The sequence below is a fragment of the Hordeum vulgare genome, chromosome 7H (assembly GCF_904849725.1).
Source record: "Hordeum vulgare subsp. vulgare chromosome 7H, MorexV3_pseudomolecules_assembly, whole genome shotgun sequence".
Taxonomy (NCBI): domain Eukaryota; kingdom Viridiplantae; phylum Streptophyta; class Magnoliopsida; order Poales; family Poaceae; genus Hordeum; species Hordeum vulgare.
The window spans coordinates 574,359,341-574,431,429 of record NC_058524.1 but is presented as its reverse complement, the minus strand read 5'-3'; the positions used below and the strand labels follow the sequence as shown (position 1 = coordinate 574,431,429).

General features: G+C 45.7%; 3 protein-coding genes across 3 annotated transcripts; 2 read left to right on the top strand and 1 right to left on the bottom strand.

The window, feature by feature from the left end:
* Positions 1–13,083: 13,083 nt before the first annotated feature.
* Positions 13,084–14,647, bottom strand: LOC123407377 (paramyosin-like). Its single transcript, XM_045100497.1, has one exon. It carries the CDS (start codon positions 14,557–14,559, stop codon positions 13,249–13,251), a length of 1,311 nt encoding a protein of 436 aa, XP_044956432.1. The 5' UTR covers positions 14,560–14,647; the 3' UTR covers positions 13,084–13,248.
* A 29,048-nt stretch (positions 14,648–43,695) lies between these two features.
* Positions 43,696–46,963, top strand: LOC123407376 (cytoplasmic 60S subunit biogenesis factor REI1 homolog 1-like). The gene is made up of 5 exons (XM_045100496.1): positions 43,696–43,996; positions 44,873–45,421; positions 45,509–45,678; positions 46,202–46,420; positions 46,536–46,963. The coding sequence occupies exons 1-5, from the start codon at positions 43,892–43,894 to the stop codon at positions 46,693–46,695; spliced, it is 1,203 nt and encodes a 400-aa protein (XP_044956431.1). The 5' UTR covers positions 43,696–43,891; the 3' UTR covers positions 46,696–46,963.
* Positions 46,964–48,666: 1,703 nt separating this feature from the next.
* LOC123410348 lies at positions 48,667–51,371 on the top strand. The gene is made up of 3 exons (XM_045103279.1): positions 48,667–48,871; positions 49,709–50,693; positions 51,075–51,371. Exons 2-3 carry the CDS (start codon positions 49,765–49,767, stop codon positions 51,094–51,096), a joined length of 951 nt encoding a protein of 316 aa, XP_044959214.1. The 5' UTR covers positions 48,667–48,871; positions 49,709–49,764; the 3' UTR covers positions 51,097–51,371.
* The last annotated feature ends 20,718 nt before the right edge of the window (positions 51,372–72,089 follow it).

Below are 72,089 nucleotides of genomic sequence, written 5' to 3'. Positions count from 1 at the left end.
TCACGTGCGGTAAATCCAGAGGACACACGATTTTCTTCGCCTCCTCGAAACTGGTCGGGCACTTGTTCCCCTTGGGAAGACGTTCGTGCCAGAATGACATGTTCTCGTCGAAGCATGCGTCGGTCATTTTCTGTTTTACCTTCATCTCCAGAGCCATGAGCGTTACTTTCAGGCGGGTATCCTTGGGCCTGCATGCTTCATACAATGGAGTAACCGCGTCTATCTCCAGTTGATCCAGTTTGGCTTTCTCTCGGGCGGCAGCTCTTGCGTTATCCGTCTGCTTGAGAAGCAGCTCTTGAATATGAGGGTCCTGCACCCAGGCCATCGATGGTCCATCGTCGTCTGCTCCGGCATCTTCATCTTCATGATCATGCCCTTCGCCTACTCCGGCATCTTCCTCATCATCATGTCTGGCATCTTCTACATGATGACTGTGTCCTGCAGATTCTTCGTCTTCTCGCCCGCCCTCGCCGCGGTTGTCTTGCTCATGCCCTTCCTCATTTCTTTCCCGGCCCCCATGGACGACTTCATAATCATCTTCATCACCTTGCCACCGATAGCCATCCATGAAACCACGCAAGAGAAGGTGGTCCCGCACCTTTACGGAATCCGAGTCCATAAGGCTCTTCAACTTGCATCTTCGACACGGACATCATATCTCCGTCTCGTTCTTTTGAAGCATCTCGGCCTTCGCGGAGCTCAAAAACCTATTCACGAAGCCTTCGGTCATCGTGCAGACCATGGTCGCCTGCGGGGTAGAGCAAAACGATATTTTAGAACAAAAAAAAATTGGCATGACTTTGCCTAAAAATAGGACAAAAAAGAATGCATAGTGCCAAATTCTCGCCGAAACGGAAATGAATCAACATTCCGGGAAAATATTGGCAACTATCGCATTTCAAATACCGGTACGTGCAAACACAAACATATATGCAACACCACAAACATATGCAACACAACAAACATACGTAGATCTAGCTAGGCCATAAAAAGTGCATGTGCACGTTGTTGGAGGGAGAAAAAAAGTAGACCTACAACATAAAAGCTTTCCCCTTACTTACCTATCAAAAAAAGGTAATTTAACCACTTAATTTGGGTGAATCTATGATGCAAATGAGGTGAGGAGGAGGAGGCACCCGAGACAAGCTTGGAGGAGGAGGTGGAGAGAATGAAAGTGGGGAAAGTGAGTGTGGTAGGTGGCTGTCCAAAATATCTAGCTGGTCCCAGGTTACTAATGGCGAACCACCTACATATGCGCCATTAGTAACCCTGGTTACTAATGGCGCACCTCCTCTGGTGCGCCATTAGTAGTTCTGCAAAAAAAAATAGTAGTGGCGCACCACCAACAGATGCGCCATTAGTAACACTGGTTACTAATGGCGCACTAGCTGTGGTGCGCTTAGTAGTTTGCAAAAAAAAAACCCAAAAAAATTATAGTAGTGGCGCACTACTAACAGATGCGCCATTAGTAACCCTGCTTACTAATGGCGCACCAGCTGCTCGTACGCCATTAGTAGTTTTGCAAAAAAAAAATATAGTAGTGGCGCACCGAGTGTGTGGTGCGCCATTAGTGTCCACCACACTAATGGTACACCTCACATGGTGCGCCACTACTATATAGTAGTGGCGCACTGCTTGTGTGGTGCGCCATTAGTATCTATATCATCTATAGCCCTTTTCCTAGTAGTGTCTAGGCCCACCGGGAGGGGCCACCAGCCCCGGGAGGCTACATGGGCCAAGTGTGAGAGGGAACCAGCCCCTGGGTGGGCTGGTGCGCCCCCCACACCCAGCCCAAGGCGCCCAAGAGAGGGAAGGGGGGAACCCTAAGTCAGGTGGGCCTTAGGCCCACCAGGGGGTGCGCCACCCTCTCCTTCCCTCCTGGCCGCCACCTCGTGCCCCATCTAGGGCTGCCGCACCCCTTAGGGGTGGGAACCCTAAGGGGGGCGCCACCCTCCCCTTCGCCCTATATATAGTGGGGGTTTTGGCCATTGGAGACACGGGAATTTCTCTCTCTCGGCGAAGCCCTGTCTCTCTTCTTCCTCCTCTCCCACGGTACTTGGTGAAGCCCTGCCGGGAGACCTCGTCGCTCCATCGCCATCACGTCGTCGTGCTGCCGGAGCTCTTCCCAACCTCTCCCTCCTCCTTGCTGGATCAAGGTGCGGGAGACGTCACCGGGATGCACGTGTGTTGAACACGGAGGTGTCGTGGTTCGACGCTAGATCGGAATCACACCGCGATCTGAATCGTAGCGAGTACGACTCCATCAACCGCGTTCTAGCAACGCTTCCTCTTAGCGATTTTCAAAGGTATGAAGATGATCTCACCACTCTCTCGTTGCTGGTCTCTCCATAGGAAGATCTGAATATGGCGTAGGAAAATTTTGAATTTTTGCTACGTTACCCAACACCCATACCATTACTCATATGCCCTTAAACGTGGGGCACGATCTCCTCATTGACAAGACATGCCCGTGTGAAAGCGGCCTTGAACCGCAAATCGAGTTTTTGTCATAACTTGCCATCGCGACCTTTTGTTAGAAAGACTATTAGATAAGGAAATGTTCACACTCGGGCTTTTAGGCCTTCCGATTAAGCAGTGCCTGTTTTAAAGGCACGACATCACCAAACGACCAAGTTTAAATAAGCCAAACATGAAGGGAACTCGCCTCGCAAGCCGATTACTCTGGATACAAGGAGTTGCCGAAGACAATATACATCGGCGTTGGATGCTAGTTTGGGGGCTACTGAGGGAGTCCGGGATTAAGGGGTCTTCGGATGGTCGGCCCCATTCTTACAGGCTGACCTAATGGGCCGCATTATTGAAGACGACCTCGTGGACAAGGAGGAAAGCTCCGAAGACTGGCGTGTCGTCCAAGTTGAGTAGGCCAGATCGGTGTATATGTCCCTAGCTGAAGGTCAGTTGTATGTAACCCTAGGGATACCTGGTGTCTATATAAACCAGAGAGTTTCTTCCGCATGGGCAGGTCGACTCAAATAGGGTTTTAACTCATACAAACTCGAGGTAGATCAACTCTGTAATCCTTATACACCATCAATATAACCAAGCAGAGACGTACGACTTTACCTCCTCAAAAGGGCCCGACCCTGGGTAAATATTGTCTCCTTCGTTCCCTGCAACCCATCGACCCAAGGTCCACAGCTCGGGACCCCCTGTTGGAATTATGCCCTAGAGGCAATAATAAATATAGTTATTATTATAATTCATGTATCAAGATAATCGTTTATTATCCATGCTATAATCGTATTGAATGAAGACTCATTTACATGTGTGGATACATAGACAAAACACTGTCCCTAGCAAGCCTCTAGTTGGCTAGCCAGTTGATCAAAGATAGTCAGTGTCTTCTGATTATGAACAAGGTGTTGTTGCTTGATAACCGGATCACGTCATTAGGAGAATCACGTGATGGACTAGACCCAAACTAATAGACGTAGCATGTTCATCGTGTCATTTTGTTGCTACTGTTTTCTGCGTGTCAAGTATTTGTTCCTATGACCATGAGATCATATAACTCACTGACACCGGAGGAATACTTTGTGTGTATCAAACGTCGCAACGTAACTGGGTGACTATAAAGATGCTCTGCAGGTATCTCCGGAGGTGTTAGTTGAGTTAGTATGGATCAAGACTGGGATTTGTCACTCCGTGTGACGGAGAGGTATCTCGGGGCCCACTCGGTAATACAACATCACACACAAGCCTTGCAAGCAATGTGACTTAGTGTAAGTTGCGGGATCTTGTATTACGGAACGAGTAAAGAGACTTGCCGGTAAACGAGATTGAAATAGGTATTCGGATACTGACGACCGAATCTCGGGCAAGTAACATACCGAAGGACAAAGGGAATGACATACGGGATTATATGAATCCTTGACACTGAGGTTCAAACGATAAGATCTTCGTAGAATATGTAGGATCCAATATGGGCATCCAGGTCCCGCTATTGGATATTGACCGAGAAGTCTCTCGGGTCATGTCTACATAGTTCTCGAACCCGCAGGGTCTGCACACTTAAGGTTCGACGTTGTTTTATGCGTATTTGAGTTATATGGTTGGTTACCGAATGTTGTTCGGAGTCCCGGATGAGATCACGGACGTCATGAGGGTTTCCGGAATGGTCCGGAAACGAAGATTGATATATAGGATGACCTCATTTGATTACCGGAAGGTTTTCGGAGTTACCGAGAATGTACCGGGAATAACGAATGGGTTCCGGGAGTTCACCGGGGGGGGCAACCCACCCCGGGGAAGCCCATAGGCCTTGAGGGTGGCGCACCAGCCCTTAGTGGGCTGGTGGGACAGCCCAAAAATGGCCCTATGCGCATTGGAAGAAAAATCAAAGAGAAAGAAAAAAAAGGAGGAGGTGGGAAGGGAAGGAAGGACTCCCACCCACCAAACCAAGTCCAACTCGGTTTGGGGGGGGAGACCTTCCCCCCTTGGCTCGGCCGACCCCCTTGGGGCTCCTTGAGCCCCAAGACAGGGCCCCCCCTCTCCCACCTATATATACGGAGGTTTTAGGGCTGATTTGAGACGACTTTTCCACGGCAGCCCGACCACATACCTCCACGGTTTTTCCTCTAGATCGCGTTTCTGCGGAGCTCGGGCGGAGCCCTGCTGAGACAAGGTCATCACCAACCTCCGGAGCGCCGTCACGCTGCCGGAGAACTCTTCTACCTCTCCGTCTCTCTTGCTGGATCAAGAAGGCTGAGATCATCGTCGAGCTGTACGTGTGCTGAACGCGGAGGTGCCGTCCATTCGGTACTAGATCGTGGGACTGATCGCGGGATTGTTCGCGGGGCGGATCGAGGGACGTGAGGACGTTCCACTACATCAACCACGTTCACTAACGCTTCTGCTGTACGGTCTACAAGGGTACGTAGATCACTCATCCCCTCTCGTAGATGAACATCACCATAATAGGTCTTCGTGCGCGTAGGAAAATTTTTGTTTCCCATGCGGCGTTCCCCAACAGTGGCATCATGAGTTAGGTTCATGCGTAGATGTCTTCTCGAGTAGAACACAAAAGTTTTTGTGGGCGGTGATGTGCGTTTTGCTGCCCTCCTTAGTCTTTTCTTGATTCCGCGGTATTGTTGGATTGAAGCGGCTTGGACCGACATTACTCGTACGCTTACGAGAGACTGGTTTCATCGCTACGAGTAACCCCGTTGCTCAAAGATGACTGGCAAGTGTCGGTTTCTCCAACTTTAGTTGAATCGGATTTGACCGAGGAGGTCCTTGGATGAGGTTAAATAGCAACTCATATATCTCCGTTGTGGTGTTTGCGTAAGTAAGATGCGATCCTACTAGATACCCATGGTCACCACGTAAAACATGCAACAACAAAATTAGAGGACATCTAACTTGTTTTTGCAGGGTATGCTTGTGATATGATATGGCCAACGATGTGATGTGATATATTGGATGTATGAGATGATCATGTTGTAATAGATAATATCGACTTGCACGTCGATGGTACGGCAACCGGCAGGAGCCATAGGGTTGTCTTTATACTAATGTTTGTGCTTGCAGATGCGTTTACTATTTTGCTAGGATGTAGCTTTAGTAGTAATAGCATGAGTAGCACGACAACCCCGATGGCGACACGTTGATGGAGATCATGGTGTGGCGCTGGTGACAAGAAGATCATGCCGGTGCTTTGGTGATGGAGATCAAGAAGCACGTAATGATGGCCATATCATGTCACTTATGAATTGCATGTGATGTTAATCCTTTTATGCACCTTATTTTGCTTAGAACGACGGTAGCATTATGAGGTGATCTCTCACTAAAATTTCAAGACGAAATTGTGTTCTCCCCGACTGTGCACCGTTGCTACAATTCGTCGTTTTGAGACACCACGTGATGATCGGGTGTGATAGACTCAACGTTCACATACAACGGGTGCAAAACAGTTGCGCATGCAGAACACTCGGGTTAAGCTTGACGAGCCTAGCATGTGCAAACATGGCCTTGGAACACATGAGACCGAAAGGTCGATCATGAATCATATAGATGATATGATTAGCATAGGGATGCTTACCACTAAAACTATACTCAACTCACGTGATGATCGGACTTGAGCTAGTGTAAGTGGATCATGAACCACTCAAATGACTAGGGAGATGTACTTTTTGAGTGGGAGTTTAGCGAATAATTTGATTAAGTTAAACTCTAATTATCTTGAACATAGTCTAAGTCCACTTTGAATATATTTGTGTTGTAGATCATGGCTCACGCGACAGTCACCCTGAATTTTAATACGTTCCTAGAGAAAGCTAAGTTAAAAGATGATGGAAGCAACTTTGTAGACTGGGCTCGTAATCTTAAGCTAATCTTACAAGCTGGGAAGAAGGATTATGTCCTTAATGCTGCGCTAGGAGATGAACCACCCGCTACGGCTGATCAGGATGTTAAGAACGCTTGGTTAGCACGTAAGGAGGACTACTCAGTACTTCGATGTGCAGTCTTGTATGGCTTAGAACCGGGACTTCAATGCCGCTTTGAGCGTCATGGAGCATTTGAGATGTTCCAGGAGTTGAAGTTTATCTTTCAGAAGAACGCCCGGATCGAGAGGTATGAGACCTCCGATAAATTCTATGCTTGCAAGATGGAGGAGATCTCGTCTGTCAATGAACATGTGCTCAAAATGTCTGGGTACTCAAACCGTCTAGCTGAGCTGGGGATTGAACTCCCGCAAGAGGCTATCACTGACAGAATCCTTCAATCACTGCCGCCAAGCTATAAAGGCTTTGTGTTGAACTACAACATGCAAGGGATGAACAAGTCTCCCGGCGAGTTGTTTGCGATGCTGAAAGTCGCAGAGTCTGAACTCCGTAAAGAGCATCAAGTGTTGATGGTGAATAAGACCACTAGTTTCAAGAGAAACGACAAAGGCAAGAAGGTTAATTCAAAGAAGAGCGGCAAGCATGTTGCCAATCCGACGAAGAAACCCAAAGCTGGACCTAAGCCTGAAACAGAGTGTTACTATTGCAAGGGTATGGGTCACTGGAAGCGCAATTGCCCCAAGTATCTGGCAGATAAGAAGGCGGCCAAAGAAAAATCAGGTATATTTGATATACATGTTATTGATGTGTACTTAACCGGCTCTCGTAGTAGTGCCTGGGTATTCGATACCGGTTCTGTTGCTCATATTTGCAACTCGAAACACGAACTGTGGAATAGACGAAGGCTGGCGAAAGATGAAGTGACGATGCGCGTAGGAAATGGTTCCAAGGTTGATGCAATCGCCGTTGGCACAGTTTCACTTCAGTTACCATCAGGATTAGTTATGAACTTGAATCATTGTTATTTAGTGCATGCGTTGAGCATGAACATTATATCTGGATCTTGTTTATTGCGATACGGTTACTCTTTTAAGTCAGAGAATAATGGTTGTTCTATTTCTATGAGTAACATCTTTTATGGTCATGCACCCAATGTGAGAGGATTGTTCATATTGAATCTTGATAGCGATACACACATACATAACATTGAGACCAAAAGAGTAAGAGTTAACAATGATAGCGCCATATTTTTGTGGCACTGCCGCTTAGGTCATATTGGTGTAAAGCGCATGAAGAAACTCCATGCCGATGGACTTTTGGAGTCACTTGACTTTGATTCACTTGACACGTGCGAACCATGCCTCATGGGCAAGATGACTAAAACTCCGTTCTCCGGAACAATGGAGCGTGCAAGTGACTTGTTGGAAATCATACATACCGATGTGTGTGGTCCGATGAGCGTAGAGGCACGCGGCGGATATCGTTATTTTCTCACCTTCACTAACGATTTGAGTAGATATGGTTATGTCTACTTAATGAAGCACAAGTCTGAAACATTTGAAAAGTTCAAGCAATTTCAGAGTGAAGTTGAAAATCATCGTAACAAGAAGATCAAGTTCCTACGTCTGATCGTGGGGGTGAATATCTGAGTTTCGAGTTTGGTGCTCACTTAAGACAATGTGGAATTGTTTCACAATTGATACCGCCTGGAACACCACAGCGTAATGGTGTGTCCGAACGTCGTAATCGTACTTTATTAGAGATGATGCGATCTATGATGTCTCTTACCGATTTGTCGTTGTCGTTTTGGGGTTATGCATTAGAAACAGCTGCATTCACTTTAAATAGGGCACCATCAAAATTCGTTGAGACGACACCATACGAACTGTGGTATGGCAAAAGGCCAAAGTTGTCGTTTCTTAAAGTTTGGGGATGTGATGCTTATGTCAAAAAGCTTCAGCCTGAAAAGCTGGAACCCAAAGCGGAAAAGTGCATCTTCGTAGGTTACCCAAAAGAGACAGTTGGGTACACCTTCTATCTCAAATCCGAGGGCAAAGTGTTTGTTGCTAAAAACGGAGCTTTTCTCGAGAAAGAGTTTCTCTCGAGAGAATTGAGTGGGAGGAAGATAGAACTTGACGAGGTTGTTGAACCTCTCATCCCTCTGGATGGTGGCGCACGGCAGGGGGAAACCTCTGTCGTTGCGACGCCGGTTGAGGAGGAAGTTAATGATGATGATCATGAAACTCCGGTTCAAGTTTCTGTCGAACCACGCAGGTCGACGAGACCACGTGCTGCTCCAGAGTGGTACGGTAATCCCATCTTATCAATCATGTTGTTGGACAACAATGAACCTGCAAATTATGAAGAAGCAATGGTGGGCCCAGATTCCAACAAATGGCTAGAAGCCATGAAGTCCGAGATAGGATCCATGTATGAGAACAAAGTGTGGACTTTGGAGGTATTGCCTGAGGGCCGCAAGGCTATTCAGAACAAATGGATCTTTAAGTGGAAGACGGACGCTGACGGCAATGTGACCGTTTATAAAGCTCGACTTGTGGCAAAGGGTTTTTCACAAGTTCAAGGAGTTGACTACGATGAGACATTCTCACCCGTAGCGATGCTTAAGTCCGTCAGAATCATGTTAGCAATAGCTGCATTTTTCGATTATGAAATCTGGCAGATGGATGTCAAAACGGCGTTCCTTAACGGTTTCCTTAAGGAAGAATTGTATATGATGCAGCCCGAAGGTTTTGTCGATCCTAAGAATGCTAACAAGGTGTGCAAGCTCCAGCGATCCATTTATGGACTGGTGCAAGCATCTCGGAGTTGCAATAAACGCTTTGATGAGGTGATCAAAGCATTTGGGTTTATAAAAGTGGTTGGAGAATCTTGTATTTACAAGAAAGTGAGTGGAAGCTCTGTGGCGTTTCTAATATTATATGTGGATGACATATTGCTGATTGGAAACAACGTAGAGTTTTTGGAGAGCATAAAGGATTACTTGAATAAAAGTTTCTCTATGAAGGACCTAGGAGAAGCTGCTTACATTCTAGGCATTAAGATCTATAGGGATAGATCAAAACGCCTGACAAGACTTTCACAAAGCACATACCTTGATAAATTTTTGAAGAGGTTCAAAATGGAACAGTCCAAGAAGGGGTTCTTGCCAGTTTTACAAGGTACGAGATTGAGTAAGACTCAGTGCCCAGCAACTGATGAGGATAGAGAGCATATGCGCTCCGTCCCCTATGCTTCAGCCATAGGCTCTATCATGTATGCAATGTTGTGCACTAGACCGGACGTTAGCCTGGCCATAAGTATGGCAGGTAGGTTCAAGAGTAATCCAGGAGTGGATCACTGGACAGCGGTCAAGAATATCCTGAAGTACCTGAAAAGGACTAAGGAGATGTTTCTCGTGTATGGAGGTGACGAAGAGCTCGCCGTAAAAGGTTACGTCGATGCAAGCTTTGACACAGATCCGGACGACTCTAAGTCGCAAACCGGATACGTATTTATTCTTAATGGGGGTGCGGTAAGCTGGTGGAGTTCCAAGCAAAGCGTCGTAGCAGATTCTACATGTGAAGCGGAGTACATGGCTGCCTCGGAGGCGGCTAAGGAGGGTGTCTGGATGAAGCAGTTCATGACGGATCTTGGAGTGGTGCCAAGCGCACTGAATCCAATAACCTTGCTCTGTGACAACACGGGTGCCATTGCCTTAGCAAAGGAACCACGGTTTCACAAGAAGTCCAGACACATCAAATGACGCTTCAACCTCATCCGCGACTACGTCGAAGGGGAGGACGTAAATATATGCAAAGTGCACACGGATCTGAATGTAGCAGACCCGCTGACTAAACCTCTTCCACGGCCAAAGCATGATGATGTGAGGGCTAGATTATTGACTCTAGTGCAAGTGGGAGACTGTTGGAATTATGCCCTAGAGGCAATAATAAATATAGTTATTATTATAATTCCTGTATCAAGATAATCGTTTATTATCCATGCTATAATTGTATTGAATGAAGACTCATTTACATGTGTGGATACATAGACAAAACACTGTCCCTAGCAAGCCTCTAGTTGGCTAGCCAGTTGATCAAAGATAGTCGGTGTCTTCTGATTATGAACAAGGTGTTGTTGCTTGATAACCGGATCACGTCATCAGGAGAATCACGTGATGGACTAGACCCAAACTAATAGACGTAGCATGTTGATCGTGTCATTTTGTTGCTACTGTTTTCTGCGTGTCAAGTATTTGTTCCTATGACCATGAGATCATATAACTCACTGACACCGGAGGAATACTTTGTGTGTATCAAACGTCGCAACGTAACTGGGTGACTATAAAGATGCTCTGCACGTATCTCCGAAGGTGTTAGTTGAGTTAGTATGGATCAAGACTGGGATTTGTCACTCCGTGTGACGGAGAGGTATCTCGGGGCCCACTCGATAATACAACATCACACACAAGCCTTGCAAGCAATGTGACTTAGTGTAAGTTGCGGGATCTTGTATTACGGAACGAGTAAAGAGACTTGCCGGTAAACGAGATTGAAATAGGTATTCGGATAGTAACGATCGAATCTCGGGCAAGTAACATACCGAAGGACAAAGGGAATGACATACGGGATTATATGAATCCTTGACACTGAGGTTCAAATGATAAGATCTTCGTAGAATATGTAGGATCCAATATGGGCATCCACGTCCCGCTGTTGGATATTGACCGAGAAGTCTCTCGGGTCATGTCTACATAGTTCTCGAACCCGCAGGGTCTGCACACTTAAGGTTCGACGTTGTTTTATGCGTATTTGAGTTATATGGTTGGTTACCGAATGTTGTTCGGAGTCCCGGATGAGATCACGGACGTCACGAGGGTTTCCGGAATGGTCCGCAAACGAAGATTGATATATAGGATGACCTCATTTGATTACCGGAAGGTTTTCGGAGTTACCGGGAATGTACCGGGAATAACGAATGGGTTCCGGGAGTTCACCGAGGGGGGCAACCCACCCCGGGGAAGCCCATAGGCCTTGAGGGTGGTGCACCAGCCCTTAGTGGGCTGGTGGGACAGCCCAAAAAGGGCCCTATGCGCATTGGAAGAAAAATCAAAGAGAAAGAAAAAAAAAGGAGGAGGTGGGAAGGGAAGGAAGGACTCCCACCCACCAAACCAAGTCCAACTCGGTTTGGGGGGGGGAGACCTTCCCCCCTTGGCTCGGACGACCCCCTTGGGGCTCCTTGAGCCCCAAGGCAAGGCCCCCCCTCTCCCACCTATATATACGGAGGTTTTAGGGCTGATTTGAGACGACTTTTCCACGGCAGCCCGACCACATACCTCCCCGGTTTTTCCTCTAGATCGCGTTTCTGCGGAGCTCGGGCGGAGCCCTGCTGAGACAAGGTCATCACCAACCTCCGGAGCGCCGTCACGCTGCCGGAGAACTCTTCTTCCTCTCCGTCTCTCTTGCTGGATCAAGAAGGCCGGGATCATCGTCGAGCTGTACGTGTGCTGAACACGGAGGTGCCGTCCGTTCGGTACTAGATCGTGGGACTGATCGCGGGATTGTTCGCGGGGCGGATCGAGGGACGTGAGGACATTCCACTACATGAACCGCGTTCACTAACGCTTCTGCTGTACGGTCTACAAGGGTACGTAGATCACTCATCCCCTCTCGTAGATGGACATCACCATGATAAGTCTTCGCGCGCGTAGGAAATTTTTTATTTTCCATGCGGCCTTCCCCAACACCCCCTACCCGAGATCCGCCGGTTTTGACACTCACACTTGCGACCCGTCGTCCACATTGAAGCGGCCATGTCCGAGAGGTCACCTATGTTAGCGCCGCCCTCACATTCGATCAAATCACGACATCAATGTCGGCCCTTGCATGTTCTGGACTGATATGAATGCGACGGCGTGGGGGCACGTTTGTCACCGGTTTGTGAGAGAAACCATGCCCGGAACGCTCGATGGACCGGTACAGGCTCGCGTTGGATGGCTTTGGGGATACAAACCGAGCGATACTTACATATGTATGCACACGGTTTGAGGGCGTGCGTTGAAGATGCCCTAAGTGTTTTTCTCCACAAAGTTGTTCAAAGTTTATGATGTTTGAGTTTTTAGGGCACATCTAGATGTGACATAGTTATTACACTTCTAAATAACTAAATGAAGCATAAAAGGGAAAAGAAAAGGAAAAAGAAAATATCCACATGAATATCCATGTAAAATCAATGATATATGTCTTAGATGTGCAATACTTGTGTTACATCTATACGTGATTTAGCAAAACCGTTTTATGTATTATACTATAGACAGGAGGGAGTATATAATTTGGATATTTTAAGATAGACTATATACGGACTGGGATGAATGAACAAACTTACACGTGTCTGCATACATTTGATTTTTAAAATAATTGAAATGAATGAACAAACATACACGTGTCTACATACATTTGATTTCCAAATAATTATAACTATTTATGAACATAGTACTAGCATTTATTATGCATGTATTTCATAATAAGGCTGGTTGTAATGAAGAGTATCATATATTAGTATCATGCATATGATACTAGTGTATGATATTACATCTGTAATGTATAGTATCATAAGTTATTATGATAGGATGACTCATTTATTGACATGCACCACACATAGTAACATATCACTTAATATGATACGGTATCATAATATGATACTCAACCATTTCTTTTTTCATTTAATTCTATAACACTTTATCAAAATTAACTAATTGACATGCATGATACTCACTCCGTTTTCAAATAAATATAGCATATTTTATATTAAATCATCAACGTTTATTTTGGAACCAAGCAAGTGCTACTTATGACACTACCATTAGGGACAGCCTAAGGACATTGCAAACACGCAATGCAAGCATCACGCAAATACTACTCCCTCCGTCTTATATGAGTACTATCTACAGAACAGGAGCAAAGTCTGACTTGTGGAGGCTTCTCCTCCTAAAAAAATCTCCGAATTTGCGTAGAACAGACCTCCTCTTCCTGTGCTTCATGGCATGCTCCAAGCCACCGTACTGTCTTCCATCATCCAAGTGGTCGAACTCGTAGTCGTAATCGTCCATGGCCGCCGCTGCGGCCGCGGACCTCAGCTCGGCGATGTTGCTGATGGACGCGAACATCCGATCCTTCCGGCTCGCGGCCATCACCCTGCCGGAGTCCAGGAACGCCGCCGCACTGAGCTTCCCCTGCGCGTCGGCTTTCCACTTCTCCAGTAGCATCCCCGCTGTTGCCTTCTCTCCACCGCCGGCGCCTCCATCGGCAGCGGCCTTTTGGGTTGCCGCCGTGAGCTGGTTGTTTAGATCCATGGCACGCCCCTGCGCGGCAGCCTCGCTGGCCTTGAGCGACTCGTTCTCCAGCCTCAAGGACTCCATGGCGCGCTCTTTCTCGGCGATGGCGTCGCGTAGCTTAGAGTTCTCGCTGCCCGCGAACTCGAGGGACTCGTTGGCCGCCTTGGCCTCCTCCACCGCTCGCTCCAGCGCGCGCCGTAGGCCGCCGTTCTCGTGGTCGGCCGCCCGGTGCAGCTCGGCGAGCTCGGCGTTCTCACGCCGGGCACCGTCGGCATCCTCCTCGGCCGCATGTGCGCGTCCGAGCAGCGCCTTCTCCCTGGCGCACCACGCAGCCGCAGCTTCCTTCCACTCAGACATGACGCCGTCGAGCTGCTCAGTCACCGACGACAGATCCGCCTCGGCGGTGCGCAGAAGGCCCTCCAAGCGGCCAGCCTCAGCGTTGGCGCGCTCGAGCTCGGCCTGCGCGTCGGACAGCCACGCCTTCACCTGCTTGGCCTCCATGGTGACGACGGAGAGCGCGGCAGCGAGGTCGTCCGCCGCCTCCCGGCTCCTCTCCTCGGCGACCAGCGCCGACCGGAGCCTGCCTCTCAGCCCGTTGATCTCCTCGTCGACGCCGCCGAACATGAGGTCCATGACGCTCCACTGCCCCTGCGCGGGCCCGGCCGCGCCCGCGCTCGCGCCCTGCCGCAGCGTGGCGGCCTCGAGCTTGGCCTCCTCGAGCGCGATCTTGGCTTGCTCCAGCTCCTTGGTCCGGTGGATCAGGGACTCCAGCATCCTCGCCTCCGTCTGCTTCGCCACCGCCACCTCTCGCTCCAGGAGCCGCACCCGCGCCGACGACGAGGACGCCTCGCCCTCGCTGTCTCGCTTCTCCGGCTCCGTCGTCATGTCGCCGCCGCTGCTGACACGCTGCAGTGAGCCCATATATAAGGTTAGTACCGGTAGTAGTACCTAACTACCTACCGTCGACCAAAGCGCGGGGTGGAGAATGTTATATGGAGCATGCAACCATGTGCGCACCTGGGAAGATGGTGTGGAGGACGGACGTGGTGGTGGTGGTAGAGCTGCTGCGCTCGTGCCGAGGCGTGGCTTTGGAACTGGAAGCCGGAGGAGTCGTCGTCGGCTCGCCACCGCACGATCGGGATCGATCTGCACGGCGAATGTTTATATTTACCTAGTCGTCAGATAGATCGGAATGCTCACCGGCAAAAATTGCATCGAGCAAATTGAAGAGCTCAAATAACCTTGAAATGCAGCGCCGTCTAAATGTCTAATCTTTTCAAAAAATAATAATGTTTCACAATGTGCAAGAAAGCGGTTTAGTGTACACGAGATTTATGGTGGAATCACGTCGGACAAAAAGAGTTACGTAGTGTTACTCGGGGCTGCTTAATTCGCTCGGGGTGTGGAGCAGGTGGAAAAAGAAAAGAGACTGCGCGCTTGATCTGGACCGTTGTGTGCGATCCCATGCAAATTTGCAATGGCAAGCGCGCGTGATCCAACGGAGGGAGCTGAGTGACGGAGTAGTACTATGGTCTATTGCCCTTTCGATCGACTTTTACATAGTACTCCTAGTACTGAGTTTTTGTAAGAGTGAGCATTTTTGGACTTTTATAGCCGTCCTCGGCTTCTTATTCTTGTAACTAGATACCATCACTCGCTAGAAGAGCCAACGGCGATGCCATGTACAAGAGAAAGCCGCCAATGGCCGTGACAAATTTTCAGTTTTATGCCGTCCAGTAGCAAAGCAGTCAAGCGGATAAATTATTTCTGAGCCGACGTCGCTCGCGTGGTCACCACGACTGATGTGTCGGCCTGCCAATGCATTGGCAACTCGTGGTTTGAAAAATGACATAGCAAACGGATTATTATTATTTAATTTTTGTCCTGGAAAGTTCAATTCTAAGGACATGTACATCAGTATAAATAGTTGTTGTGTATATATTACCTCCACGTCACTTTATACCAGTGACGGAGCCAGCAATTTTGTGAAGCCTGGGCAAATTTGAGCCTAAACTTTCTCATCTCGAAATCAAAATCGGGTGTTCCAATACAACTTGAAAATCCGCATAAATAATGAACTTGAAATATAAATATAGTCATCCTGCAAATGCAACCTGAAAGTAAACTAATAACATATTGATATTCAGTTTGATAGACAAAATAGACTTGATACTTGATAATAGAAGGCTAGAACCAAACCAAACTCAGCAAGTTGCTAGTAAGAGTATACCTATCCAAATTAGCCTCCAAACGTCTTAGAAGACTCTAAAATGTAAAAAATAACTTAGAATTCACAAATAAAGTGTTCAAGTTTTTAATGTTAATAATAAAGAGCTTGAGATAGCGTGTTAAAGAAATTTATGAGGCAAATGCCCTTACTGAGATTGCGGTAAACATTAGTGCTTGCTCTACTAACCAAACATCCTCTTCTATAAAACTGAGTAATTTAAAATTTCAAGTAACATTTAACTATCTAGAACAAATTCATAAACGAAAGAATAGGCTTATGAGGTCGTGATTATCCTCAATGGCCAATTCCCCACCCCCTAAGCTCAAAATTTAAGCCCTAGATCTATCAATCTTCAAACCAATTAGCAATCTCATCTAATCATAAAAAAGGGGGGCGAGACAACGAGTTCTTAAGGATCTAAGCCATTCCCGACAATGGATTTCCTCCGCCCAACATCGGTCGCGTGCCCAAGCCGGCCTCTACTCACCGCCACTTTGTCTCACGATATGTGAGAAACAAGGAGTGCCGAACAGGTTTGTTATTGCTCGTGTTCCTCTAAAATACTCCATATATACGTTTTAGGACCTGTTTGTTTCATAAGTCCTAGGACTTTTTTAAGTCCCAACTTATAAGTCATAAGTCCCTACCTGTTTGTTTACAGGGACTTATAAGCCCCGAGTCCCTACCTGTTTGTTTACAGGGACTTATAAGTCCATGTTGCACCTAATAATACACTTGTTCACATGGATCTTCATCAGCCAACGCGTACGGCACACAGGATAAGCACCGCTGCAACGAGGCTCAGGAGAGGGCATGTCCAACGATTGGAGGCACCGCTGCAACGAACCGAGGCAGAACGAACCGAGGCGGGGCGGCGACGGGGCGGCAAACCGAGGCAGAACGAACCGAGGCGGGGCGGCGACGGGGCGGTGATCGGAGCGAGAAGCAGGGCAAGAGGCGGGGCGGCGACGGGGCGAGAGGCGGGGCGGTGACAAGGCGAGAGGCGGGGCGACGACGGGGCGGCGACGGGGCGAGAGGCGGGACGGCGACGAGGCGAGAGGCGGGGCGAGAGGCGGGGCGGCGACAGGGCGAGAGGCGGGGCGGCGGCGGCGATTGGACCGAGAGGCGGGGCGGCGTGCGGGGAACGAGCCAGGAGCGACGCAGGGTAGGTCCGGCTCGGGATAAGTCCCAATAAGCTCCTCCCTGAGAGTCTTATTTGATAAGTCTCAAATCACCACAATAAGTTCCAATAAGTCCCTTGTGTTTGGTTTAGGTGGGACTTATAGGGACTTTTTTAAGTCCCTAAACCAATAAGTCCTTGGAAACAAACACCCTCTTAGTATCAAACTGATTTTGAATGTCGGAACTAGTTATTTTGAAAGAAGGGAAATTAGCACCCCTAACTGATGAAAGTTATGCTTGGTAGTCCAGTTAATTAGTGTTAGGGCATATTTATGCCTAAGTAATTTTGGTGATTGATGACAGTACCTTACTGGACTAATCGTATGCATTGAGCATTTCAGATAATACATGACAAAGGCACAAGACGATTCGACACCCTACGTGGAATAGAAGCACGGTGTCTTCTACGATTCTCTTTAGTGGTTTTGAGTCGTACGAACGCCATACTATTAAGAGAGGATCCGTATTAGGAAGGTTTGGGTGGAATCAATTTTGCACACACACACTTTTTCTCCATCTCCTTTCCCTTGCAACTATGGAGCTTTTCCCCTCTCTAGTCTTTCTCTTCTGGCAAAAATGTCCTCTGGCGGTAGTACCGCTGGAGATGGCGGTAGTACCGCTCCAGGACTTTAGTACCGTCATCCTTGCAGCTGTACTACGTTGGACTTTTTGCGAAGACTTTCTTGGCGGTGGTTGGCCCGGTAGTATCTTTGCGCTACCATGGGCTCAGCGGTAGTACCGCTGGGCTCGTGTTGTGAGTGAGGAAAATGGTTGGATTCATTCCCCCACTATATAAAGGGTTCTTCTTTCTCAAGAACCCTACCTTTGACCCTCCCAAGCTCCATTGTTGCTCCCTAAGCTCATAAGTGCCCGATCTCTCTTTCTAGCCAATCAAACTTGTTGATTTCCTAAGGATTGGTTGAGAAGGCCAAGATCTACACTTCCACCAAGAGAAAATTGATTCCCCCCACTAATCCCTTGCGGATCTTGTTACTCTTGGGTGTTTGAGCACCCTAGATGGTTGAGGTCACCTTGGAGCAACATTCCATTGTGGTGAATCTCCGTGGTCTTGTTGGGAGCATCCAAGCTTTGTGTGGAGTTAGCCCCACCCTTGTTTGTAAAGGTTCGGTCGCCGCCTTCAAGAGCACCCATAGTGGAATCACGGCACCTTGCATTGTGTGAGGGTGTGATGAGAATACAGTGGCCCTAGTGGCTTATTGGGGAGCATTGTGCCTCCACACTGCTCCAATGGAGACGTACTTCCTGTCAAAGGGAAGGAACTTCGGTAGCACATCCTCGTCTTCATCGGTTCCACTTGTGGTTATCTCTAATCTTTACTTTGTGTATGTTATTGTTGTAGACTATTTCTTACTTGTCTTAGCGATTATAGTTGGTAGCATCATATAGGTTGATGACCTAGTTGTCATTTTAGAGAACCTTTATGTTGCTAACCCTAACTTGTTAAGAATAGTTAAAAAATGGTCGTTGCCTATTCACCCCCCTCCCTCTAGTCAACCATATCGATCATTTCAATTGGTATCAGAGCCACGTCTCTTTATTAAGGGTTTCACCACCCGAAGAGTATGGAGGATGATGAGGGAGGAGCCCATGGGCAACCCGAGGCCATGGCCTTGACTTCGGCCACAAGGGACGACTTGAATGCGGCTATGGACAACCTCACGACGTCCTTGACGAACGAAGTCAAGACCATGCTTAAAGAGTTAATCGAGGGAATTAAAAGTTCTCCCGAACCGTCGTTGGTGGTTAAAACCGCCAACACAGATTCGGAGGCCAATTCCTCTAGAGAAACGGCTAAAGGTATGCGACCTTCTTCCCCTCTCAAAAATAATGGGACTGGAACCTATGTCTCAGTTCCACCTCCCATGGTCTATGGAGGACCGGTTCCTACACCGCGTATTAATCCTGTTGGTCCTCCTCCTCAGCTTGTTAAGGGTGATTTTGCTAACTGGGTGTTTTCTATTAAGTCTCAATTGAATCACAACTCAACAAAATTATGGAGAATCATCGAGCAAGGCTACTATCCTCATGACCCAAGCAACCTCACTCCGAGAGAAGAAGCGGACAATCAATATAATCACTCCGCATTATTTATTCTCCAGTCCGCGGTGCCTCGTGAAGATCTTCCTCACTTGTGCCCCTTCACTCTGGCTAAGGACTGTTGGGAGCACATTATGGTGTTGTACAAGGGAAGCTCAAACATTCAACGGTCCAACTATGAAGTGGTGCTTGATGAGGCCGATGAGTTTGTGATGAAGGAAGATGAGGATCCTCGTGATCTCTATCGAAGGGTGACTGCTATTGTTGTTGCTCTCAAAGATCATGGGAGCAAGGATGTGGATGACACATGGATCAAGCGCAAGTTTCTCAAGGCCATCATGCCATTTAACAAAGCCATGTCATCCGTCATTCGCCAACGACCAGATTTCCACTCATTGTCTTCCAGTGAGGTGTTGGATGAATTCATTGCAATGTCAATCATGAACAAGACCGCTGATAATGCACTTGCTCGCGTTCGGTCAAAGATAGCTTCACCCAACCTTGCTTTAAAGGCAAAGGTTGCTTCTGAAGAAGAAGTGGAGGATGAGGAAGAGGAGAGCTGCCCTGAAGACACTAAGTATGCTTATCACGAGCACATGGCTCTTGCGTCAAGGCAATTCTGGGGCAACAAGAGGAACTCAAGGCCCAACTTCTCCAAGAATAACTCAAGTGGGTTCAAGTCCAAGCAACGTGTGAGGACATGCTATAACTGCGGCAATGTGAGTCACTTCGTGGCAAAATGTCCCTATGAGAAGAGGGAAGACAACGGGGGCAAGCTCATTCGCAAAGACAAAAACCAAGTCATTCCCAAACAAGAACAACTTTGTCAAGAAACCCCACCCAAAGGGTATGGTGGCACTTGAAGAGTACCCCTCCGATGATGATGACAATGACGATATGGTGGCAACTGCGACTGTCGCCATTGCCACCCCTTATCCCAAGAATATGTCTCTCTTCAACGCCCCCAACGATAACCACATCGCCAAGTGCCTCATGGCCAAAAGTATCGATCAGGTAACACCTAGCATTAAGACCACCATCACTACTGCTCCTTCATTGTTGAATTGTGTTGATGATAGTGATGTTCTGAAACTTAATAAGCATGATCTTGACAAATTTCTGTGTACGATCAAAGGAGAACCCAAGAAGCACTTTGTTGCTCTTTTGGAACAACTGGGTGAGGCTAATGACCTCATTGAGTCTCATGAGGAGACTATCTCCGAGCTGCAAGGACATAGTCGTGACTATGTTGATGAAATTGCTGAATTATCTATTGCACTATAAAAGGAGCGCACTCTTTGTTTGGCTCTTGAGGAGTCATACAACGATGACTGCGCTAAATTGCAAAAGGAACTAGATCATGCTATTGTTCTTACTCATGTGCTTAAGTCTGAAAAGGCTACACCTGGGGTTGGCCATGATAGACTCAAAGTGGAGTTTGACACACTTGACAAGGCTCACAAGGTCTTGAAAGGTGCTCATTTCTCCCTGAAAGAGACTCATGATCAACTCCAAGCAAAGCTTACTAAGGAGATCTCTAGTTGTCCTCCTTTCGTTATAATTGATAATGCTTGTACAACTAACCCTTGTTGTGAGCATGTACATCTTGTGAAAAAAATGCCAAGTTGAAGGGTCAACTTGAGAAGGGCCTTGTGTCATGCATCCAAGGCGAGAAGAACCTAAACGACCTCTTGAGCAATCAAAAGGGTGTTGTAGGAAAGGAGGGACTTGGACTTACATCCAAGTCGAAAAGAAAAAGGAAGAACAGGAACAAACGATCCCCTACCCTCATGGAAATCTTTGTCAAAGAGGGCGAAGGGACTCAAAAGGAGAACAAGAACAAGGTGGAGAATGGTAGCATCAAGAAGGGCAAAACCATTCCTACCAACACAGCCAGCAAACTCAATCCATCCTATGTTTTATGTCGTGCTGGTGATGGGCATGTTTATGCCAGATTTGTTGGTTCTTACTATGAGTCCATTGAATGGGGTATTTGGGTTCCTAAGACCCTTGTCTCTAACATTAAAGGACCCATTCAAAAATGGGTACCTAAAACCAAGCCTTGATCTATTGCAGGAGTTTGCTTCCGGTGGGGTGTGATGGTTGCTCGATAATGGAGCAACAAATCATATGACCGGAAGCAAGGATTTAGTGGTGGATGTGCATCCTTCCCCATCTATGCCCACCCATGTCTAATTCGCCGATGCATCAACGTCAAAGGTATTGGGATTCGGTAAGGTGGTCATCTCTCAAGAGTTATCTATTGAGAAGGTCATGCTTGTTGAGTCCCTTGCTTACAATTTACTTTCGGTTCGTCAACTTGCAATTATGGTCTTTTCCACATTCTTTAATCTTGATACCGTGGTCCTTTTGTGGAGCAATACTCTTAAAGTAGCCTATGTTGGATATGTCGAAAATGGTCTTTATGTGGTGAACTTTTCAAAGCGACCCACTAAGATTGCGACTTGTCTAATGGCTAAAGTTGATGTGGGCTGGCTTTGGCATCGCCGACTAGCCCATGTCAATATGAGATCTTTGCAAAGTCTCCTCAAAGGGGATCATGTTCGTGGACTAACAAATGTGAGTTTTGCCAGAGATCGTGCTTGCAGTGCCTGCATTGAAGGGAAGATTCATGAAACTGCTAATCGTCCAACGACTCTCATTTACACTAAGAGGCCGTTGGAGCTCCTTCATATGGATCTCTTCGGTCCTCCATCATTTGATAGTCTTGGGGCAGAAACTACTGCTTGGTGATTGTTGATGACTACTCAAGATACACCTGGGTATATTCTTCAAGAGGAAGAGTGAGACTCAACAAACTGTCATCAACTTTGCTAATTAAGGTCAACGTCAACATGAAGCAAAGATTTTGATGATTAGAAGTGAGAACGGCACCGAATTCAAGAACTACACCTTGGATGAGTTTCTAGGTGATGAGGGAATCAAACATCAATATTCAGCACCATACACCCCTCAACAAAATGGTGTGGCGGAAAGGAAGAACCGGACGTTGATGGACGCGGCAAGAACAATGATGGCGGAATTCAAATCTCCGTATAACTTTTGGGCCGAAGCCATCAACACAGCATGTCATGCATCCAATCGGCTCTATATCCGCAAAGGCTTGAACAAGACCCCATATGAGATTCTCACCGGAAACAACCCCAATCTCAAGTACTTCTGGTAATTCTAGTGTAAGTGTTTCATTCTCAAGAAAGGTGCACGTTTAGCTAAATTTGATTCTAGAGCTCAAGAGGGCATCTTTGTTGGTTATGCTACAAACTCTCATGCTTACCATGTCCTCAACAAGTCCACCGGGCTCATTGAGGAAACGTGTAACGTGGAGTTTGATGAAAATAATGGCTCCCAAGTGGAGCAAAGTGGTCTTTGTGATGTAGGTGATGAAATTCCTCCCCAATCCATAAGAAGAATGGGGATTGGTCAAATACTCCCCATTGAGGAACCCCTTGTGGCCGAAGGAGAAGGACAATGCTCTACTCAAGTGGAGCCATCATCCTCACAAGCCCCACACGCTTCCGATGAACAAAGAGAAATCCCTCAACCAGTTGAACAAGTTCAAGGACAACATCAATTGCTCAAAGATGGTGATGTGCCCCATGATGTCCAAGTGCTTACACAAGGTTCCGAATCTGCTCAAGATCAAGATCAAGTGCAACTACAAGATCCAGACCAAATAGAGGCACAAGATCAAGATCAAGAGCAACCACAAGATCAAGGACAAACCAGTGAGCCTCCTCAAGTCGAAAATCAAGTTGATCAGGATGATGTCTCTCAATTTCCTTCTGCAGCACCTAAGAGGGCTACTGGTACCAAGGGAGGATCAAAATGCAAGGCCAAGCAAAGTAATCAAGTCGATTCTCCCCAGTTATCAAATGCAGAAATCTTGGAGCGTCGCGCAGCCAAGATTGCAAACAAGCTGAGAGTCAAGTCACATCTTATGAAGAATGTGCTTGGTAGTTTGAAAAGGGGAGTATCCACTCGTCAACAAATTTGGAATTATTGTGAGCATCACGCGTTTGTTTCGTATCGTGAACCTCAACAGGTACAGGAAGTGCTCGATGATGAGGATGGGCTTATGGCCATGCATGAAGAACTCAACAACTTCGAGCATAATCAAGTCTGGAAATTAGTGCCAAGACCAAAGGAGGAACATAATGTCATCGGGACCAAATGGATATTCACAAACAAGCAAGATGTCAATGGAATTGTGGTCTGAAACAAGGCAAGATTGGTGGCTCAAGGCTACTACGGTGAAACCTTTGCCCCTGTTGCTCGTCTAGAATCTATTCGCATGCTGCTTGCATTTGCTTCTCATCACAATTTCAAATTACAAAAAATGGATGTAAAAAAGTGCTTTTCTTAATGGTCCTTTAAATGAGTTGGTCTATGTCAAACAACCCCCGGGGTTCGAACATCCCAAGCTCCCCAATCATGTGTACAAACATACTAAGGCACTCTATGGCCTTAAACAAGCCCCACGTGTGTGGTATGAGTACCTTACTGAGTTGTTACAAGATCGTGGGTTTGAAATTGGGAAGATAGATCCCACTCTTTTTACCAAGAAGGTCAAAGGGGATTTGTTCATATGCCAACTATATGTTGATGATATCATTTTTGGTTCCCCTAACGAATCTTTCAATGAAAAATTTGCTGCACTAATGACCGAGAAATTTGAGATGTCAATGATGGGTGAGTTGAAGTTCTTCCTCGGGTTCGAGATTAAACAAGTCTTAGAAGGGACCTTCATCAAACAAGCCAAGTACACTCAAGACATGCTCAAGAGGTTCGAGCTAGAGGATGTCAAGCCGGTCAAGTTTTCCATGCCAACAAGATGCAAGCTTGACAGTGATCCCAATGGTAAAGCAGTGCATAAAAAGGTATATCGCTCCATGATTGGATCCCTTCTTTACCTTTGTGCATCTAGACCGGATATCATGTTGAGTGTAGGGATTTGTGCACGGTTTCAATCTGCACCAAAAGAAAGCCATTATATGGATGTTAAGCGAATCTTTCGATATTTGGCTCATACCCCAGACTTTGGCCTATGGTATCCCAAAGGAGCAAGCTTCAACCTAGTGGGCTATTCTGACTCAGATTGGGCGGGATACTGTGTGGAGAGGAAGTCAACTTCTGGAGGATGTCAATTCTTTGGTTGTTCACTGGTAAGTTGGTCTTCAAAGAAGCAGAATTGTGTCTCTCTATCTTCCACCGAAGCTGAGTATGTGGCGGCTGCGAGTTGTTGTGCACAGTTGCTATGGATGAGGCAAACTTTAAAGGATTACGGTGTCACTTGTGACAAAGTGCCTCTTCTATGTGACAATCAAAGTGCTATCAAGATTTCCCTCAATCCGGTGCAACATAGCAAGACCAAGCACATTGATATTCGCCATAACTTCATTCGTGAACATATCAAGCGAGGTGATATTGAGGTTCGCTTCATCAACACTGAAGAGAAACTTGCAAAAAAATCGCTAAGCCCTTAGATGAAGCGAGGCTCCGGGAGTTAAGGCATGAGCTAAATATCATTGATTCAAGTAATGTGGATTGAAACTAGGCACTATGCACCTCACTCTGCATTATATCTTGTTCTAGGTGTAGGCATGGGCATAGGGGAGTGTTGTTCTCTCAATGAACTTTCCCTCCCCCCATTATGCATAAATCGATCAAGTCTTTCACTTTGGCCATTATTAAATGGCACTTGTGCTTCAAAGACGAGCGTTGGTCATGAACCCAAGGATAATTATTCGCGGTGTCATACCTTTGTCTCAAACATAGGTGGCTCCGGCCAAAGCCCACCTTTCTCTCTTGTTGAAGAAAGGATACAAAATGACTAGTCAGTATATCTTGCTGGTGTTACCTTTTTCTCTACACTGACTAGTCGTTGCCCACATCATTTCCACGAAGTCCTAAGTCTCTTTGTGCTTTTCTGGAGCGGTACTACCGCCGGGGGGGGGGGGGGTACTACCGCCAGGACCCCAGCGGTACTACCGCCAGGAACCCAGCCTATCATGGCTTGACTAGGGCTTTTTAGGGCTGTCTCAAGGGGGAGCGGTACTACCGCCAGGATGGCGGTACTACCGCTATGACCCCAGCGGTACTACCGCCAGGGGGGTGGTACTACCTCCACGGGGAGCGGTACTACCGCTATGACCCAGTGGTACTACCGCTCCGCCCGTGACCTGAGTGTCGGAATTATGCCCTAGAGGCAATAATAAATGTATAGTTATTATTATAATTCCTGTATCAAGATAATAGTTTATTGTCCATACTATAATTGTATTGAATGAAGACTCATTTACATGTGTGGATACATAGACAAAACACCGTCCCTAGCATGCCTCTAGTTGGCTAGCCAGTTGATCGATGATAGTCAGTGTCTTCTGATTATGAACAAGGTGTTGTTGCTTGATAACTGGATCACGTCATTGGGAGAATCACGTGATGGACTAGACCCAAACTAATAGACGTAGCATGTTGATCGTGTCATTTTGTTGCTACTGTTTTCTGCGTGTCAAGTATTTATTCCTATGACCATGAGATCATATAACTCACTGGCACCGGAGGAATGCTTTGTGTGTATCAAACGTCGCAACGTAACTGGGTGACTATAAAGATGCTCTACAGGTATCTCCGAAGGTGTTAGTTGAGTTAGTATGGATCAAGACTGGGATTTGTCACTCCGTGTGACGGAGAGGTATCTCGGGGCCCACTCGGTAATACAACATCACACACAAGCCTTGCAAGCAATGTAACTTAGTGTAAGTTGCGGGATCTTGTATTACGGAACGAGTAAAGAGACTTGCCGGTAAACGAGATTGAAATAGGTATGCGGATACTGACGATCGAATCTCGGGCAAGTAACATACCGAAGGACAAAGGGAATGACATACGGGATTATACGAATCCTTGGCACTGAGGTTCAAACGATAAGATCTTCGTAGAATATGTAGGATCCAATATGGGCATCCAGGTCCCGCTATTGGATATTGACCGAGGAGTCTCTCGGGTCATGTCTACATAGTTCTCGAACCCGCAGGGTCTGCACACTTAAGGTTCGACGTTGTTTTATGCGTATTTGAGTTATATGGTTGGTTACCGAATGTTGTTCGGAGTCCCGGATGAGATCACGGACGTCACGAGGGTTTCCGGAATGGTCCGGAAAAGAAGATTGATATATAGGATGACCTCATTTGATTACCGGAAGGTTTTCGGAGTTACCGGGAATGTACCGGGAATGACGAATGGGTTCCGGGAGTTCACCGGGGGGGCAACCCACCCCGGGGAAGCCCATAGGCTTTGGGGAGACACACCAGCCCACTATGGGCTGGTGGGACAGCCCCAAGGGGGCCTATGCGCCAAGAGAAGGAAATCAAAGGAAAAGAAAAAAAAAAGGAGGGAAGAAGTGGGAAGGGAGGGGGACTCCTCCCACAAAACCAAGTCCAACTCGGTTTGGGGGGGGGGAGTCCTCCCCCCCTTGGCTCGGCCGACCCGTTGAGGGTCCCTTGGACCCCAAGGCAAGGTCCCCCTCCCTCCTCCTATATATATGGGGCTTTTAGGGCAGATTTGAGACGACTTTCTCACGGCTGCCCGACCACATACCTCCATAGTTTTTCCTCTAGATCGCGTTTCTGCGGAGCTCGGGCGGAGCCCTGCTGAGACAAGATCATCACGAACCTCCGGAGCGCCGTCACGCTTCCGGAGAACTCTTCTACCTCTCCGTATCTCTTGCTGGATCAAGAAGGCCGAGATCATCGTCGAGCTGTACGTGTGCTGAACGCGGAGGTGCCGTCCGTTCGGTACTAGATCGTGGGACTGATCGTGGGATTGTTCGCGGGGCGGATCGAGGGACGTGAGGACGTTCCACTACATCAACCGCGTTCTCTAACGCTTCTGCTGTACGATCTACAAGGGTACGTAGATCACTCATCCCCTCTGGTAGATGGACATCACCATGATAGGTCTTCGTGCGCGTAGGAAAATTTTTGTTTCCCATGCGACGTTCCCCAACAGTGGCATCATGAGCTAGGTTCATGCGTAGATGTCTTCTCGAGTAGAACACAAAAGGTTTTGTGGGCGGTGATGTGCGTTTTGCTGCCCTCCTTAGTCTTTTCTTGATTCCGCGGTATTGTTGGATTGAAGTGGCTTGGACCGACATTACTCGTACGCTTACCAGAGACTGGTTTCATCGTTACGAGTAACCCCCTTTGCTCAAAGATGACTGGCAAGTGACGGTTTCTCCAACTTTAGTTGAATCGGATTTGACCGAGGAGGTCCTTGGATGAGGTTAAATAGCAACTCATATATCTCCGTTGTGGTGTTTGCGTAAGTAAGATGCGATCCTACTAGATACCCTTGGTCACCACGTAAAACATGCAACAACAAAATTAGAGGACGTCTAACTTGTTTTTGCAGGGTATGATTGTGATGTGATATGGCCAACGATGTGATATGATATATTGGATGTATGAGATGATCATGTTGTAATAGAAATATCGACTTGCACGTCGATGGTACGACAACCGGCAGGAGCCATAAGGTTGTCTTTATACTAACGTTTGTGCTTGCAGATGCGTTTACTATTTTGCTAAGATGTAGCTTTAGTAGTAATAGCATAAGTAGCACGACAACCCCGATGGCAACACGTTGATGGATGATCATGGTGTGGCGCCGGTGACAAGAAGATCGTGCCGGTGCTTTGGTGATGGAGATCAAGAAGCACGTGATGATGGCCATATCATGTCACTTATGAATTGCATGTGATGTTAATCCTTTTTGCACCTTATTTTGCTTAGAACGACGGTAGCATTATGAGGTGATCTGTCACTAAAATTTCAAGACGAAATTGTGTTCTCCCCGACTGTGCACCGTTGCTACAGTTCGTCGTTTCGAGACACCACGTGATGATCGGGTGTGATAGACTCAACGTTCACATAGAACGGGTGCAAAACAGTCGCGCACGCGGAACACTCGGGTTAAGCTTGACGAGCCTAGCATGTGCAGACATGGCCTCGGAACACATGAGACCGAAAGGTCGATCATGAATCATATAGTTGATATGATTAGCATAGGGATGCTTACCACTGAAACTATACTCAACTCACGTGATGATCGGACTTGGGATAGTGTAAGTGGATCATGAACCACTCAAATGACTAGAGAGATGTACTTTTTGAGTGGGAGTTTAGCATATAATTTGATTAAGTTGAACTCTAATTATCTTGAACATAGTCTAAGTCCACTTTGAAAATATTTGTGTTGTAGATCATGGCTCACGCAAGTGTCATCCTGAATTTTAATACGTTCCTAGAGAAAGCTAAGTTGAAAGATGATGGAAGCAACTTTGTAGACTGGGCTCGTAATCTTAAGCTAATCTTACAAGCTGGAAAGAAGGATTATGTCCTTAATGCTGCGCTAGGAGATGAACCACCCGCTACGGCTGATCAGGATGTTAAGAACGCTTGGTTAGCGCGTTAGGAGGACTACTCAATAGTTCAATGTGCAGTCTTGTATGGCTTAGAACCGGGACTTCAACGTCGCTTTGAGCGTCATGGAGCATTTGAGATGTTCCAGGAGTTGAAGTTTATCTTTCAGAAGAACGCCCGGATCGAGAGGTATGAGACCTCCGATAAATTCTATGCTTGCAAGATGGAGGAAGACTCGTCTGTCAGTGAACATGTGCTCAAAATGTCTGGGTACTCAAACCGTCTAGCTGAACTGGGGATTGAACTCCCGCAAGAAGCTATCACTGACAGAATCCTTCAATCACTGCCGCCAAGCTATAAAGGCTTTGTGTTGAACTACAACATGCAAGGGATGAACAAGTCTCCCGGCGAGTTGTTTGCGATGCTGAAAGTCGCAGAGTCTGAACTACGTAAAGAGCATCAAGTGTTGATGGTGAGCAAGACCACTAGTTTCAAGAGAAACGGCAAAGGCAAGAAGGGCAATTCAAAGAAGAGCGGCAAGCCTGTTGCCAATCCGCCGAAGAAACCCAAAGCTGGACCTAAGCCTGAAACGGAGTGCTTCTATTGCAAGGGTATGGGTCACTGGAAGCGCAATTGCCCCAAGTATCTGGCAGATAAGAAGGCGGGCAAAGAAAAATCAGGTATATTTGATATACATGTTATTGATGTGTACTTAACCGGCTCTCGTAGTAGTGCCTGGGTATTCGATACCGGTTCTGTTGCTCACATTTGCAACTCGAAGCAGGAACTGCGGAATAGACGAAGGCTGGCGAAAGACGAAGTGACGATGCGCGTAGGAAACGGTTCCAAGGTTGATGCAATTGCCGTCGGCACAGTGTCACTTCAACTACCATCGGGATTAGTGATGAACTTAAATCATTGTTATTTAGTGCCTGCGTTGAGCATGAACATTATATCTGGATCTTGTTTATTGCGAGACGGTTACTCTTTTAAGTCAGAGAATAATGGTTGTTCTATTTCTATGAGTAACATCTTTTATGGTCATGCACCGAATGTGAGAGGATTGTTCATAATGAATCTTGATAGCGATACGCATATACATAACATTGAGACCAAAAGAGTTAGAGTAAACAATGATAGCGCCATATTTTTGTGGCACTGCCGCTTGGGTCATATTGGTGTAAAGCGCATGAAGAAACTCCATGCTGATGGACTTTTGGAGTCACTTGACTTTGATTCACTTGACACGTGCGAACCATGCCTCATGGGCAAGATGACTAAGACTCCGTTCTCCGGAACAGTGGAGCGTGCAAGTGACTTGTTGGAAATCATACATACCGATGTGTGTGGTCCAATGAGCGTGGAGGCACGCGGCGGATATCGTTATTTTCTCACCTTCACTAACGACTTAAGTAGATATGGTTATGTCTACTTGATGAAGCACAAGTCTGAAACATTTGAAAAGTTCAAGCAATTTCAGAGTGAAGTGGAAAATCATCGTAACAAGAAGATCAAGTTCCTACGGTCTGATCGTGGGGGTGAATATCTGAGTTTCGAGTTTGGTACTCACTTAAGACAATGTGGAATTGTTTCGCAGTTAACACCGCCTGGAACACCACAGCGTAATGGTGTGTCCGAACGTCGTAATCGTACTTTGTTAGAGATGGTGCGATCTATGATGTCTCTTACTGATTTGCCGTTATCATTTTGGGGTTATGCATTAGAAACAGCTGCATTCACTTTAAATAGGGCACCATCGAAATCCGTTGAGACCACACCATACGAACTGTGGTATGGCAAAAGGCCAAAGTTGTCGTTTCTTAAAGTTTGGGGATGTGATGCTTATGTCAAAAAGCTTCAGCCTGAAAAGCTGGAACCCAAAGCGGAAAAATGCATCTTCATAGGTTACCCAAAAGAGACAGTTGGGTACACCTTCTATCTCAAATCCGAGGGCAAAGTGTTTGTTGCTAAGAACGGAACTTTTCTCGAGAAGGAGTTTCTCTCGAGAGAATTGAGTGGGAGGAATATAGAACTTGACGAGGTTGTCGAACCTCTTATCCCTCTGGATGGTGGCGCAGGGCAAGGGGAAACCTCTGTCGTTGCGACGCCGGTTGAGGAGGAAGTTAATGATGATGATCATGAAACTCCAGTTCAAGTTTCTGTTGAACCACGCAGGTCGACGAGATCACGCGCTGCTCCAGAGTGGTACGGTAATCCCGTCTTATCAATCATGTTGTTAGACAACAATGAACCTGCAAATTATGAAGAAGCAATGGTGGGCCCAGATTCCAACAAATGGCTAGAAGCCATGAAATCCGAGATAGGATCCATGTATGAGAACAAAGTGTGGACTTTGGAGATACTACCTGAGGGCCGCAAGGCTATTCAGAACAAATGGATCTTTAAGAAGAAGACGGACGCTGACGGTAATGTGACCGTTTATAAAGCTCGACTTGTGGCAAAGGGTTTTTCACAAGTTCCAGGAATTGACTACGATGAGACCTTCTCACCCGTAGCGATGATTAAGTCCGTCAGAATCATGTTAGCAATAGCTGCATTTTTCGATTATGAAATCTGGCAGATGGATGTCAAAACGGTGTTCCTTAACGGTTTCCTTAAGGAAGAGTTGTATATGATGCAACCCGAAGGTTTTGTCGATCCTAAAAATGCTGACAAGGTGTGCAAGCTCCAGCGATCCATTTATGGACTGGTGCAAGCATCTCGGAGTTGGAACAAACGCTTTGATGAGGTGATCAAAGCATTTGGGTTTATACAAGTGGTTGGAGAATCTTGTATTTACAAGAAAGTGAGTGGGAGCTCTATGGCGTTTCTAATATTATATGTGGATGACATATTACTGATTGGAAACAACGTAGAGCTTTTGGAGAGCATAAAAGGTTACTTGAATAAAAGTTTCTCTATGAAGGACCTAGGAGAAGCTGCTTACATTCTTGGCATTAAGATCTATAGGGATAGATCAAAGCGCCTGATAGGACTTTCACAAAGCACATACCTTGATAAAGTTTTGAAGAGGTTCAAAATGGAACAGTCCAAGAAAGGGTTCTTGCCAGTGTTACAAGGTATGAGATTGAGTAAGACTCAGTGCCCAGCAACTGATGAAGACAGAGAGCATATGCGCTCCGTCCCCTATGCTTCAGCCATAGGCTCTATCATGTATGCAATGTTGTGCACTAGACCGGATGTTAGCCTGGCCATAAGTATGGCAGGTAGGTTCCAGAGTAATCCAGGAGTGGATCACTGGACAACGGTCAAGAATATCCTGAAGTACCTGAAAAGGACTAAGGAGATGTTTCTCGTGTATGGAGGTGACGAAGAGCTCGCCGTAAAAGGTTACGTCGATGCAAGCTTTGACACAGATCCGGACGACTCTAAGTCGCAAACCGGATACGTATTTATTCTTAATGGGGGTGCAGTAAGCTGGTGCAGTTCCAAGCAAAGCGTCGTAGAAGATTCTACATGTGAAGCGGAGTACATGGCTGCCTCGGAGGCGGCTAAGGAGGGTGTCTGGATGAAGCAGTTCATGACGGATCTTGGAGTGGTGCCAAGTGCACTAGATCCAATAACCTTGTTCTGTGACAACACTGGTGCCATTGCCCTGGCAAAGGAACTAAGGTTTCACAAGAAGACCAGACACATCAAACGACGCTTCAACCTCATCCGCGACTACGTCGAGGAGGAGGACGTAAATATATGCAAAGTGCACACGGATCTGAATGTAGCAGACCCGCTGACTAAACCTCTTCCACGGCCAAAACATGATCGACACCAGAACTGTTTGGGTGTTAGATTTATTACAATGTAATTCACATGGTGATGTGAGGGCTAGATTATTGACTCTAGTGCAAGTGGGAGACTGTTGGAATTATGCCCTAGAGGCAATAATAAATGTATAGTTATTATTATAATTCCTGTATCAAGATAATAGTTTATTGTCCATGCTATAATTGTATTGAATGAAGACTCATTTACATGTGTGGATACATAGACAAAACACCGTCCCTAGCATGCCTCTAGTTGGCTAGCCAGTTGATCGATGATAGTCAGTGTCTTCTGATTATGAACAAGCTGTTGTTGCTCGATACCTGGATCACGTCATTGGGAGAATCACGTGATGGACTAGACCCAAACTAATAGACGTAGCATGTTGATCGTGTCATTTTGTTGCTACTGTTTTCTGCGTGTCAAGTATTTATTCCTATGACCATGAGATCATATAATCACTGACACCGGACGAATGCTTTGTGTGTATCAAACGTCGCAACGTAACTGGGTGACTATAAAGATGCTCTACAGGTATCTCCGAAGGTGTTAGTTGAGTTAGTATGGATCAAGACTGGGATTTGTCACTCCGTGTGACGGAGAGGTATCTCGGGGCCCACTCGGTAATACAACATCACACACAAGCCTTGCAAGCAATGTAACTTAGTGTAAGTTGCGGGATCTTGTATTACGGAACGAGTAAAGAGACTTGCCGGTAAACGAGATTGAAATAGGTATGCGGATACTGACGATCGAATCTCGGGCAAGTAACATACCGAAGGACAAAGGGAATGACATACGGGATTATACGAATCCTTGGCACTGAGGTTCAAACGATAAGATCTTCGTAGAATATGTAGGATCCAATATGGGCATCCAGGTCCCGCTATTGGATATTGACCGAGGAGTCTCTCGGGTCATGTCTACATAGTTCTCGAACCCGCAGGGTCTGCACACTTAAGGTTCGACGTTGTTTTATGCGTATTTGAGTTATATGGTTGGTTACCGAATGTTGTTCGGAGTCCCGGATGAGATCACGGACGTCACGAGGGTTTCCGGAATGGTCCGGAAATGAAGATTGATATATAGGATGACCTCATTTGATTACCAGAAGGTTTTCGGAGTTACCGGGAATGTACCGGGAATGACGAATGGGTTCCGGGAGTTCACCGGGAGGGGCAACCCACCCCGGGGAAGCCCATAGGCTTTGGGGAGACACACCAGCCCTTAGTGGGCTGGTGGGACAGCCCCAAGGGGGCCTATGCGCCAAGAGAAGGAAATCAAAGGAAAAGAAAAAAAAGGAGGGAAGAAGTGGGAAGGGAGGGGGACTCCTCCCACCAAACCAAGTCCAACTCGGTTTGGGGGGGGAGTCCTCCCCCCCATGGCTCGGCCGACCCCTTGAGGGTCCCTTGGACCCCAAGGCAAGGTCCCCCTCCCTCCTCCTATATATATGGGGCTTTTAGGACAGATTTGAGACGACTTTCTCACGGCTGCCCGACCACATACCTCCATAGTTTTTCCTCTAGATCGCGTTTCTGCGGAGCTCGGGCGGAGCCCTGCTGAGACAAGATCATCACCAACCTCCGGAGCGCCGTCACGCTGCCGGAGAACTCTTCTACCTCTCCGTCTCTCTTGCTGGATCAAGAAGGCCGAGATCATCGTCAAGCTGTACGTGTGCTGAACGCGGAGGTGCCGTCCGTTCGGTACTAGATCGTGGGACTGATCGCGGGATTGTTCGCGGGGCGGATCGAGGGACGTGAGGACGTTCCACTACATCAACCGCGTTCTCTAACGCTTCTGCTGTACGATCTACAAGGGTACGTAGATCACTCATCCCCTCTCGTAGATGGACATCACCATGATAGGTCTTCGTGCGCGTAGGAAATTTTTTGTTTCCCATGCGACGTTCCCCAACACTGAGTGCTATATAAAGGGAGAGGGGGCCGTTTTTCTTGCCCCTGTTTCATCTTCTTCATGGTGCTCTCTCCCTCTACCCGAAATCTCCCTGCTTGTATCTCCTTCCGTGGAGCCTCCCCTCTCTTTCCAGTTGGAGGGCTTGCTCCCCTCTCCCTTCCTACTTCAAGTGCCATGAACTCCGGTACTGCTCCTTCCCTTTCTCTCTTGGTTGGTGTATTTGTTTCTAGGGTTAGGAGCTTGTTGCATTGGATCCATGGATATGCTTTTTGCTTAGTTTTTGGATGGAACGAAGGAGACATATTAGGAGATTTTAGGTCTAAAGTTCTTCATTGCAAATATTTTGACATGCCCTAGTTCTCCATGTTTTAGATCTGGTAGCTCTTATCATACATCTCATGGATTTGATCTAAACTTGGATCCCATTGACTAGGCTTGTCTTCATCTAGATGATCTAGAGTTCCACATGTTTTAGAACTATGGTGGTTCTTGTGATAAGTTTATCTGTTAGTCGTGGATCTCTTGAAACGAATCTAGTATTTTTTTAGTTACTTCAAATCTGACTAGATCTGAAAGTCAACCCCTAGCGGTACTGCCGCTCCACTCGGGCGGTACTACCGCTAAGGAGGCAGCGGTACTACCGCCAGCCTGGCGATACTGTTGGGAAACGTCACATGGGAAACAAAAATTTTCCTACGCGCACGAAGACCTATCATGGTGATGTCCATCTACGAGAGGGGATGAGTGATCTACGTACCCTTGTAGATCGTACAGCAGAAGCGTTAGAGAACGCGGTTGATGTAGTGGAACGTCCTCACGTCCCTCGATCCGCCCCGCGAACAATCCCGCGATCAGTCCCACGATCTAGTACCGAACGGACGGCACCTCCGCGTTCAGCACACGTACAGCTCGACGATGATCTCGGCCTTCTTGATCCAGCAAGAGAGACGGAGAGGTAGAAGAGTTCTCCGGCAGCGTGACGGTGCTCCGGAGGTTGGTGATGATCTTGTCTCAGCAGGGCTCCGCCCGAGCTCCGCAGAAACGCGATCTAGAGGAAAAACTATGGAGGTATGTGGTCGGGCAGCCGTGAGAAAGTCGTCTCAAATCTGCCCTAAAAGCCCCATATATATAGGAGGAGGGAGGGGGACCTTGCCTTGGGGTCCAAGGGACTCCCAAGGGGTCGGCCGAGTCAAGGGGGGGAGGACTCCCCCCCCAAACCGAGTTGGACTTGGTTTGGTGGGAGGAGTCCCCCTCCCTTCCCACTTCTTCCCTCTTTTTTTTTTCTTTTCCTTTGATTTTCTTCTCTTGGCGCATAGGCCCCTTTGGGGCTGTCCCACCAGCCCACTAAGGGCTGGTGTGCCTCCCCAAAGCCTATGGGCTTCTCCGGGGTGGGTTGCCCCCCCCCCCGGTGAACTCCCGGAACCCATTCGTCATTCCCGGTACATTCCCGGTAACTCCGAAAACCTTCCGGTAATCAAATGAGGTCATCCTATATATCAATCTTAGTTTCCGGACCATTCCGGAAACCCTCGTGACGTCCGTGATCTCATCCGGGACTCCGAACAACATTCGGTAACCAACCATATAACTCAAATACGCATAAAACAATGTCGAACCTTAAGTGTGCAGACCCTGCGGGTTCGAGAACTATGTAGACATGACCCGAGAGACTCCTCGGTCAATATCCAATAGCGGGACCTGGATGCCCATATTGGATCCTACATATTCTACGAAGATCTTATCGTTTGAACCTCAGTGCCAAGGATTCGTATAATCCCGTATGTCATTCCCTTTGTCCTTCGGTATGTTACTTGCCTGAGATTCGGTCGTCAGTATCCGCATACCTATTTCAATCTCGTTTACCGGCAAGTCTCTTTACTCGTTCCGTAATACAAGATCCCGCAACTTACACTAAGTTACATTGCTTGCAAGGCTTGTGTGTGATGTTGTATTACCGAGTGGGCCCCGAGATACCTCTCCGTCACACGGAGTGACAAATCCCAGTCTTGATCCATACTAACTCAACTAACACCTTCGGAGATACATGTAGAGCATCTTTATAGTCACCCAGTTACGTTGCGACGTTTGATACACACAAAGCATTCCTCCGGTGTCAGTGAGTTATATGATCTCATGGTCATAGGAATAAATACTTGACACGCAGAAAACAGTAGCAACAAAATGACACGATCAACATGCTACGTCTATTAGTTTGGGTCTAGTCCATCACGTGATTCTCCCAATGACGTGATCCAGTTATCGAGCAACAACACCTTGTTCATAATCAGAAGACACTGACTATCATCGATCAACTGGCTAGCCAACTAGAGGCATGCTAGGGACGGTGTTTTGTCTATGTATCCACACATGTAAATGAGTCTTCATTCAATACAATTATAGCATGGATAATAAACTATTATCTTGATACAGGAATTATAATAATAACTATACATTTATTATTTCCTCTAGGGCATAATTCCAACAGATACTACCGCTGAGGGGCAGCGGTACTACCGCTAGCCCCGCGGTACTACCGCTATGACCCAAGCGGTACTACCGCCAGGGCGAGCGGTACTACCGCCAGGAGGCATTTTATTTTTGATTTCCCTTGGCAATGCGTGCTTCTTCTTATGATTTTTGAATATTATCATGACTCCTTTTGTCGCTCTTTTTTTGTGTGTGTCTTGTGTGTCACAGGTGGTTCTCGTCACTCGAATCCTGTACGTAACACCCACTCAAAGCAGTATCGCAATCCAGAGGCTCCAGAAGGTTCCGCAACTTCCAGTCTGAACCCTACAAAGAAGTCTTTCAAGAAGGTTGCCACCAAGTCCAAAGGGCCCAATGTCCGCACTACACCTCCTAAGGACTTTGTGGCACTCCGTACCCGTGATCCCTATGTTAATGAAAAGGCTCAACTCAAGGGCTGGGATCATGTTTGGTCACGGTAACAGGCAATGATCTTTCGTGACATCATCGTGCCCTTCAAGAAGATCTATGTCCCAGTGTAGTGGATCGACATCGCTCACCTTCAGCGGCATCATGACTACTTTGGCGAGGCTCTCTCCTTGGTTGAAAAGCTTGGCATTACAGAAGTCATCACCTTCAGAATTGACTTCGATCCAGATCTTGTGGTCTAGTTTTATGTCACCGTTCACTTTCAACCTGATGCCGAGCGCACCATGACCTGGATGACAGCTGGTCAGAAGCTGACTGGTACCTGGGTGGAGTTCATGCAGCTCCTGAAGGTCGACTTCCAGGGGCAAGAAACTGTTCTTGGGCTACGTCCTCATGCTTCAACTAAGTTTACTTGCACCCCCCAAGGACAGGTTGCAACATCTTTACATAAAAGGGTGTGCTCCCCACGCATCTGGATGTCATGCATCGGATCTTCCGCAACATCCTGTTCCCTCGTATTGACAACAAGGACGAGGTGCATGGACATCTGGCTGAGATGCTTCTGCTGTGTGAGGAGGCAAGGAATAAGGACAATGCGCCTCTCGGCATATCTGATGTGATGTTCTGTGAGCTATGGAATTTCATCATGAACCGTAAGGCTCCCATCTACGGGCCTTACCAGTTTGCCTTTATTCAGAAGAAGTGGAAAGATACCTATCCGGACGAGGTCCTCCCTGTTGAAGCTGACTACTTTGTGCATGATCCTATCAAGTTGTGTCTAAAGGACAAATGGGCCAACACCTCGACTTCTTCTCAGCCCATGGAGACTGACACACAGACTGTTGCTGGAGGAGGACCTGCTTCGCATACCCGCTCTTCTGCTATGCCATCTTGGGCTGTGAAGCTGAAGGATCAGATGAAGACTCTCTTTTGTATGTAGGCTGGGACAATATCAGTCTCATGTGGCCTAGAAGGAGAACCGTCAAAGGCACAAGCGTGTCTTAAGGACACTTGATGTGGCAATCTCGAGCGGCTCAGAGGACGACATCACTCCAGAGACTGACTGGATAAGGGCTCAAGGTTACCAGTGGAATGGGTCTGATGCTGAGGAGGAGGTTTCTGACGAGGACATTGAGGAGGAGCAGGATGAGCAGGATTCGGATTCCACGGATGAGTCTGAGGATGAGGAGTGACCACCTGTGTCTTAGGTGTGCCCCTTTTTGGTGTCTTGGTGCCAAAGGGGGAGAGAGTCTAGGAGTTGGATTTGCTTGCTTTATCCTTGTCGTGTTTGCTTTGAACTTGGTTTGATCGTATTTGTTATCTTTATTAGGTGTGATGTGAGACTTGTTTTTATTGTGAGACCTATTTTAATCATATGATGTGAGTCATATGCTCTTCAATTATCTCTATTAAATTATCTTTATGCTCACATACTTTCTACTGTGCAAATTCGGTATTGTCATCAATCCACCAAAAAGGGGGAGATTGTTAGGGCATATTTATGCCTAATTAATTTTGGTGATTGATGACAATACCTTAGTGGACTAAACGTGTGCATTGAGCATTTCAGATAATACATGACAAAGGCACAAGACGATTGGCACCCTCCATGGAATAGAAGCACGGTGTCTTCTACGATTCTCTTTGGTGGTTTTGAGTCGTAGGAACGCCGTACTATTAAGAGGGGATCCGTATTGGGAAGGTTTGGGTGGAATCAATCTTGCAGGCACACACGTTTTCTCCATCTCCTTTCCCTTGCAACTATGGAGATTTTCCCCTCTCTGGTCTTTCTCTTCTTGCAAAAATGTCCTCTGGTGGTAGTACCGCTAGAGCTGGCGGTAGTACCGCTGGCCCAGCGGTAGTACCGCTCGAGCTGGCGGTAGTACCGCTGTCCTAGCGGTAGTACCGCCCCTGGTCTGCGGTAGTACCGCTCCAGGACTTTAGTACCGTCATCCTTGCGGTTGTACTACGTCGGACTTTTTGCGAAGACTTTCTTGGCGGTGGTTGGCCCGGTAGTATCTTTGCGCTACCATGGGCTCAGCGGTAGTACCGCTGCAGCCAGCGGTAGTACCGCTGGGCTCGTGCTGTGAGTGAGGAAAACGGTTGGATTCATTCCCACACTAGATAAAGGGTTCTTATTTATCAAGAACCCTACCTTTGACCCTCCCAAGCTTCATTGTTGCTCCCTAAGCTCATAGGTGAAGCTCCGTGGTCTTGTTGGGAGCCTCTAAGCTTTGTGTGGAGTTAGCCCCAACCTTGTTTGTAAAGGTTCGGTCGCCGCCTTCAAGAGCATCCATAGTGGAATCACGACACCTTGCATTGTGTGAGGGCGTGATGAGAATACGGTGGCCCTAGTGGATTATTGGGGAGCATTGTGCCTCCACACCGATCCAACGGAGACATGCTTCCTGTCAAAGGGAAGGAACTTCGGTAACACATCCTCGTCTTCATCAGTTCCACCTGTGGTTATCTCTAATCTTTACTTTGTGTATGTTATTGTTGTAGACTATTTCTTACTTGTCTTAACGATTATAGTTGGTAGCATCATATAGGTTGATCACCTAGTTGTCATTTTAGAGAACCTTTATGTTGCTAACCCTAACTTGTTAAGAATAGTTAAAAAGTGGTCGTTGCCTATTCACCCCCCTCTAGTCAACTATATCGATCTTTTCAATTAGTCCATTAGACTATTCCCTCCATTTTAAATATAAAACCTTATAGAAATGTCACTACAGTCTATATAAGAATGTATATAGATATATTTTAAAATATATATTTATTCATTTTGCTTCATACGTACTCTGTAGTAAATTTTTTTAAAATCTTATATTTAAAAACAGAGAAAGTTGAACATTGGTCGGACGCTTATAGTAGGCCTAATCAAGTAACCTATTGTTTATCACATACATATGTAAGCTGTCTCACAGCCATCGAGCCCGGGCAAGTGCCCCGGGTGGCCGGGCGCTGGCTCCGCCACTTCTTTATACACAGTACAAATGCCCGTGCGTTGCAACGGGCGATTTGTTTTTACAAAACCTGCTTCGTTTGATATTACGTGACATTTTTAATATACAATTCTGATAAATATCAGTAATAACTTTACACTGTTGCAAAAAATATGGTAAAACCTGCTCCGTGTGATATTACGTTACATTTTTAATATACAATTCTGATAAATATCAGTAATAACTTTACACCGTTGCAAAAAATATCATAAAACCTGCTTCGTGTGATATTACGTGCAATTTTTAATATACAATTCTGATAAATATCAGTAATAACATTGTTTTGAACACATGTTGTTTTGGAAGATAATTCATAAAATTTTGTGATCCATTTTAGCTGCTTTTAAAAAAAATGTTGGAACATTTGTTGAGAATTTTTAAAAAGAGTGAACGTATTTAAAAGATTGAATTGTTTAAAGCAAGAAGAATTTGAAACACTCATTATCATAAACAAACACATGTTTGGTGTCTGCAATTAAAAAAAGATTGTTAGTGTCCATACCATGTACTCCTTGTGTCTCAAAATAACTGTCCCAACTTTGTACTAGCTCTAGTATAAAATTATAATAAGCTTAAGACACTTATTTTGGGACGGAGGGAGTAGTATATAGTTGAGGAAGTCGCAGAGATGTCCGTTGATGGCCCCTCCTTCAGCTTGGTATTATCATTGGGTGGAGAATGAACGGTGTAATTATTTTTAACAGGATATACACATGGTGAAACTGTTGTATTCTATTCCAGAGTCTAATAATTAATCCGAAGCTTTTCTTAGAATTTTCAAAAGATTTGCAAATGATTTTTTAGTGAAAAAGTAGAGGTGCATTGAAGTGTATTGTTTATATAAATTCATTTTGTTAATACTCTAAAGGAAACATGTTTTCACTATGTCAATTATTTTATAGAAAATGTTGGTTATATATTTTGCAAGATTATATTCCGTTCTTTTTCTTTTGCACTATTTGATCTTGGCCAACTTTTCTCGGTTCCGAATCACTTGTAAATTTTGGATGGATTGTCTAAGAAAAGGCAAATTTTGAAACGCATTGTTGTCATATTCTCTTTACTGTTCACCGCTCCCTCTCTCCTCCCTGTATTACCAACTCACGTCGATGACATCCAGAGTTAAGAAATATTTCAATTATTGGGAAGTTCCGGTTTCAAATATCTTCTTTCTTAAGAAATAATTATTTTAATAGTTCATTCACTTTTGATTATTGTATCTGATGATTTATTTAGAAGACGTGATAGGCATGCACATTAAACTATGACAGAACAATGTCAAGTAACTCTATCGGCGCTCACTTAGATAAAAGAAATGCAATTGGGGCTGGCACGCCTAGCAACATCGAACAACTTATGGTGGTTGCAGCCAATAAACAAGGCAATCCACACCAAAAGTCTACCACTACTGCCTTTGCGTGTACCTTATCCACATAACCATCTCCTTCCTGCATCCAACACTGCTCTCCTTCATCTTTCTTTATGCGTGCTCCCACCCACGCGCCCTTGCTCCACCCCACGCGCGCCGCGTTCCCCTCTCCTTGACCAGCTCCTGGATCGAGCAATGATGCGCGCGGTAAGCTCCTCCCTCCCCGCCCCTGACCCCTCCCCCCACTCTCCTTTGAGTTTGTTCTGTTAACCCCATCTGCAGCAGAGCTTTCTTCTGCAGCATCTTGACGATCTGATTTACTAGGTCGTCTTGCCCGCGACCAATGGCTGCTTCGCGTTCGTCGACCAATTGCGACGCGGCTGAGTATGAGTTCCTGGTGGCCTGGCCTGCGCGCGCACGCGGGGGGGGGGGGGGTGGCTAGCTGGGCCTGTGGCGGAGGTGCGACAACGGTGGCCTGCTCAGGGCCGGCCTCGGTGGCTGCTCTGCGTGGCCGCGTGGATCTGCACTGGGGCACTCAGGGCTGGCTCCCGATCGACGTGGTCGTGTCCAGCCCACCCTCCGATGGCGACTTGCAGCTGGGCTTCATGCGCAAATCTCGCCGGTGGCGCGTGGATGTGTGTGCGCGTGGATAGAGATTGTGGTGGCTGCGTGCACTGGAGCGCAAGGATGATGGGCGGCTTGGATGGTGGCCCGTGCAGTGCGGCTACCCTGTGACTGGGAGCATCGAGTTTTCTCTTCAGCAAGCAATTTAGGGACGGGCCTTCCCTCCTTCCCGGTGGCCCGGCGCAGAGCGGGATGTGGCGGCTCGCCCGAAAAACGGCGCTTCAATGGGGCGCAGTGGCAACAAGACGGACAGCCGCGCCGGCAGCGGCTGCAGATGTGCGTGGGCCTGGATGGTGGTGTATGTCTTCCGGCCGTGGTCTTCCTTGATCTTGCCTCCGCCAGCGTCAAAGGGCGCGAACTGTGTGCGGCGAGACTGGGGGCCTCTGCCTCTCACGTGCAGTAGTGGTGGTCGGCGGGGCTGGCCTGGAGGGTGGTTGTTGGTGCGTGCGTAGCGGATCTTCACGGTTGCAGCGTAGCGGATCTTTACTATTGGTTGCAGTGTTTAGAGTAGATGCCCTGTTGTACGTTCTTTTCTTCACGGTGTCTATAGGTGATGTGTATGTATGCTATAGATAGCAGTCGTTGATACCGTTGTACATGCCCTAAGGCCTTATTCGGGTAAGCCATTCCCAAGGTGGATTGGAGGGGATTTGGGGATAATTTGACCTAGACGGGATTTAATCCCTTCCAATACCTCTCAATCTGGCCCATTTATCATGGAACCTGTTGAGTGTCGTGATTGTTTAAAAAACATAGATAGATCAGGATTTGTTTCTGCCTTGACTTGTACTCCAAAATGATCATGTACTCATATATATATGTGTGTCCATGAGGCTCTAGCAATATAACAACTATTTCATTAATCTTTTTTTTTCTTCCAACATGGTATCTGCCGCAAGTTTCTAGACATAGCCGCCGTCCGTTGCTTCCTCACCGCGTGCGGTCTCCAGGGTGATCGGCCTCCATGACCGCCACCGGGGACCGCGCCGTTCGTACCTAGGATTCGTCCGCCACCGAAGGCCGCGCCGTTCGTATGTAGGAGATGAACATTTTTTGAATCTTGAGAACAAAATTCTGGAAAGGAGAACAAATTTGAATCTTAAGAATAAAATTTGAAACCGAAAATAATTTTTGGGAAATACAAAACATTTTTGAAAAATCAAGAACATTTTTTGAACATCTAGACCATTTTTTGAAACAGAAACAGAAAAGAATAAAATAAATAGAAAATAATAAAGAAAAATAAAAAACAGTTCAGGAAACCTTGTAGAAGTTTCTTAAAAAAAAAAAAAACGACTGCACTCTCTGGAAGGTTTTCAAAACCGGACACTGCAACCCGCCTAACTGGGCCAGCCCGATCGTTTACCCGCTCCGTGCGAAGCCCCGACACGGCTTCGCACAGAGCTTCAAATAGCGTTTTCCCCCATGGACATTACCGACGAATGGGCTTTGCTTTACTACGCGGCTAAAGCCTGCCGAAGCGCTAAACGACCGAGAGCCCAATAAAGCCCCAAACCGACCTAGGCCTGACCCAAGCGCCCACGTCACCGCCGAGCGCGTTCCTCCCTCGCCCTCGCCTACTTGGCTTCCCCTCCTCCAGCCGCCCCCGCCCCCGCCGCCACTACCGCAAAATAGAGAAACGCAACTCCAAGCCGAGGACTCCCTCGCGACCTCCTCCGCCGCCGGCGCCGCCCGCCCGCCCGCCGAAGCCTGGTCCAAGCCGGAGCCGAGCGGACAGGAAGGGGCGGCCAAGATGCCGACGGTCACCTGCAACGCCTGCAACGCGGCGTTCGAGGAGGAGGAGGAGCAGCGCCTCCACTACCGCTCCGAGTGGCACCGCTACAACCTCAAGCGCAAGGTAGTATCCTTACCACCGTCTTCCCCGCGCCGGTCCCGCGGGATTGGCGTGCGTTTGCCGCTAGGGTTCGTGTTAGGTAGCAGCAGATGGTGCGCTCCGTATGTGATGTGAGGTATGTGACGTGTTGCTCGCTTCTGGATCGGAAATTATACCTAGTAGGCCTGCGCAAGCACTTCCCCTGCGATTTTTGTTGCTTGGTTTGTTAGGTTTAGCCGTCCGGCTCGTGTTTGTGCTCATGGATGATCAGAATGAGTGTTTTTTTGCTCTGTGTTTTGAGGTAAATGAAGGTACTAGATTGCAGGGCAAACATTTTAATTAGAAAATTTGAGGTATACTGTGAACTTAAGAAATGAGGCTATGGGTAAGCCTCGTACTTTGCTTTGGTTAGGAATTGCAGAGAAGCGCTAGCTGTGATTTGTCTTTTGGAATGTGCCAATCCGTTTGTAGAAGAAATGCTATACATGCCTGCTTTGTTCATGAGACCATGCCCTGCAGCTTGTCCTTGCTGTAGATTATGCACCTGGTATTCTGTTAATAGGACGAGGAGGAAATTATCTTACTTATTGGAGAAGAAACTATATTCCTTATGTGTAAAGGACCTTGTAATCGGGGTGAAAGCCTATTTCGAGAAGGACCTTGTAATAGGCAAGTTTAGTTGAAAAAAATGGAGGTAACTCAACTTAAGTGTCTGTTTTGGGATAATCCGTTAGCTGACGATTAAACCCTACACAGAGGGAAACTTGCTATCATATTTCTATATGATCAACTTGACAACTGTACTTGTAACACATTCCTGGAAGCTGTTTGATTTTGTTACTTGCTTACCTCAGTTCTGTATTTCTGTAGTGCATCATTTTGATATTCGGTGTTTGTCAGGTGGCTGGAGTTCCTGGAGTTACCGAGGCTCTGTTTATTGCTAGACAAACTGTTTTAGCAGAGGGAAGCAATTCTACCATTGCTCCTCCAATGTCTTACAGCTGTGCTCTTTGTGGAAAAGGGTACAGGAGTGCAAAAGCTCATGCCCAACATCTCACCACGCGATCACATCTCTTGAGAGCTTCTCAGGAGCCCAATGCCTCCACTGCTGCAGTAGTCAAGCCACTTCCTGAGCGAGTCCCTCGTAGAGCCCCCTCCGCAATGGAAGAAGATGAAGATGAAGATGAGGATGAGGAGGACGAGTGGGTTGAAATGGACCCAAGTGAGTTGGAGTCTACTTCAAACATGCAAGTAGATGAGGACTCTAAATCAGATGATGAGATGGCTGATCTTGAAATGTTGGATCCCTCTGTCTGCTTCATGTGCGATCTCAAGCATGACAACATAGAGGACTGCATGATCCATATGCACAAAAAGCATGGTTTCTTCATACCTGACAGTGAATACTTGAAGGATCCCAATGGCCTTCTTATATATGTTGGACTGAAGGTAGGCATTTCGCCATCACTACTAATGTCCCTGTTCGCTAGTTGCATGTTTTCTAACATGATCTTGTACTGGTCATTCTGCCTGCAGGTGAAGCGTGACTTTATGTGCCTCTACTGCAATGACAGATGCCAGCCTTTTCAAAGTCTTGAGGCTGTCAGGAAGCATATGGATGCAAAAGGTCACTGCAAATTACGTTATGGAGATGGTGGGGAGGATGAAGATGCTGACCTTGAGGATTTCTATGATTACAGTAGCAGGTTTGTACTGTTCCTACAAAATTGTTACTAACCTTCTTGTTTCCTGTAATATGATCATAGTTTTGATAATATTAGGGTTTCAGTTTGTGCTTCTGAGGGGCTTTTTTTGAGATACCTTGTTGGAGGACATACTCATCTTAGCATATTTTCTTCAAATTCTAGAATTTGTGCTCTTTGCATTGGTTATTGGTTTTCTGTTGTTCCATGAATGCTTAGAAGCAGGAATTCTGTTGAGAATTGTATTATGTTCGGATGGTTTGTGGACAAAAGTAAATATAATTTGAAATGGTTAATGGTTTTAATAGTTTCTTCATATGTCCACTGAATCATATTACCTCCGTCCCAAACTAGTTGTCTTAGATTTGTCTAGATACAGATGTACCTAACACTAAAACGTGTCTAGATACATCCGTATCTTGACAAATCTAAGATAACTTGTTCGGGACGAAGGGACTAGTTATCTGTGTTGGATATTAAGTCTGCACACATCTTACACCTAACGACATGGTTCTGTTTCCAACAGCTATGTTGATGTGGAGGGCAAGCAGTTGGTTGCTGCAGGTGACATGGACAACAGCATTGAACTGGGAGGTGGTGGATCTGAGCTCGTGATCACAAGTAAGAGCGAGAAGGGGAGACGTGTGACGACTCTTGGCTCCCGAGAGTTCATCCGCTACTACCGCCAGAAGCCACGGCCTTCGGTTGCAGCAGACCGTGCACTTGCGCTTTCCCTGGCTTCCAGGTCTGAATCCTGCGTCCTTCATCCTACCCATTCAAGTATCTTTGTCATGTTGCATTCATAAAATGCTGAGGCACGTATGCTTAACGGCGTTTTGTTTTCTGTTCCCCTTCTTCAGCTACAAGAGCATGGGCTTGGTGACGGTCCAGTCCAAGGAGCAGATGGTGAGGCTGAAGGTCCTGCGAGCGATGAACAAGAGCGGGGTGGAGACGATGAGGACCAAGATCGGGATGAAGAGCAACGTGATCCGGAACCTGCCCAAGAACGTCCCGTACTAGTCGCGACGCCCACCCTTCCTGTAGGAGCAGTCAGTCCGTGGAGCTCCAGCACTACTCACTGCCCTTGCCGCCATTGGCGTGTTTTGTCGACGATATCTAGAATAACAGCGTCCTTTGTCGAAGTTTTGTGTGGCTGCTGGTATCGACACTGCTATCTACACCCTTCAGCCCAGCTGAACCTATGACGAGTCTCGTGTCTCATGCGGAGACTGACTAAATTGTACTCCAGCTTGTGACTTGTCGAAAATGATATTGGATTCCGTTTTGAGTCTTGAGCTTGAACGATCTTTGCTGTGGCAGACCGAGAGGACGACAGGTTGCTTCAGTATGGTCGCGCGTGTCAGGTTGCAGATGAAATGTAGCAAGATCCAAAGGGGTCATGGTCTCCTCACCTAACGCCTGTACTGCTCTGGAGTGTCCACCGGACCGTGTGAAGTTTTACCACCCCGTTCCTTCCACGTACTACTAAATTCAACTTGCCTGCGTCCACGTTTCATACCCGATGGCAGTAGAGTAAGAGGTAGCAGGTGTGAATTTTGTGTTTGTGTGGTTGAGTTGTAACGGAGTCATTGCCTTTTTTCAATTGGCATATGCTAATGCTATCTTCTTCCTCCACACGTCAACCGTCTGGCCGTCCCTTTCCCATCTTATTATTCTGTGAGCGCAAAACGCTTTCATATTCTCCCACACACAATCTCACTGCCTACGCAAAACGCATTTGACGATTCGGTGGGAACATTCCCGGAGCTGGTTAATTTACTCCCTTCTCTCTTCTCTCTAAAGTAAGTGCATGTTTCAAATGTGCCTTCGAATATGGATTGCGCAAACATGGCCCTGTCCTTGATTGAAGGAGTAAAGCTATTCAAAGCATTTACAACCGGACCCTCCAAATCCTTCTGTATACACAATATCTAGGAGGATGGAATTAAAACACGTCCATCACGTTGGATCCGACCCACAATGACACACCATGTACTTACTGCACCCCCAAAAATATCCCATCTCGGATTAAACCCTAGTCAAAGTCCACATTTTTCTCGACCACCTCGTTTTCACCGCCTGCTTGTTCCCACTACCATGGCCGGCTTCTGCAGTGGATCCGACAACTAGTCCAACCCAACCGACTGAGTGGCACTCCTCAAAAGGAGGATTCCAACTCCTCCGACCCTAATGACGAGAAGCTTGCACTCTGCATTGCCTTCATCCGACCATGGATGGTCGCTCGAGCTTCACGGGCTCCCGGGTGACCTGGAGGGGTAATCGCAGTCCGCACCCTCTAGGCCATGCTCCTTCCTGACGACGTTGGGTGCTCGTGCCCGCATCGGCGAGCGAGCGGCCGTGGCTGCCTGCCTTCGACCGATTCGCCTGGAGGTCTTGTCGATCCACGCAGAGACGGAGCCAACATTCATGCATAGAGGGGGCAAGTTTGTTCATGAAAGGGACAAATATCATATGAAGTAAAAAAAATTGGATGCAACAACCACAATCATAATAGAAGAATCCCCCCTCGCCCCCTTAAATTCGTCTCTGGATCCACGTCGGAGCCGTTTTCGCCTGTTGACGACGACAACAAGATCCTACTCGACATCATTCATCGATCCATCACCTCGGAGGAGACGGTCACTCGCTGCCGCAGCCTCAAAAGTGCGACATCACTCTGAACCGGAATCGAGGAGTCTAAGCGCCTTACGAGACTTTTTCTTCTTCTTTGGATCGGATGTATATAGACACGTTTTAGTGTGTTTGTTTATTCATTCCGGTTCGTATGCGGTCTATATTAAAATATCCAAACATCTTATAGATTAATAACTAGGAGAACAACTTATGAATAAATATAAAAACAGAAACAAACAAAAAAGTCGATTTTCTCGTGAAAGGGAAACGGAAAAAAGGCAGAGGAAAGGGGGAGTGCGACCCGGTATTTAGAAAACCGAACGGAAGCGCCGAAATGGATGGCGACTTGGATGCGCGAGTAGAAAAGAGAGGAGGGAGGAAAGAGGGAGAGAGGGAGAGGGCGGCTGCATCCATCATCACCACCACCTCGGAAGTCCTTGGCGAGCGTGCGAGCTGTGGGAGGGTACGGTTTTTTCAACTCCCCACCTCTCCCCTCGTCTCCCACCTCCGCCACCTACCCCGCGCCGCGGCGGCGTCAACAGCGGCGACGGCGACGGCGACGGTACGGCTCCCTCCTGCTCCTCCCATTTTTCCCCGTTCGATTTCGACGTCCTCTGCTGCCCCCTTCGGCCGATCGGCGCCCCTGCCCAGCCGGCCTCCTTTTGCGTGATGCGGATTGGGATTTTTCTTTCTTATTCGGGAGAGATTTCGCGGGTGCCGCGCGGTCAGGGGGCGGCGCGCGGATTTCGTTCGGGTGGATTTGGGGCTGTTTGTTCTGCCCCACCCCCTTGCCGACGCTTTCGGTGGGCTGGAGTGATTCCTAGCGCTCAGGGGTTTAGGCTGCGGATACAGCATGCTCGTCTAGCGTGATTCGACGGGGGAGGGGCTCCCTGCCCCGATCTCCTCCGCGCGGCCCTGTGCAGATGCGGATTCAAGGAGGGCTGGTCAGGAGTTTTGGTTGGTTTTTCGCCAGTACCCACCCAGATCGACTTCTATTTGGGATTGTGCTTTACTGATTCAAGGGGCTGATTTATGTGGGGGCGTGAAATCAGACGACGCCGGCGAAACCAGCAGCAGTTCAGTTGCGTTAGGGGGGTTGGGCCGGGATTCTCCTTTTTAGTTTCTCAGCATAAACGCAACGGAATAGACTTTTAGCAAATCATTAGCGGATCAAAAGAGCTTATGGGGGAAAAATTAATGATTACGTGGACTGATTGGGTACTGAAGATGTCTTTACTGTGCCATACATAGACTGTCATCATCCATCAGCATGCCGTGTCCTGTATTGATGGAAATGCTAAATATGTCACGGTGCTGCGTGCACAACAACAGATATGCTATGTTTAGAAAATGATGAAACTTGTAGCTAATTGTCTGCTTGCTTGTTGATGCCATGCAGGCTGTGATGAAAAGTTGCACCTGTTAAGGGACACGCGCTGCGCTACCGAGTTCGGCATGGGTTCAGGGAACCTGATGGTGAAGAAGGTGGTGAGGCCCAGCTCTTTTGATCTGGACATGCATCTTGATAAAAGCTGGAAGGAGGATGTCACCTGCCCAATCTGTCTAGATTACCCTCACAATGCAGTCCTGCTGAGGTGCACGTCTTACGAGAAGGGTTGCAGGCCGTTTGTGTGTGACACCGACCAGACCCGCTCAAACTGTCTCGAGAGGTTCAAAGGTGCCTATGAGCTGCCTGCCAATGTCAAGGTCTCGTCTATAGCTGTGGCCCCTCTTGATAGCATCCACATCGTGTCGTCCCATGCAAACAACCGCCCAAGTTGCCCGTTGTGTAGAGGCGACGTCATTGGGTGGATTGTTAACAGTGAGGCTCGTCTGCATCTTAACCAGAAGAAGAGATGCTGTGAAGAGGATTGCTGTTCCTTTACTGGTAACTTCAATGAGCTGCAGAAGCACACGCAGCAGAAGCACCCAGATTCACGCCCTTCAGAAATCGACCCTGCCAGGCAAGTTGATTGGGACAACTTCCAGCAGTCTTCTGATATCGTGGATGTCTTGAGCACAATACATGCACAAGTTCCTAATGGTATCGTTCTCGGAGACTATGTGATTGAGTATGGGGATGATGATACTGGAGATGACTATGAAGTTCTCCGCAGGGTTAGGAGGAAGTGGTGGTCTTTTATTTGTTGCAAGGCTTTTTGTAGATATCCAAGAAGTCGAAGAAGAGGGAGAGGAAGGGACAATAGAGGAAGTGGAAGGAGGAACAGCAATCAGGCTCATCTGGAAAACTTCAATCTCGAGGTTCCGACACAAGCTGTTGACCTGAGGGAAATCAGATTTGATGAAATCGATGATGAGTACATTGTCACAGGGGCCGTGCCTAGTATGTCAACACCAGGAAGAATGGCTAGTTTCCATTACAGGTCAGTATAGACAATCTGCTATTCTATGCCATAGTTATTGCAGTTATATTGTATCCACATGCACCTAAAGTACACAAGTCCCAATAGGCACACACTAGTCTCCAAAACAATCACCGATAGGCCTGCTTCCTTTTATTAGCCATCTCTTATCTGCTCTTTATTCATGAGCTAGTTGTTTAGGACTAAAGGATGTATTTGTTTAGGTGTGTATACCAGAACTTCTTGTGAGGATTTTATGTTGTAAGGAGTAGTATTATGAGATTCAGCATGACTGCTACCTTTGGATTCATAGAATTTGCTTTTGTATTTCAACCTTGATTGAGTTCTCTTCCTCCTCTCCAAACTCTGACTCTATCTGATGTTTGATGCTTCTTCCTCCAGGGATACAAGATATGGTCGGTGATCGGCGCACTACCTGATAGAACCAGCTGATAAAGAAAGGGATTTGCAGCCGCGATGTGATGCCGCAGCCATCAGGAAACTGTATCCCCTGCTCGTTTTCGTTTCTTTTCCCGCCCGGTCGTTGCTAGGCGCCGCCCCAGCCCCAGACTTCCTGTGCATAAAAAGTAGCAACAGAAACCCTCCGCCGCCGTCGCTCGTTTGCAATAGATTTTCGTTATCCTAGCTTCCATTCTGTATATATTTAGCACCCATCTTATAAAGTGATGCTGGTGAAAAGCCTTTTTTTCTTCTCTTTTTTGGAAACACATGAGTGCCGCCTCCTGCTCGGATGTAGCGGCGACACTTTCGCAGCGAAGAATCCCAAATCAAACTTCAGCCTGTTTGGAGCGGCTCGTCGCCGGCCCCGGCCGTGGTTACAGTTTGTGAATTTGGTTGGTGTTCTCTGAGACGAACGACACTGTAAGCAAGCGGGAGCAGCAGCTTGATTGCCTGAATTCAATTTGCGTGTGGTGTGGTGTCATGTGTCGCATCTGGTTTGAGGCGCTGATCAGGACAGGTGCGTGTCGGCAGTGCGTTTGTTGATGAGGCCTGCTGACTGATGGAATCTCCCTTGGATCACGTGCTGATTCGGGGCTCCGGTGGTCTATCCGTACACGCTCTGATGGAGCGCGTGATGTGCGTGCTGCGTCGTGCTGCAATGTGATTGACCTGGAGCATGACCGGGAATGGAGTTCTTTACTTGTGGACAGACATGACCGCATCCTCCCCTCATTGACATTAGCATAATGGTTCATCTTATCCTGATCCGCGGAGCGCCAGGTACATAGGGGTGTATTTGGCTGATGGCGACGTCTGAGACGCCACGCAGTTTGTATCTCTAGAAAATAAATGCAGTTTCAGAACCTGTAATTTCATTACTAGCTTTTATTAAAAGGAAGAGCTGATCTCTTTGTGAGAGATTGTTATTTCTCGGCGCGTGCTACGTGTCGGCTGTCGTGCGAAGAAAATCATCCGCTCTCCAAACCGCTTGATTCGGTGAACGAGAGTCCTCCGATCCGTTCTCAGTTTGTGCCAAAGCTTTGCAACATGAGCCATGTTGTCACATAAAACATAACCCTTATCATTGCTGTCATAAGACCTTTGCAACATGAGTCATGTTGTCATTGCAACATTCTTCGTGTCTCAGAAACCGCACGGGCCTTACATGCCGTTCGAAACTCATCAAAGTTATAGCAACGGTTGGCAACTCTGTCCCGACCTTGCAGCACATCGGTCCTGTTTGGATACTCTAACTCGATTAGAGGTTAGAGTTAGATTCTAACCTTAGATTAACCCTGAATTAACTCTAACCAAAGAGGTGTTTGGATGGCAGGGTTAGATTGTCAATAAATGTACCTTTTTCAATCATTTAACTCCTTTAATCAGGATTTGATGTGGTGGAGGTACAGGAAAAAGTAACTTTTTTTGGATCCCACCTAACTCTAACCCAAATAAGCACCTCTTGGGTGGGTTAGTTCTTTTGAATGGGTTAGATGCATCTAACCAACTCTAACCTTCTTGTTTGAATGTTTTGGGGTTAGTTCGGTCTAATCTAACCAACTCCAACTCTAACCCATAGATCCAAACAGGGCCATCGTCTAGTGCTCGTCGGAGCTGCGACGTTGGCTTGCAGCAGCCACGCCCCTGGCCTTGCAGCACACTGCCTGGAGCTCGACGGAGTTGGGACGCCGTCTTGAAGCAGCGACATGCAGCAATCTCTTCCTAGCCTTGCAGCACGCTGAGGAGCTCGCCAGAGTTGAGATGCCATCTTGCAGCAGCCTCGTGTTGGCCTTGCAGTAAGCCGACTTGAGCTTGATCTCTTGGGATGCACATGTACATCGTCGATTTGGGTTTGTCAAGGGAGGCACATCCATGGTAGGATCAGGAGGTAGGACAAGAGAGGATCCATGGCAAGATCATCGAGGTAGGAGAAGATGGACTCGAGGAAGATAGGTGAAATGAAGCAATTATATGTGTTAGGCGATTGTATGTATTTACTCCATATTTTTGCTAGAAATGAAATTTTTAGTGCAATTCAAAAGCTCCTTTTCTTTTTATACGGTTCATATTTTCAATTTTATAAACATTTTTTTAATTCATGAACATTTTTTCTTAATTGCGAACATTTTAAAATTAAATAAAACCAATTAGGATGTATCTTTTTGAGAAATAAAACCGACCGACATAAAAAGAAGAGAGAGAGAGAGAGAGGCATGTCTAATTGTCCGCTGGGCCTGACCCATTTACAATGACTATGAGCGATCTGAGGAGCAATATATATCACCTCCCCAAAACAAGCCCCTAGAACGAGAAAGGTTTAAAAAGCCCATAACCTAACGAGAGGACCGTGTGCTAGACAACCCACCTCGGGAGCTCCTATTTCTCGCTATAGATGCGTGTTGGGAAAAATAACCTTCTCTTGGTTGGTTCTACGCTCATACGAACTGTAGTGGCCCGTGGCCCATTAAAATATCTCTCCCTCACTCGCTCCCGATTCACTTTAGCTCGTTTGCTCCATCAACTCGTTTGGCTGGCATTAATTTGTGACTATTTTGGTAACCACTTTATGCCAGATTCAACTAATATTGACAGAAACTTATGCATGAGGTCAAGCCACGTGTAACGAGCAGTATGAATAGGCTTCTTATTGCACCATACTCCAGGGATGAGATGCGCAAGTCTCTGTTTTAGATCAGGGACATGAAGGCACCGGACCCGGACGACTGCATGCAATTTTCTTCAAGAGGTTTTTGCATATCCTTGGAGATGAGCTTTCTAATGAAGTTCTTGATGCAATTAATAATAAGAAAATCCCAAATGGATGGAATCAAACAAACATTGTTTGATTCCAAAGGTAGAAATTCCAGAGGTAATCACTCAATATAGGCCAATTAGTCTATGCAACGTTGTATATACGATCATCTCCAAAATGTTGGCTAATAGTCTAAAGAAGATTCTACCAGAAGTTACTTCCCCAACGCTAAGTGTTTTTGTGCCAGGTAGACTAATTACAACTAATGTGTTGGTGGCTTATGAGTGTTCTCATCCAATAAAAAAGAAGACCCATGGGTCCAATGGGTACTGTGCAGTCAAGTTGGATATGTTGAAGGTATACAATAGAGTTGAATGGGGTTTTCTAAAACAGATGATGTTGAAGTTGGGGTTTCATTCGCAATGGGTTGATCTGATTATGGATGTGTTTCCTCGATGGCTATAGAGTAAGATTTAATGATACATAGACTCAGGAATTCTTGCCAACTAGAGGCCTGAGACAGGGGGATCCCTTGTCACCATATCTTTTTCTGCTTTGTTTTGAGGGTCTTTCATGCTTGCTCGCTCATGAAGAGGAAGTTCGTGCAATTGAAGGCATACAAGTGTGCAGAAACGCTCCATCTATCTCCCATCTCCTTTTTGTTGACGATTCCTTCATTCCCAGTGAGCTAACGTCCATAATGCAAATACCTTGAAAAAAGTTTTGGATACCTATTGTAGCAGTTTCGGAAAACTGGTGAGTAATGCAAAATCTACTATTTTCTTTAGCCCCAATACTAATGCGAGTGTTAGAGATGATATTCATAGGTAGTTGGATATTTTGATCAAAGCCGTGTTTGACAAATATTTAGGTTTTCCCACCATGGTTGGGGTAGACCGTAGTGACTGCCTTCAACACCTCATTGATAGAATACGTCAGCGTTTGAAAGGTTCGAAGGAAAATATCCTCTCAATGCAAGGAAAAGAGATACTTTTTGAATCAGTTGCACATGCAATTCCTTTGTAACCTATGTCAGTTTTTAAACTTCCAAAAGGGATTTGTAAATCCATTATTGATGAGATTGCGAGATTCTGGTGGGGTCATAAGGAGGAGAAAAATAAAATGCATTGGCTTGCATGGTGGAAGATGTGTGTTCTAGAGAAGAAAGGTGGCATGGAGTTTAGGGAACTTCACAATTTTAACCTTTGTAAGAGCACATTTCTTCATGTGTGGTTTTGGTAATTGATGACAATCTCTATGGACTAATGGTTGCCTTGAGTTATATTCGAAGGATTTGTTCATAGGCACTTCTTGAAGTCCATCTGTTGGTTTCAAGGGGTTTATATGGTGACCAAGGTGGTATTCAAGGTTTTATCCAAAGATTGGTCATGTCAGAGTTGAGATTATTGCAAGCATGTCTTGAAGAAGAAGATTGTGTGAGTATTCATGTTTACCATCAAGACATCATCTTTATAAAGGGAGAAGATAAGATACATGGTTGATAAAGACTAAGTGAAAGAGTGAATCAAGTTGACCAACACACAAAAGCGTATAAAATGTATCGAGAGGGATCAAGCGACCCCATGATATGGTAAGCATTATCCATTACGCTTTGTGTACTAACCTATGGTCTACGTGAGAGTTCTATATGAGGTTAGGTATATTTCCATGGGCTTGTGTCAAGAGGAAGATCTCGTACAACCCATGGAGGATGACATCAAGTGGTGATCGTCATCAAGATTGCAGTGTGCAAGTTCAAGTGGAGCATCACGAAGATATCATGCTTGAAGCTTGTCGTCCATTGTGGTGATAATGGACTTGTGAAGATGTGTCGAAGAGTGGCTCATCCATAGTGGAGTATGGGGGAGCAAGCAACTATTCTTCGTCGAGCCAACGCAATGAAAAAAGGTGGTCCATCTTGAGGAAGTCAAAATCATCATCATCTAACTCAAGTGGACTGACTATGTGCAAGGTATAGGTTTGCCCTTGATAGGTTTTCTATTCTACCGGTTTCATGGTGGTAGTTGAGAGACCGGGTTATAGGATCGATAGACATACTATCAAGGGGGCCTCTCAAGTGAGTAGCTTGATCGTATCATTCGTTGAGAGCTCAAACCATTTGCATCCTTGCATCATCTTTCTTGGTTCTTGTTTGGTGTTTTTCTTTGTGAGTTTTAGAGCTCATGGTCATCTTCACGAGAAGCTCGAGTTCATCGAAAACGGAGTCCATATGCATCTTCTATAATGTTCTCGATGTTGGAGTTTTTTCCACGCGCTCTATCGATGGCTTTGGTGTCTCGACATTTTTCGCGTCGGACTCAGCGGTTTCTGACTCGTAGTACGGCGCGGTAGTACCGCTCCCGAGCGGTAGTACCGTCTGTTACTACCACACCGCTACCGCTCTTCCTTATGGGCCTGGAACCCACAACGGACTAAGAGCGGTAGTAGGAAGAAATACTACCTCTTATTTGTGGTAGTACCGCTCTAGACAGCGGTAGTACCGCTTAGGTGGAATTGCCTTCGTCCCTCCTTCATCTCTTCTTTCGTGGGCTTCTGCATTGCAACCTCAACGGTAGTACCGCTAGGAAGAGAGGTAGTACTGCTTCGGCGGCCCTACTGCCTCTTGGCCTCCTGCCATTGCACTGCGTGGCTGGCTCTACCGCCCAAGCAGTAGTACCGCTCTCATGAGTGGTAATACCGCTTGTGTGCGGGCTGAGGGGGTAATCGTTGGATTTTTCCCCTACTATAAAGGGGTTCTTCTTCCCCACTGAACCTTATCCATTGAGCTCGTGTTTGCTTGCCATTGTTGACCTTCTTCGAGCTTGGTATCTCTCAATCCATCCAATGATTCTTGTTAGTTCTTGAGGGAAAAGAAAGAGGATATCTAGATCCACATTTCCACCAATCACTTCTCCTCTATGTGAGGGGAACCCCTTGGGTCTTGATCCTAGAGTTCTTTGTGAGCTCTTTGTTCTTCCTCTTATATTCCTTCATATCTTTTGTTGTTGTGGTGGAATTTGAGTGTGAGGGACTTGACCACTTCGTGTGTTCTTGCCATTGCATTAGTTGCATCGGTTTGAGTTCTTCATGGTGATACATGGAAGTGAAAAGTTGAGAAGCTTATGACTCTTGGGTGCTTGGTACCCTAGAGCTTGTTCTTCTTCGGTGCTTTGGCGCCCTAGATTGGTGGTGTCTGAGAGCTCAATCATTATGGTGTAAAGCTCTGGGCAAGCATCGAGGTCTCCAATTAAGTTGTGGAGATTGTCCCGAGCAATTAAGGTCACCCCAGAGCCACAATCCATTATGGGGAAGCTTCATGTTGTCGTTGGGAGCCTCCAATTAAGTTGTGAAGATTGCCCCAACCTTGTTTATACGGATTCATTGACCGTCCTCATGGCCCCCTTAGTGGAATCACGACATCTTGTATTGTGCGAGGTGTGAGGAGATTACGATGGCCCTAGTGGCTTCTTGGGGAGCATTGTGCCTGCACACCGCTCCAAACGGAGATTACCATCCGCAAGGATGTGAACTTCGGGATACATCGTCGTCTCCATGTGCCTCGGTTATCTCTTACCCGACCCCTTTACTTATGCATTTTACTTTGTGATAGCCATATTGTTTCATGTTATATATCTTATTATCACTTAGTTGTTTATCTTACTTAGTATAAGTTATTGGTGCACATAGATGAGCCTAGTTGTTTTAGGTTTTATGCTTAACTAATTAAACGTTAGCTTTATTCCGCATTTATTCAAGTCTAAATTGTAATTATTTTAAAGCGCCTATTCACCCCCCACCCCTTCTAGGCGACATCCACGTCCTTTCAACCCTGTTATGTTAGCAAAATAGTGGCATGTGTTGTTAGTGCAAAATATTATCCTGACGAAAACATCCTGAATGTGGGACCGAAGAAGGGTTCTTCTTACACTTGGCACAACATTGTTTCGGGTATCCAAACCTTTAAATGAGCTTGTATATGGCGTGTTCGCATGGGGTAAAAAATCAAAATTTCGCAAGATCCATGGATACCATCAGGTGAAACACGGAAAGTAATAAGACCAAGGGGTGATACATTACCGTGGATGTTAACCGAATCCTCCAAATACCTCTTCGGGTGGAACTGTTCGAAGATTTTGTTGCTTGGAGTGGTACTCGATCAGGACGTTCTCTGTTCGGTCGGCCTGTCACGTGGAATTTGAACATCAGTTCGGTCATCAATGGAATTGGCCGGAGGGTCAAGGCAGTTCCCAGCTGAACACTATATGGAAACATATTTGGAGTCTTCATATCCCACGTAAAGTAAAGCATTTCGTTTGGAAAAGGTTTAGGGCAGTACTACCTTGTTTTGGAGTTCTAGCGGGACGTCATAGCCCAATAAGTGGTGAGTGCCCAATCTGTCATGTTGGGTTTGAAGACACCCAACATTGTTTATTTACTTGCGCTCGTGCTATTGAAATTTGATCTGAACTTAGTCCAGTACTTTCTCCGTCTCAAAATTCTTATTTTAAATTTATCTAGATATAAATGTATCGAGTCATGTTTTAGTATTTAGATACATCTATTTTTAAACAAATCTAAGACAAAAAAAATTAAACGGAGAAAGTATATGCCATCATAAAGGCGATTGCTGAAGACCGTTCTGGATCAGTCAGCATGGAGACCATCGGCAGGGCTCAAGGTTCTGCAGGAGAGTTGCCATTGCCCGAATTAGTTGCGGTTGCAGCCTGGTACATTTGGTGGCAGCAATGACAATTCGTGAGGCCTTGTTTGACAGGAAGGGGTTGGGGAGGATTGTGGAGGGGGGGGGGGGGGGGTCCAGAGGATTGGGTGAATCCCTTCCTTCCACCCAATCCTCTCAAATCCCCTCAATTGTCAAATCCCTGAGTCATGAGATAAGGTTTCTGAACCGCATGGGTAGGAAGGAATCGAGGGGGGTTAGAGAGGATTGAAGGGGTTTGCTCACCACAAACCCTGTCCACCAAATGGACATGCGGGGAATCGCGGGGTTTTTAATCCCCTCGGAGATAATCCCCTACAAACCTCCTCAAACCCTGCGCACCAAACAAGGCCTGAAGGGGGGAAATATTCTGGCCCCTAACCGCACCGCTAGAGCAATTAAGGTTATCTGCACTAACTTTGTTACAGCAGCAACACCTAAACATCCAGTTCGGAAGCTTGATCAGATGTGGAAGAAACCGGAGAAAGGCGCAATTAAGATAAAGGTTGATGTCTTCTTTTGCGCTGATTTTTTTCTAGAGCTACACGTGCTGTTGCTCGCGATGACAAAGGTGATTTTATTGTAACATCTACTCCCTCCTTTCCGATTTATAGGGCTCATTTTATAAACTTTAGATTTTTATTATATTAGGCTCATTTTAAGTCTAGTTGAGTTAAAGTGCTTTGAATCTCATGGCATATTTAATTTATAGAGATAAAATAATAATAATTAGTGGCTATGCATGCATCTTTTTCTACATGCATCATGCAAGTCCAATAAAAAAGAGGATGCTACATTTATTACATCGAAAATTGAATATGTGAGAAATATTTCATTGGCTAGTTAAAACTAGCGTCATCTACTTACAATTTACCTTAGTTGATGAGATTTTAGATTTGAGCCTTATAATCCGGAAAGAAGAGAGTAACTGGTTCATACCACTTTAACTCGCAGAAATATGTCAGTAATGATGACACAACTAAAATAATTGCGGCCCGAAATTGAATGATTCTCGCAGAAAGGATTGGGTGTAATTCACTGATCATTGAATCTGACAGTACGATTGCAGTGGAAGCTTTTAATCAACAAGAACTATACTTTGGTCCTGAAGCAGCTGCCATTTAGGGAGTGCAAGCAAATGGAGTTGGAGTTTGCAAAGATTTCCTTTGTGCATTGATTTCGTGAAGCAAATGAGGTAGCAGATAGCCTAACTAAAAATTCTCTTACCATTAGAACTTCGGGATTTTGGGATAGTTCTATCCCAGACTTTATTTCTCCTCTTATTATAAATGACTTATCTATTACTCCCTCAGCCTCAGTTTACAAGTCCGGCATATGTATCTAGGTCGTCAGTTTGACCAACTTAATGAGAGACATATATTATGAAAATATATTATTAAAAGCTTTAAATGTTTTATTTTCTAATGATATATTTTTATGTTAAATAATGTATTTTATATAAGTCAAATTGACGACCTAGGTACACGTGCATGTCTTTTAAACTGTGACGAGGAAGTATGCGAGGAATAAAGTCTATGTGATGTAAAACAAAACTCGCCTGTCTAGCACTTTATTTCGGCCGTGTTGCCTTCTAGTTCAGAAAAAGACCGGCCTCCGGTTTTTGGCGATTTTGAATGTGTTCATGAAATAAAAAAAATCATGGACTTATTCAAAAAAATGTTCATGGGTCTAAAAAAGTTTGCAAAATTGGAAAACAATTACAAAAATAAAACATCATAAATTATTAAAAAGGTCCATCTATTTATGAAAAAGAATTTTTTAAAAAATTCTATGAATTTGTAAAAAGTTCATTGATTTTCAATAAAGACTCATTGATTTTGAAAACAAGTGCATCGATTTTGAAATAAAAGTATATTGTTTAAAAAAATATAATATAGTTATTGATTTTTTATCGATTTTTCAAAAAAAGTATCGATTATGTAAAAAAGTTCATCATTTGTGAATAAAAGTTCATAGATTTTGAAAAAAGTACAAAAAATTGAGAAAAAAGTTCATTAATTTTGAAAAAAGACACGAATTTAAAACAATTCACGTATCCAGCAAAAAAAAGTAAAATACCAAAATAACTGTTCCAAGAAAAAAAGAAAAAAGAGGGAAGAGGGAAGAGGGAAGAGAAAAGAAGAAAAGGCGTGAAAGGGGAAACTAAACGAATCACGTGATATTGCTGGGGTGGTTACTGCAGCGAAAATACATTTTGGAGATCCTTTGTTCGACACAAAACACTCGTGAAGTGGTCTACAGTTTCCACTGTAACCGGCGCTCAAGCATTGAATAGGATTTGCCACTCAGCTCACCCCAAAAAGATTCTCCAAATGAAAATCTCATCCCAAAAAGAGAAAAGAAAACAGACCGTGAGCCGCACGCTGCACAAGCCTCCCCTACCCTCTCCTGCCGCGACCCGCGCCGCCCCGCCACGACGGTGGGGCTCCCCCTGGTGCGACTTTTGGGCTGCATGAGGGTAGCGGCAGCGACAGCCTACGTGCACCAGCACGGCAACGGGGACTTTACGAACCCCGGGGCTCGATCGGTCCTGTTTGGCCTGGTGTGTCCCTACCGCCATGTTTGATCGACACCCGCTGATGGCAGTGGAGGACGTGCTCCAGGTGGCGGCGCTACTGCCATCCTTTGGTTCCAATGTCTTGGTGTGCTCTTGTCGTCATGTCCGGACAACGACCGTCTTGGACGGTGGAGCTGGTTCCCTCTTGCGTGGTTGCCCTCCTGTCGGACCTTGTCTACGGGTGGTTCGCCTCAGACTGATCGGCCTGGCTACATTGGCCATGGTGAGACGACGATGGTGACTGCAAGACCGTGGTGGCGTATGTTGGTGGCTGGCATGCTTGGCGGAGCGCCTCTGATTGTCCAGAAGGTGGTGGTTTGGGGGTCGGGAGAAATCCTTGTGATTTGACACCGACACGTTGACGTTTGAGAGTGTCACCCTTTCTTCCTGGACGGTGTCGGGTGTACCTCCTCCCCTCTCCCCGAAGCATACTGGGGGAAACCCTAGGACCTGTCCAGGCATCAGTGTCGTTGTTGTCACTATCCTTCTTCGAGGTGCTTCTTGGTACGCGATGAATCAGAGTGCTGGGATCGTGGTGGGAATATTTCGAAGGGGACGCAGCGGTTGCGAGTCATTGTTGTTTTCGTTAATCCACCGATGTAGGCATTGTTTTTTCTTTCTTTTCTTTTAGGCGTGCATGTGTTGTTTGCCCCAGCCGTGGTTGTATATATATATATATATATATATATATATATATATAGCGGGCCGAAAGCCTATTTCGAGGAAAAAATCACTGTGTGTTTGCATCTCTGATAGTTGAGCATGTTGTGTGAGACGCAACTATTTCTCAGCTAGTCTCTATGTGTAAGTTGCCTGAATTTGTTTGGTGCAAATCACCTTTTTCCTCTATATTAGACTAACTAGTACTTCATGTGTTTCTAAATATAATTTTTCTTTTAAATATTAGAAAACTACATACAAAACAGAATGGATGAATCTATATTCTAAAGTATGTCTATATACATTTGTATAGTCTTTTCATAAAATCTTTAAAAATACTTATATTTAGAAACGAAGGAGTATCACCGGGTCTCTACTTGTGCAGCACGTCTTCATGCATGGATGTGATCCATGCGGTTAGGCATCTTAGACTAGGCTATGCTTATTGACCCGGCTGTAATGACTCAAATCCTATCTTTTCCTTTGAAACAATCTTTATAATTTGTAACCACCTCAATGAGTACTACGGGATTTACATTCTAGCAATTTAACACCCAATAAACATAAATAAAGACTAATACAGAACAAAAAATTAATTCTTCTAAGGTAGGATGAACGATGGGCATTGGTATTACCCTAAAGAAGAAAGCAATGTTCCTTTTAAATAAAAAATGATAAAAAATTGCACATGATTTAATAGAAAACTGATTCACAATATGCAAGAATAAATATACAGTAGCACAATTTTCGGACAATATTATGATTTGCACATGTACATGAAACTTAAGTGTATATGCCACTAGTGGTTGGGACACCGTCATGGTGATATCTCAAGGAGAAAATGTGAGACTTTATGGTAATGCACACCTCTTCATTGGTGATTAGTTTTCTCCAAGGAAGTGAATATAGGATACCTTTTTTCCGACAGCAAATCCCTGATCCTAGCTCATTACTTATGGTTTACGTTGGTCACCTGACCTTGCAAGAACCATATAGGTTGTTTATCCAACCATAGCAATTGTTAAGACACACCTTTATACTAGCATAACCTAAAATTTATGATAATCAAAGTGAAATTTGTAATTGCCCCTATTTACTCCCTCTCTATGTCCATCTAAACCCTTTCAGAAGGCTTGGATATGCGCCGTGATGACATGAAAAATGCTTGCCTACTAGTAGAATGATGAGTCGTTTGTATATGAAGCGATATGGGTCAATCACTACTCGACCAGTTAACAACTTTTTGATTCTTTATAAAATAGAATGCATTTTTATGCAGTAATTATAAAAACATTATCAAAAAGTAGTTCAATAATAGAAATGTATTTATAGAAATGTTGATGTGCTTAAAATAATTGTTCATGTATTTGGATAATTGTTCATCTCATATTTCAATTCGTTCACTACATACAGAAAAATATTCACAAATTTCAAAGAAGAAGCTCACGCATTTGAGAACACTTGTTTATATCAGAATATATATTAATATTGAAAAATATCAACATATTGTAGCCTCCTCACTGCCCCAATAAAATATGGAAACAGGTGAAAATAATTAAAAGTAAAAAAATGAAAAAGAAACATAAACAATAAGTAAATGTAAAAGAGAATAGAGAAAAGAAATGAAAACAAGTTCTCGACTTTATAGGGCCCGACCCAGCCACATGGTGACATGGGCATCACTTCATTAGCAGCATATGGAATTTGGACCATATGTCATATGAAAGTTGAAGGCAATTTTTTGTCTCATAAAATGGGTCTCATTCCTTTGTTGAAATTAACCGCTCAAACCCATGGTGGTTTGAAAAAAACATATTGTGAGACATGGGATTCAAACCTATGTCACCAAAGCACTACGTTGAATCCCACCTTTGGCCTAGCAACCAACTCTTTTCTCTAATGATCTTGAACACATCTATTTAAATTCCCTGCAAGTGAACCTAATTAAGCCCATTAGTTGCCCAATTCAAGGAAACACTTATGTTTAACCCATTTTGTAGTACACTAGAAATAGAGACAAACCTTGTTATGCCATTTCTTCAAATCATCTATTTGTTGGCCATACACTTGGTGGCTTTCTTGTTTCACTGCTATATTTTTCGTCCATATGCTTGGTGGGTTTCTTGTTTCACTGTTATATTTTCCATGGGAGAAATATTGTTGTATTACCCCATAAGAGGTTATTGTGCTTGGTTGTGCCACTAAACACTTACGATGGCATGTATGTCTTGCATGCTATGGTCATGTTTATGAGATGAATTGAGTTGGCTTGGCCAAACATCAACTCCCACGATACCCTAGGAAACATAGCGTCGTCGCTTATGTACTCTCTTACCCGACTTCCTCGCCCTCTTTTTGTCGATTATGATAGAGGGGACATGAATCCCGTTGTTTCAGTTCGATGGTGGTATGGTTATGATTCACTTTAGTTTTTGGCCTGCGGTCTTGGGTGGCGAGTCGATGGTGTTGCCATCTGCATGAAATAAGTTGTTCTAGCCTTGTCCTCATTCCATTCATGCAACCTAGCATCGTTGGAAGGGAGGGAGGTGTGTGTGTGTGGTGGTGGTGCAAATGTCTTAGTACCCTATCTTACGAAGCAGACAACATGAGTGTGTCTCTTGATCGTCCAGCTCCGACCGATGGAGGTTGCTACCCTGAGCCTTGTTGTAGAGTGTGTGAGGTTTGTGTTCTCCGATTTCGTTTGGCCCTACTTATGGCACACTGTAGGCTCTCTCTAGATATTTCTTCTCTGGGATGGAAATTTTCTGAACAAATCACGACCGTCGGCATCTTCTGCTTTCCATTGATGACTTCCTGACCGCTACAACAATGTTATCACACTCCAATGGTGATCCAGATGTCCATAGGTGGCACCGAGTTCTACCAACAACATGATACCGGTGAATGCGGGAGGAAGAAGAAATCAACACCCCCACTTCTTGGATGCATTTTAATTATTTTTTCTTGTCCACATGACCATTTCTATTTGGGTTGTGAACATTAGGATATCACCTTTTTCATTTGTTCATATATGTTTTTGAAACGCCACCCATATATTAATTAATTCAAACAAATGTTCATAAAATCATTCGTTACAACTCTTGCCACGCAGGGCAGAACACTATTAATAAGAATACCATCAGACCTATTAATAAACATAAACTTCACAATCTCATGCGCTACCAAATTCACCTTCCTATTTATCTTGGTGATGTTTAAGTTCGTCATCATCTTGGAAACACTCAACGCTTGCTACTTCAAATCAACAAGGTTTGACCTATCCAGATTACCATTTCCAAATATGGAAGCCACAAAAGAGCAGCCAGTTTCCAAAATAATGGGCTTGTGAAGGGTGTTACCGATGTAAAGGCGTGAGATGGTCACACGAAGTTCTGCTTCCTCAGCAAATAAACGAGCACCAATATAATCCTAAGAGGAAACAAGAACTTCTCTAGTATGATTTTTGACAACCATCCCTATGCTCCCAACACTGATGGTCTCCACAAAACTTGCACCAACGTTAATTTGAAGAATTCTGACGTGGGAGGCATGTAACGCCCAAGATGCGGTCCTATCCTTATTTTGGCGGGGGGGGGGGGGGGGGGGGGCTAGACAGGGATAACCCTTGATTTCCTCGGGTTCATATTGGAAAACCTCAACCTCAAGATAGCCCAAAGCATCCTCTAAATCCTTCGCACAAGACGCTTGAGAAAGGTAAAACAAATCCAGCAAGGCCGCCCGGCGTGTCGACGAACCCGATAGGAGCCGCTTATCTCGTTCTCAAGACACGACCGGATGGGACTAGCTACGAGTAAAACCAAACCTCGAATTTCCTCGTGGTGGCCCCGTAGGCAGCCCATTTGGTCCAACACCATCATCACTGGCCCCATGTATTATGTTGAATTACTCCTCGGGTTCATGCTGCCTTATGTTTTTCAGTATTAACAAAATTATTATGTTGGGAAAATATAGTACCATTGTTGGGCCTTGTCACACGAGCTTTATCCCAAAACGAGAATCTAGGGTGTCCCCATAACGACCCCAAGCATGTTAGGAGCGCTCATTTATGGAACATAACACCGGTAGCCGAAACTAAGGCGGCAAAGGTGGAACAAAACATCAGGCTAGAAAGGCCAATCCTTCCTTTTTTACCAAGTATATATGTGCATTAAATTAATTAGCAATAATATGGTGATATAACAAGGAACCCATGTTTGCACATTGAAGCAATTGCACCTGCAACTAGCAACGCTATCCAATGGTTAAGCAAGTAGTAACATAGCCAATAAGTGGTTTGCTAGGTTGTAGAAGGTTGGAGGTTTCATGGCAATGTTGAGAGGCTGACATTTAACAGGTGGTAGGCAACGAGACATAACGAAAGAAACGAGATAACTAGCATGACAATGATAGTAATGGTATGTAGGGAAATGATCATCTTGCCTGTAATCGTGCTTGGAAGAAGAACGACTCCGTGAAGCAGACGAACCATCGTAGTCGAACGGGTCCTCACATTCTGACATGCTTGCGGAACTCTATCGAGAAGAAGCAAATCGGAAAAGAATCAACACACGATATTCACCACAGCACATGCACGACATGATGCAATTCACATATGATGCATGATCAGTTTCAAATATGCACGACACGGCATGATAATTCAGACAAACAAACACTACACATTAAGTGAAACTCAATATGCAACGAGTTGCATATTGACGAAGCTCCATATTTAATTATTTAGTTCACTCCCGTTTATTTACACAGTAATATTAAATGTTGTTAAACATGGCACAGGGTGAAGCACAAATTAAACTACCTATCTAGGCATTTTAAATAAGGCCGAAAACGAGATATAGCATCTCCGAACTGACCCATGCGTTAACTTCTAAATCTGTACAAATTTGTCCTAATCACATTTTATGTTTGTTAAACGGCAAAACAAAGGGTTTTACATGATTCTACTCGTCGTTCTAGTCCATTAACATATATGGCTCATCTCCAACGGAGCTACGGTTAAATAAGTACGACGTGAACCGTTTCTATCATGTTGACACACAAACCAAAGCAAATAGCACGCCTAACAGTTCTAAATATTCATGGGAGTTGGAAAATATTAATCTATGCAAAATTCTAGCCAAGTTACATATATTAATTGCTGCGATCCGACGCACGGATTAAAAACTACAGACGTTTGAAAATATGCTTTTTTCCGTGAAATTAATAAATCCGAAAAACCTAAATAAAAACTGAATGGGCCAAATCTGATTTGGGCCTAACTGTTGGAAATATGCCCTAGAGGCAATAATAAATTAGTTATTATTATATTTCTTAGTTCATGATAATCGTTTATTATCCATGCTATAATTGTATTGATTGGAAACACAATACTTGTGTGGATACATAGACAAAACACTGTCCCTAGTAAGCCTCTAGTTGACTAGCTCGTTGATCAAAGATGGTCAAGGTTTCCTGGCCATAGGCAAGTGTTGTCACTTGATAACGGGATCACATCATTAGGAGAATCATGTGATGGACTAGACCCAAACTAATAGACGTAGCATGTTGATCGTGTCATTTTGTTGCTACTGTTTTCTGCGTGTCAAGTATTTATTCCTATGACCATGAGATCATATAACTCACTGACACCGGAGGAATGCTTTGTGTGTATCAAACGTCGCAACGTAACTGGGTGACTATAAAGATGCTCTACAGGTATCTCCGAAGGTGTTAGTTGAGTTAGTATGGATCAAGACTGGGATTTGTCACTCCGTGTGACGGAGAGGTATCTCGGGGCCCACTCGGTAATACAACATCACACATAAGCCTTGCAAGCAATGTAACTTAGTGTAAGTTGCGGGATCTTGTATTACGGAACGAGTAAAGAGACTTGCCGGTAAACGAGGTTGAAATAGGTATACGGATACTGACGATCGAATCTCGGGCAAGTAACATACCGAAGGACAAAGGGAATGACATACGGGATTATACGAATCCTTGGCACTGAGGTTCAAACGATAAGATCTTCGTAGAATATGTAGGATCCAATATGGGCATCCAGGTCCCGCTATTGGATATTGACCGAGGTGTCTCTCGGGTCATGTCTACATAGTTCTCGAACCCGCAGGGTCTGCACACTTAAGGTTCGACGATGTTTTATGCGTATTTGAGTTATATGGTTGGTTACCGAATGTTGTTCGGAGTCCCGGATGGGATCACGGACGTCACGAGGGTTTCCGAAATGGTCCGGAGACGAAGATTGATATATAGGATGACCTCATTTGGTTACCGGAAAGTTTCCGGGCATTACCGGAAAAGTTTCGGGCTCATCGGTAGTGTACCGGGAGTGCCGGGAGGGGTGCCGGGGACCATCGGGAGGGGTGTCACGCCCCAAGGGGTCTCATGAGCTATGGGAAGAGATAAACCAGCCCCTAGTGGGCTGGAATAAGTTCCCACTAAGGCCCATAAGGTTTGAGAAGGAAAAAACACAAGGTGGAAAGAGTTTCCAAGTGGGAAGGTGGAATCCTACTCCAAGTAGGATTGGAGTAGGACTCCTCCACCTCCAATTTCGGCCAAACCTTTGGGTTTTGAGGCTGCCTCCTCCCCTCCCTCCCACCTATATATACGGAGGTTTTAGGGCTGATTTGAGACGACTTTCTCACGGCTGCCCGACCACATACCTCCATAGTTTTTCCTCTAGATCACGTTTCTGCGGAGCTCGGGCGGAGCCCTGCTGAGACAAGATCATCACCAACCTCCGGAGCGCCGTCACGCTGCCGGAGAACTCTTCTACCTCTCCGTCTCTCTTGCTGGATCAAGAAGGCCGAGATCATCGTCGAGCTGTACGTGTGCTGAACGCGGAGGTGCCGTCCGTTCGGTACTAGATCGTGGGACTGATCGCGGGATTGTTCGCGGGGCGGATCGAGGGACGTGAGGACGTTCCACTACATCAACCGCGATCTCTAATCGCTTCTGCTGTACGATCTACAAGGGTACGTAGATCGCTCATCCCCTCTCGTAGATGAACATCACCATGATAGGTCTTCGTGCGCGTAGGAAAATTTTTGTTTCCCATGCGACGTTCCCAAACAGTGGTATCAGAGCTAGGTTCATGCATAGATGTCTTCTCGAGTAGAACACAAAAGGTTTTGTGGGCGGTGATGTGCGTTTTGCTGCCCTCCTTAGTCTTTTCTTGATTCCGCGGTATTGTTGGATCGAAGCGGCTCGGACCGACATTACTCATACGCTTACGAGAGACTGGTTTCATCGCTACGAGTAACTCCGTTGCTCAAAGATGACCGGCGAGTGTCGGTTTCTCCAACTTTAGTTGAATCGGATTTGACCGAGGAGGTCCTTGGATGAGGTTAAATAGAAATTCATATATCTCCGTTGTGGTGTTTGCGTAAGTAAGATGCGATCCTACTAGATACCCATGGTCACCACATAAAACATGCAACAACAAAATTAGAGGACGTCTAACTTGTTTTTGCAGGGTATGCTTGTGATGTGATATGGCCAACGATGTGATGTGATATATTGGATGTATGAGATGATCATGTTGTAATAGAAATATCGACTTGCACGTCGATGGTACGGCAACCGGCAGGAGCCATAGGGTTGTCTTTATAACTAACGTTTGTGTTTGCAGATGCGTTTACTATTTTGCTAGGACGTAGCTTTAGTAGTAATAGCATGAGTAGCACGACAACCCCGATGGCGACACGTTGATGGAGATCATGATGATGGAAATCATGGTGTGACGCCGGTGACAAGAAGATCGTGCCGGTGTTTTGGTGATGGAGATCAAGAAGCACGTGATGATGGCCATATCATGTCACTTATGAATTGCATGTGATGTTAATCCTTTTATGCACCTTATTTTGCTTAGAACGACGGTAGCATTATGAGGTGATCTCTCACTAAAATTTCAAGACGAAATTGTGTTCTCCCCGACTGTGCACCGTTGCTACAGTTCTTCGTTTCGAGACACCACGTGATGATCGGGTGTGATAGACTCAACGTTCACATACAACGGGTGCAAAACAGTTGCGCACGCGGAACACTCGGGTTAAGCTTGACGAGCCTAGCATGTGCAGACATGGCCTCGGAACACATGAGACCGAAAGGTCGAGCATGAATTGTATAGTTGATATGATTAGCATAGAGATGCTTACCACTGAAACTATTCTCGACTCACGTGATGATCGGACTTGAGATAGTGGATTTGGATCATGTACCACTCAAATGACTAGAGAGATGTACTTTTTGAGTGGGAGTTCTTAAGTAATATGATTAATTGAACTAATTGTCATGAACATAGTCTAATGGTATTTGCGAATTACGATGTAGCTTGCGCTATAGCTCTACTGTTTTTATATGTTCCTAGAGAAAATTTAGTTGAAAGTTGATAGTAGCAAACTTTGCAGACTGAGTCTGTAAAACCGAGGATTGTCCTCGTTGCTGCACAGAAGGTTTATGTCCTTAATGCACCACTCGGTGTGCTGCACCTCGAGCGTCGTCTGTGGATGCTGTGAACATCCGACATACACGTTTCTGATTACTACACAATAGTTCAGTGCAAGATACTTAATGGCTTAGAAGCAAGGCGCCGAAAACGTTGTAAAACGTCACGGAACATAAGTGATGTTCTAAAGAGATGAAATTGTGATTTCATGCTTGTGCCCTTGTTAAGAGGTACGAGACCTCCAACAAGATTCTTTGTCCACAAAGTAAAAGAGAAAAGCTCAATCGATGAGCGTGTGCTCAGATTGTTTGAGTACGACAATCACTTGAATCAAGTGGGAGTTAATCTTCCAGATGAGATGGTGATGGTTCTCCAAAAGACACTGCCACCAAGCTGTGAGAGCTTCGTGATGAACTATAACATATTGAGGATAGATACAATGATCCTTGAGCGATTCGTGATGTTTGACACTGCGAAAGTAGAAATCAAGAAGGAGCGTCAATAGTTGATGGTTTGTAAAACCACTAAGTTTCAAGAAAGGCAAGGGCTAGAAGGGATACTTCGTGAAACGGCAAAACAGTTGCTGCACTAATGAAGAGACCCAATATTAAACCCAAACCCGAGACTAAGTGCTTCCGTAATGAGGGGAACAATCACTGAGGCGGAGCAACTCAAGATACTTGGTAGATAAGATGGCTGGCAAAAGTCGAAAGAAGTGTATTTGATATACATGATGTTGATGTGTACTTTACTAGTACTCCTAGTAGCACGAGGGTATTGGATACCGGTTCAGTTGCTAAGTGATTAGTGACGCGAAATGAAAGCTACGGCATAAACGGAGACTAGCTAAAGGCGAGGTGACGATACGTGTTGGAAGTGTTTCCAAGATTGATATGATCAAACGTCGCACGCTCCCTCTATCATCGGGATTGGTGTTAAACCTAAATAATTGTTATTTCGTGCTTGCGTTAAACATGAACATGATTGGATCGTGTTTATTGCAATACGATTATTCATTTAAAGAGAATAATGGTTACTCTATTTTCTTGAATAATCACCTTCAATGGTTTATTGAATCTCGATCGTAGTGTTACACATGTTCATGATATTGGTGCCAAAAGATACGAGTTGATGATGATAGTACCACTTACTTGTGGCACTGCCGCTTAAGTCATGTTAGTATAAATTGCATGAAGAGGCTCCATGCTGATGGATCTTTGTACTCACCTGATTTCGAATCACTAGTGACATGCAAATCATACCACATGAGCAAGGCCTTGTTTTCATTGAGATGAAATAAGATAGTAACTTGTTGAAAGTGATACATTTTGATGTATGCAGTCCAATGGGTGCTGAGGCACGTAGTGGATATCATTATGTTCTTACTTCACTGACGATTTGAGTAGATACAAGAGTATTTACTTAATGAATCACAAGTCTGAAATGTTGAAAAGTTCAATTCCGTTTCAGAGTGAAGTTCGTCGTAACAAGAGGATAAACTGTCTACGATATGATCATGGAAATGAATATCTGAGTTATGAGTTTTGGTACGCAGTTAAGACAATGTGGAAATTGTTTCGCAGTTCATGCCACCTGGAACATCATAGTGTGATGATGTGTCTGAACGTCATAGCCACGCACTATTTGGTATGGTGCATACTATGATGTCTCTTATCGAATTACCACTATCGTTTATGGGTTATGCATTAGAGACAACCGCACTCACTTTAAATAGGGCACCGCGTATTTCCGTTGAGATGACACAGTATAGACTGAGGTTTAGAGAA

What these genes read in the sequence shown, in the direction of transcription:
- LOC123407377 (XM_045100497.1), bottom strand. Translation starts at nt 14,559, where the DNA reads ATGGGCTCACTGCAGCGTGTCAGCAGCGGCGGCGACATGACGACGGAG.
- LOC123410348 (XM_045103279.1), top strand. Translation starts at nt 49,765, where the DNA reads ATGGGTTCAGGGAACCTGATGGTGAAGAAGGTGGTGAGGCCCAGCTCT. An exon ending in ATGGCTAGTTTCCATTACAG is followed by an intron (nt 50,694 to 51,074) that starts GTCAGTATAGAC and finishes TTCTTCCTCCAG; the next exon opens with GGATACAAGATATGGTCGGT.
- LOC123407376 (XM_045100496.1), top strand. Translation starts at nt 43,892, where the DNA reads ATGCCGACGGTCACCTGCAACGCCTGCAACGCGGCGTTCGAGGAGGAG. An exon ending in TTATATATGTTGGACTGAAG is followed by an intron (nt 45,422 to 45,508) that starts GTAGGCATTTCG and finishes TTCTGCCTGCAG; the next exon opens with GTGAAGCGTGACTTTATGTG. An exon ending in TTCTATGATTACAGTAGCAG is followed by an intron (nt 45,679 to 46,201) that starts GTTTGTACTGTT and finishes TGTTTCCAACAG; the next exon opens with CTATGTTGATGTGGAGGGCA.